This window comes from Oncorhynchus tshawytscha, linkage group LG07 (assembly GCF_018296145.1).
Source record: "Oncorhynchus tshawytscha isolate Ot180627B linkage group LG07, Otsh_v2.0, whole genome shotgun sequence".
NCBI lineage: Eukaryota > Metazoa > Chordata > Actinopteri > Salmoniformes > Salmonidae > Oncorhynchus > Oncorhynchus tshawytscha.
This window is the reverse complement of record NC_056435.1, coordinates 41,459,406-41,520,545: the sequence shown is the minus strand read 5'-3', so window position 1 is coordinate 41,520,545 and position 61,140 is coordinate 41,459,406. Positions and strand designations below refer to the sequence as shown.

General features: G+C 44.3%; 3 protein-coding genes across 9 annotated transcripts; all 3 read left to right on the top strand.

The window, feature by feature from the left end:
* Positions 1–3,460: 3,460 nt before the first annotated feature.
* On the top strand, positions 3,461–7,894 carry psma5 (proteasome 20S subunit alpha 5). The gene is made up of 10 exons (XM_024427180.2): positions 3,461–3,571; positions 3,867–3,911; positions 4,377–4,443; positions 5,249–5,375; positions 5,699–5,766; positions 6,012–6,119; positions 6,322–6,380; positions 6,581–6,683; positions 7,009–7,095; positions 7,408–7,894. Exons 2-10 carry the CDS (start codon positions 3,883–3,885, stop codon positions 7,483–7,485), a joined length of 726 nt encoding a protein of 241 aa, XP_024282948.1. The 5' UTR covers positions 3,461–3,571; positions 3,867–3,882; the 3' UTR covers positions 7,486–7,894.
* Positions 7,895–8,144: 250 nt separating this feature from the next.
* sort1a (sortilin 1a) lies at positions 8,145–30,578 on the top strand. 2 transcript variants are annotated; one of them, XM_024427179.2, is made up of 20 exons: positions 8,147–8,515; positions 20,611–20,670; positions 20,754–20,827; positions 21,023–21,125; positions 21,398–21,559; positions 21,819–21,892; positions 22,769–22,818; positions 24,247–24,374; positions 24,459–24,603; positions 24,769–24,924; positions 25,016–25,128; positions 25,258–25,360; positions 26,137–26,305; positions 26,425–26,624; positions 26,696–26,885; positions 27,152–27,268; positions 27,361–27,469; positions 27,950–28,062; positions 28,145–28,271; positions 28,467–30,578. In XM_024427179.2, the coding sequence occupies exons 1-20, from the start codon at positions 8,276–8,278 to the stop codon at positions 28,479–28,481; spliced, it is 2,448 nt and encodes an 815-aa protein (XP_024282947.1). In that variant the 5' UTR covers positions 8,147–8,275; the 3' UTR covers positions 28,482–30,578. The 2 variants fall into 2 exon arrangements, 1 of the variants encoding a protein (XP_024282947.1); XR_006083734.1 differs by lacking the exons at positions 28,145–28,271; positions 28,467–30,578 and having other exon boundaries at positions 8,145–8,515; positions 27,361–27,819.
* Positions 30,579–30,847: 269 nt separating this feature from the next.
* mdm4 (MDM4 regulator of p53) lies at positions 30,848–47,080 on the top strand. Of its 6 annotated transcripts, none has more exons than XM_042324428.1 (11): positions 30,848–30,869; positions 31,711–31,804; positions 33,754–33,828; positions 33,921–34,054; positions 34,171–34,220; positions 35,076–35,140; positions 36,574–36,673; positions 36,749–36,909; positions 37,022–37,216; positions 46,271–46,339; positions 46,480–47,080. In XM_042324428.1, the coding sequence occupies exons 2-11, from the start codon at positions 31,727–31,729 to the stop codon at positions 47,050–47,052; spliced, it is 1,500 nt and encodes a 499-aa protein (XP_042180362.1). In that variant the 5' UTR covers positions 30,848–30,869; positions 31,711–31,726; the 3' UTR covers positions 47,053–47,080. The 6 variants fall into 6 exon arrangements, with proteins under 6 accessions (XP_042180362.1, XP_042180363.1, XP_024282944.1 ...); XM_042324429.1 differs by lacking the exon at positions 30,848–30,869 and adding an exon at positions 30,979–31,203 and having other exon boundaries at positions 33,760–33,828; XM_024427176.2 differs by lacking the exon at positions 30,848–30,869 and adding an exon at positions 30,979–31,203 and having other exon boundaries at positions 37,022–37,108.
* Positions 47,081–61,140: the final 14,060 nt, after the last annotated feature.

Sequence of the window (61,140 nt, the reverse complement as noted above, 5' to 3'; positions counted from 1 at the left end):
GTGGGGTGAAAGTGTGAGTGGGGTACGAGTGTGAGTGTGGTACGAGTGTGAGTGGGGTACGAGTGTGAGTGGGGTAAGAGTGTGAGTGGGGTGAGAGTGTGAGTAGGGTGAGAGTGTGAGTGGGTGAGAGTGTGGGTAGGGTGAGTGGGGGAGAGTGTGAGTGGGGCGAGAGTGTGAGTGGAGTACGAGTGTGAGTGGGGGAAGAGTGTGAGTGGGGGAAGAGTGTGAGTGGGTGGGGGAGAAGGGGAAGGGGAAAGGGGTGTGAAGTGGGTGGGGGGGGTGGGGGTGTGAGTGGGGGAAGGGTGTGTAAGTGGGGGAAGGGGGTGAGTGGGGGAAGGGGGGAGTGGGGGAATGGGGTGGGGTGAGTGGGGGAAGAGTGTGAGTGGGGTGATAGTGTGAGTGGGGTGAGAGTGTGATTTGGGAAAGGGGGTATAAGTGGGATAAGAGTGTCAGTGAGGGGGATCCCCACCTTGCGAGCAAAACATTTTAGCGGAGACAAAAAATGTATGTTTTAGAGTAAATTTCCTTTTACAAATTAATAACTCATTTCATGCGCTGTTTTATAGCAAATTTCCTGCAATTCTTTACATTTTGCCATACGGTGGATAGAAATGTTTGTTTTGTGTCCCCGCCCCATATGATTCTTATTTCCTCTCTTTATTTCTCTCTTTTTTTATCTCTCCACCTTCTGTAACAGGGGTGCTCTAGTAGCAACAAGCTAAAGTGAGACTCCTTTTCGGATTAATCACAAGTTACAATGGCTTGTAATGGCAGTTATTTTCAGGCATGAAGGCACATTGCTGTATCTGCTACATAGATCCAAAAATAGATTTTATTGCTAGTTAAAAATCACTACCACTGACAAACATCTACTGCTGGAGTGTATTACTAAACATGAATCAATAGCTTCTTAAGGGGGCATATTTTTGGTAACATTTTATCCTAAAACCTTTCATAAAAAATGCATTAGCAGCATTAGACTTGACAGCAATAAGATTAATAGGGCAATGAGAATCATGCAATCAGTTGTTCATTCACTTAGAACTGGTAGAGACACTGAGGGTAAACTGCATTCATTACCTACTATAACACTGTAAGTACTTTTGAGTGGGCAGAATAAAGGGTCCAGTGTGTTTGGGGTACTTTCCTCACCTGTACTGTTTTCTGTGTGTTTTCACCAATGACAAAGTTACAACCTTGTTCTTAATTAAAGGCACAAAAGACAAACAAATGGGTTAAGTAAATTGTGAAAATGATGTGTATGGCAATACTGGTGTTTGAGAGGGAGTAAAAAGAAAAACAAGTACGAGTTTTCTAAGTGCTAAGTTTCTAAGTCACCTCCCTGACCGAGGACCTTCTCCCCCGATTGCTCAGTTTGTCCGGCCGGCCATCTCTAGGAAGAGTCTTGGTGGTTCTAAACTTCTTCCATTTAAGAATGATGGAGGCCACTGTGTTCTTGGGACCTTCAATGCTGCAGAAATGTTTTGTTACCCTTCCCCAGATCTGTGCATCGACCCAATCCTGTCTCGTAGCTATACGGTCAAATAATTCAACCTCATGGCTTGGTTTTTGCTCTGACATTCACTGTCAACTGTGGGACCTTATATAAAAAGGTGTGTGCCTTTTCAAATCATGTCCAATCAATTGAATTTACAACAGGTGGACTCCAATCAAGTTGTAGAAACATCTCAAGGATGATCAATGGAAACAGGATGAAACTTGAGAGCTTTTTGAGAGTTGAGAGATCAAGTTCCTTGGTGTCCACATCATCAACAAACTATCATGGTCCAAATGCACCAAGACAGTCGTAAAGAGGGCACAACAGTGCCTATTCCCCCCTAGGAGACTGAAAAGATCTGGCATGGGTCCTCACAGACTCAAAAAGTTATTTAGCTGCATCATCGAGAGCATCCTGACTGATTGCATCACCTCCAGGTATGGCAACTGCTCAGCCTCCGACCGCAAGGCACTACAGAGGGCAGTGCGTACGGCCCAGTACATCATTGGGGCCAAGCTTCCTGCCATCCAGGACCTCTATACCAGGCGGTGTCAGAGGAAGGCTCAAAAAATTGCCAAGGACTCCAGGAGCCATAGTAATAGACTGTTCTCTCTGCTACCACACGGCTAGCGGTACCGGAGCACCAAGTCTAGGTCAAAAAGACTTCTTAACAGCTTCTACCCCCAAGCCATAATACTCTTGAACAGTTAATCAAATGGCTACCCAGACTATTTGCATTGTCTCCACCTCGCCTTTTATTTTTTACAGTGCTGCTACTCTCTGTTTATTATCCATGCATAGTCACTTTACCTCTACCTACATGTACATATTACCTCAATTACCTCAACTAACCGGTGCTCCCGCACATTGACTCTGTACCGGAACCCCCTGTATATAGCCTCCACATTGACTCTGTACCGGAACCCCCTGTATATAGCCTCCACATTGACTCTGTACCAGAACCCCTGTATATAGCCTCCACATTGACTCTGTACCGGAACCCCTGTATATTGCCTCCACATTGACTCTGTACCGGAACCCCTGTATATAGCCTCCACATTGACTCTGTACCGGAACCCCTGTATATAGCCTCCACATTGACTCTGTACCGGAACCCCCTGTATATAGCCTCCACATTGACTCTGTACCGGAACCCCCTGTATATAGCCTCCACATTGACTCTGTACCGGAACCCCCTGTATGTAGCCTCCACATTGACTCTGTACCGGAACCCCCTGTATGTAGCCTCCACATTGACTCTGTACCGGAACCCCCTGTATGTAGCCTCACTACTGTTATGTTATTGTTGCTCCTTAATTATTTGTTATATTTGTATTTTTTTGATTCATAGTTTCTTTTTATTCTTAAAACTGCATTGTTGGTTAAGCATTGTAAGTAAGCATTTCACTATAAGGTCTACCTGTTGTATTCTGCGCATGTGACATTTGATTTGACATTACCTCAATTTCGAGTCTTACAGCAAAGGGTCTGAATAGTTAAGTAAATATGTTTTTTAAATATTTTTTATATGCATTTGCAAACAATTTGAAAAATCTGTTTTCGCTTCATCATTATGGGGTACTGTGTGTAGATAGATGAGGAAAACATGTATCTAATCAATATCAGAATAAAACTGTAACGTAACAAAATGTGGAAAAAGTCAAGGTGTCTGAATACTGTATGCTTCAGTAAGGTTGGCTTCTTAGCGTTCATAGCAATGGTTATCAACTGTACCGCAGAAATTGAATGTATATCACAGAAAATAGATAGCTGCAGAGAAGTATTTGGTTCAGGAGTAGATAGGGTCAATGTAGTGGAATGTGGTAGTGGGTTTTTAATGCGTGTATGAGTGTTAGAATGAGTTTTTATTTTTTTCCTTTTCCCATATTGTGTCACAGGGTATCATGAATTTATATTATAGTCCAGTTGGGGGCGGTAATGAAACATATTGGATGCCAACCACCCTTAAACCTCATCAAAGACGAAGAGGAAGCATTTCCCTCTCTGTGTGTTTGAGCACACACACGCTTCCTGTAGAAACAAGCGAACTCATTCTACGATCCAGTGCGGGTGGTAGGCAAATAGTATTATCTTTCTTGACTGCGAATCCAACATTATTTTCCATTATAGTTGCATGATCCATACATAATGTTGTGTGAAAGTATCGTAGAGTGTAACGTTACCATATAAATGTAGTTTGCTAGCTCTAACTTTCTGAACCAATGCCGAAGGGTGTTAATGTAGCTACTGCTCTACACAGATCTTTCCTACCTATCTGCAGGTTCCCACACACGAGCTAACGCTACATTTCGTGTTTTAATTGCATGTTCCCAATCGCGTCTCTTCAACAAAGTGTTTTTGTTTACAGATCTAAAACCTTCAAGATGTTTTTGACGAGATCGGAGTACGACAGGTAAGTTAAGACACGGAACTGCATTGTCACGACATCGGGCTAACTAGCCGCTAACAATTAACGTAGCTAACTTCCACACGTACCAGCACAATACCATGTTATTTAGCTCGCCATCTAGTTAGCTAGCTACTGCTAGCTAGATGGTTTGTGCACTTGTTATGTCTGGTAAACATCTGCGTATTAATCATTCCTTAATGTTATATTATAATATGTCACTGAAATTGCCGTGATAGTTTGCTGGATAACGCTAGCTAGCTGACGTTAGTTTCTTTCACTTTCACTTAGCTAAAGTTAGTTAGCTACAGTAGCTAATTGCAAAATGGTCGTGTTCCAGACTGGTGTATTTTGTGCTGAGAAAGAAGTTTACGTTACCCCCGTTAATCTAGAAAGCTCTTCTAACCTTTACAGTACTGACGGAATAGCTATTGGAACTTCAGGGCACTAAATCTATCATCTTTTTTTCAGAGGAGTAAACACCTTTTCTCCAGAGGGACGACTGTTCCAAGTGGAATATGCTATTGAGGCGATTAAGGTATTTTCAAAACATCAAATTCAATATCGCAAGAACACACCATTACACTTCACCTTCAATAATAGCTTCCTCGGGAAAGACATTGTTCATTGTCACGGAAAATAGGCAACCTTGTGTGTCATCTCTGTATATAGAGTTCAAAATGTACTCACTCAAAGCATGTGAAAGAATAACCCAAGGAGGCCGAGATGTAAAAAATAATATACTTAATTGAATTCATGCTCAAGATAATACTACGGGTCACAGGGCAAGGTGCTAAACAAAAAATGGCATATTTTGTCCCCCAAAAATAATATTTGACCTTTTATTTAACTAAGCAAGTCAGTTAAGTTAAGAACACATTTCTTATTTACAATGATGGCCTACTGGGAAACAGTGGGTTAAACTGCCTTGTTATGGGGCAGTAGGACAGATTTTTACTGTGTCCGCTCAGGGATTCAATCTAGCAACCTTTCTGTTACTGGCCCAACGCTCTAACCAATAGGCTACCTGCCGCCCCAATTATGCCTTAATTGGTGCTGTAAAATAAAGTAGACACACTTAAGTACACAACTGTTGTGCGTAACAAGTGCAGCCATCTTAAATACTAGTGAATGGGAGGTCAAGGTATATTAGCACAGAATATGTAGTAGAGAAATGTAAAAACTGACAACTCTGTCACATTACGGAATGTAAGACAACAGTCTAGGCTACATAACAATACAGTACTGAAGTATAAAGCTCAGAGGGCGGGACTGGGGACAGCTGGTCATCTTTGTATATGACGTTTCTATCAACAAGAGTCTGAACACCTGTTGTCTCTCAGCTGGGCTCCACAGCCATTGGCATCCAGACATCTGAGGGGGTGTGTCTGGCCGTGGAGAAGAGGATAACATCTCCTCTAATGGAGCCAAGCAGCATCGAGAAGATTGTGGAGATCGACACCCACATCGGTAAGCAGCCAGAGAAGGGACTAGGCAGGGGCAGACACTGTCAAACAACACACAGACGTGAACACTTATCGGAGCTCCGGTTGTTTGTGTAACACATGACTGGTCTATGGAGAGAACAAGTGTTCTCAATCATTCTGGGAAAATGAAAGGTACCTGGATCAAGCAGTCAGAATAATTTCAATAGGCTCAACATATTTTTGTATCAGAAATGATTTTAAGATAAGCACCACTGTGTAAAAGAGGCCTTCTATAGGCCGTGTTTCAGAGATTAGTATTCAAGGTTTGAAAATGTGTTTTTGAGCGTCCATCTCTTCTCCTCAAAGGTTGTGCTATGAGTGGCTTGATAGCTGATGCCAAGACTCTTATTGACAAAGCAAGAGTGGAGACACAGGTAAGTGTTAAGTTGGCTGAATTCAAGTACACGTGCATTTTCAAACTGAACATTACTATACTATCGAGGTAAAAATGAACACATGGCTGATGTTTGCACTTATGAGATGCACACTACATTGTGAACTACTTGTTAAAGCAGTTTTGTACAACATAAAGTAAAGCATTTTAGATCCTCAACTACTTGATATGTAAAGATTTTTAGTTTCTTTCCTTTTTAACCCTGCTTTGTTTGTCCCCTTCCAGAACCACTGGTTCACCTACAACGAGACCATGACAGTGGAGAGTGTGACCCAGGCCGTGTCTAACCTGGCCCTGCAGTTTGGAGAGGAGGATGCAGACCCTGGAGCCATGGTTAGTGATCACACAACGATGAGACAAAACCTTGAAATATCAACTCACTTGCGTATTGCTCACTTTTTCATTAATTCGGTGATGTATTAATTCATAGAAACTGGTAGAGGTTGAAAGCACTTTTCCAGCTAGTTGTCACTTATTTCTCCCACAGCTGTGAGGCGTCACTCTGTACTCATTCCCTGTGCTTCTCTCTCCTCAGAGCCGGCCCTTTGGTGTAGCGCTTCTCTTTGGTGGACTGGATGAGAAGGGGCCCCAGCTGTACGTTAATCTATTTATTCAACATACATTTAACACTTTGTTTTAGTGTGATAGAATTGGTTTGGGCAAAATCTCTCATTCTAATCCCGGACTTGTGCTGAATTTTCATGAGAGAACCAAACCTTCAGTCTTCATCAGATGGTGAAATGTCTCTTGAAATTCTACACCCCCTGATTTTTCAACTTTGTGTGTGAGTGTAGGTACCACATGGACCCATCAGGCACCTTTGTCCAGTGTGATGCCCGGGCCATCGGCTCTGCCTCTGAGGGAGCCCAGAGCTCTCTGCAGGAGGTCTACCACAAGGTACCACCACCCCTCTCTCGGGCATCATCTCCCTTTCCTCTGTTACTATCATTATCATCTGCCAACCTTCTCCTTCATTACTTCCTCTATCACCCGCCAACCTTTTCCTCCATCACCCGCCAACCTTTTCCTCCATCACCCGCCAACCTTTTCCTCCATCACCCGCCAACCTTTTCCTCCATCACCCGCCAACCTTTTCCTCCATCACCCGCCACAACTCCACCAGATTGTCAGTTGGTTTCATTCTCCATCCTATTACAGGGGTGACGACCTTATTTTATTTATTAACCAAGACCTCTGTTTTCTCTCTGGGTGGCCTCTCCAGTCCATGACGTTAAAAGAAGCCATCAAGTCATCCCTCACCATCCTAAAGCAGGTGATGGAGGAGAAGCTGAATGCCACCAACATTGAGGTGAGCTCTAATCCTTCAGTCTCAACCACTGACCCTACTTCTAGTCGAGACATCTATTGCACATGTGGAAGTTGTTGTATCTAAGCAATATGGTGTAAGCCCCACTAAGCCTACCAGACGTCTGGGTGGAGCTATTGTCTTATTGTATTGTTTACCATAAATTCAGGTCTGCTGAGCCTTAGTCCTAGAGGGACTAATTTTCCTGTTTTACTGGTGTACCAGATATTGTTAGGGTGATAGGCAGCAATCAACCAAAACATATCACTCATCACATGTGTTTGTGTGCTAACCTCTCCCCTCTCACCCCTTCAGCTGGCTACAATAGAGCCAGGCAAGACCTTCCACATGTATTCCAAAGAAGAGCTGGAGGATGTTATCAAGGACATCTAGATCAGAGTGGTGCTCTGTGGACCTTGTCAGCACTGAGGAGAGGGAATCCACCTGGGCTCTGAGGATCACAACACATTTCCCATCAGCACTCGCTAGTTTCATTGGTTCCTTGTGTGGGAGGCAATTCTTTGTAATGTGTTATTTAGTTCTTATTTTGGCTCTGGAAATGGGAGGGCAGGAAGCCTAGTGGTTAAGAACGTAGGGCCAGACTAGGTGAAACATCAATTGATGTGCCCTTGAGCAAGGCACTTTAACCCTAATTGCTCTGAGCGTTTGCTACATTGACTAAAATAATTTCTACACTTCTGTACAGGCATCGGTCAGATCAGTGCTTAGAGCTGTGACATTAAAAAAGGGGGGTACTTTTTGTTATGGATCAATGCCTAAATAAAACTGTTGTATTCTAAAAGTTGTGGTTTGTGTCATTTCCTCCATGGTGTGTGTGTGTGTGTACTTCTGACGGTTTCATTACCAAAATCATACAGGAGGGTGAGGTTGACAACCTTCATCTGGTTTTGTCCGCCAGGTCGCGTAATTGCAAATAACTTTGCTCCTACTGGGAAGAATAAGGAATGAATGGACGCATCTACAGTCCAATGGAAAGGCATTTCAATTAAGTCTCAACCAATCGGACTTCTAGGTGGGCGTCTCATTTTAAGACGCCACAGTTCACTTCTGCACCAGATGAACATTATGTATGCCGCCTACGTGGGGTGGTCTAAATACAGTTGGTGATAATACAAACGGGTTACTAAATTGATTTTTAGCAACACAACTCAGATTTGCGAATATGACTCCGCTGTATAGCATCGCTGTTGTCTGGTTATTTACCTATGCGCTATGCGAGGATTTTTGTAAGAATGCCAACTTCTTCGGCGGGGCACACACAACGTTCGTGAATACCCCGCGACCGAGAGATTCGCCGGTGTTGTCTGGACACAACCTTAACAAACGGAGCACTGACCCCGACGGAGAGACGTGCAAATCTCTAACGGGATTCGAGTCCACGCTGAAAAATAACACACACACCGTAGGTTTTTCTATTATCAAAGGCTGTTGCTTGTATAAAAAAAATGTTTGTTTTTTTAATGTCAAACTGCACATTGTCATTGATTCGTGTTGACTGCAACCCATATATCCCACCACAGCGATAATATAATCACATTTCTCTCGGATTTGATTGAGGAATGGTCAAATCCATTGTGATAATCTGTCATTTGTGACCTTTCAGACTACTGTGGTGATACTGACTCATGGTTCTCATCACCACGTGGGCTATACATTCCTAATTGACCGATTGATTAGAAGGATGAACTTTATTGCATATTCAAGAGTTAGACTGTCTTAAAGCTAAAATCCTTGGTTGCTGCATTTTTTATTTATAAATATATTTTTACCCATTGATACTTGACCTGAGCTCGAGGCATTTATAAATTGTGTTCTCCAACCGTCGACCCCATATAACATAAAATATAAGCTTGTTTTACTCCAATTTCTGGTAACAATGTAAATGTAAATGCCTCAAAACATAGTTAAAAGGACATTTGAAATCATGGATGGTCAGTCCTTGCATCCATAGCTCTGTAAATTAATTTGAGAGTGGTTCCATTTCTCCAGGCCCATCCCTCAGCTTTTTACCAAAACAGGGGCAGGGTACATGCTTTGCTATTGTTTCTACTAGGGATTCTAGCTTTTCGGGATTCAGGCAAAGTGAGTTTGACCCAAGGAGTACCCTACAGCAAAGGGTCAAGTGGAGTGAATATGCATTCCGGTTTCTCATAATGCATCCATTATTGATTGAGGACGGATCATCTTGTGGCATAAGTCTCCTACATTCGGTAGGCCTGTCTCTGTATAGTTTGGTAATATATGCTGTGATTTAAATACACAGTCTCATTTCATTTTCACCCCCAGACCCTAAAAAATATGATATTGAAGGCCAGCATATTTCTAGTAAAGTATAGACTGACTGAATGAGAACAATGATGGCTTAGGATGTCTATGGGCCAAACAGCTCAAATCATCATGATTACTTATGTTTTAACCTACTATTGCTGGGAATGTTGCTTTGCATCTCGTCTTTCTGTTGACAGAGCTGGTTATAGCAGCCAGAGTGGTTGCCTGTACTGCAGAAAAAGGTGTTGGGGAATGTAAATTGCTGTCTGTAAGCAGCAGTTTTGTTGTGCGTTCATATGACTACACTAGCAGGGTCTCCTTTGAGTGGATTTTCTCTGTGCAGTTCACTGCTCTGCTCTGCTCCACTGTGACGCAGTAGGGAAAGGGACATAGTGTTTCATTACTGTTTGCAACATGAAACAAACTCTGCAAGTATCATGTTCTGAGACTGACAAAAAGTTAGCACACTGCATTGCATGCATGCCATGATTGAGGTGGAGAGGAAATGCAAACCCCTGTAACATATTTTCAGCATTTATTTCCCTGTCAGTCAACACTGGCCTGCCTTTGTCACTGAGGAGTCAGGTGATTCTGTTCAGCCAGTTGAAGGCAGATGCTAATGGGGTTATAGTGTAAGCCACTGCTAACTCAGGCTAAATGTGGCCATATGAGGAGCAGCAAAAATGGCAGTGTTTGTCTGGGCTAACCAGCCCCATACGCTGTGATGCCTCTGGCTCTGCTGTTGGCCTAGTAGAACACTCTTGCAGCCCAGACTCCACATGGCTTCTCTGTGTGTTTAGTGGAGTGGGTTGTGGGCCCTGCAAATGTGACTCAATGCTGAGAGGTCAAGGGATCCACTCCTATAGTTAAATAAAGGCCTAGTTAAAGGTTAAATGTAAAAAATTAAATAAAACTTTAAATACAGCACAGGAGGTTGCTGGCACCTTAATTGGGGAGGACGGGCTCGTGGTAACTGCTGGAGTGGAATGGTATCAAATACATAAAAACACATGGTTTCCATGTGTTTGATGGTATTCTATTCGCTCCGTTCCAGACCTTATTATGAGCCGTTTTCCCCTCAGCAGCCTCAACTGTTAACCGGCATTAACTTTGGGAGCTAACAAGTCTAAAGGTCATGGGCAAGGTAACATATCATTTTGGTGAAACATCTATTTTACACAGGATGAATATAGTTTGTGGGTCTACGAGCCCTTCTGTGCACAGACAGCTCCCTAATAAAGCACAGAGGTATTGTTCATGCCATGGTTGAGCTTTTTTCAACTGAACCAAATTTAACTCCTGCCATTGATGTTTTATTCTGGATCAAAAAGGGGCTTAGGTGGTGGGTGTGGCAATGGAAATGGCAATGGACACAGTTGGTGTGGCTGAATTTTAGATAACTTTTAAAGGCTCCCAATTTGATGTTTTTTGTTGTTGTTGTGGCAGTTTCTTGAATTTTTAAGCCAATTTTCCGCAATTCTCCTTGGAGCCGAGATACATTTTTGCAATTTTAAAGTCAATTCCAAAGAATTATACACATTTTGCCATGGAGCTGAGAGAAAATGTTGCAATTTAAAAGCAACTTTCCAGGGGTTCTACATACTCTGCCATGGAGCTGAGAGAAAAGTTTAAAAAAAAAAATATATATATATATATATATATATACATACACACAGTTGAAGTTGGAAGTTTACATACACTTATTTTGGAGTCATTAACTTGTTTTTCAACCACTCCACAAATTTCTTGTTGACAAACTATAGTTTTGGCATGTGTGCACGACACAAGTAATTTTTCCAACAATTGTTTACAGACAGATTATTTCACTTTTATAATTCACTTTATCACAATTCCAGTGGGTCAGAAGTTTACATACACTAAATTGACTGTGCCTTTAAACAGCTTGGAAAATTCCAGAAAATTATGTCATGGCTTTAGAAGCTTCTGATAGGCTAATTGACATCATTTGAGTCAATTGGAGGTGTACCTGTGGATGTATTTCAAGGCCTACCTTCAAACTCAGTGCCTCTTTGATTGACATCATGGGAAAATCAAAAGAAATCAGCCAAAAGAAATCAACCTCTGAAATAAATTGTAGACCTCCACAAGTCTGGTTCATCCTTGGGAGCCATTTCCAAATGCCTGAAGATACCACGTTCATTTGTACAAACAATAGTATGCAAGTATAAACACCATGGGACCACGCAGCCGTCATACCGCTCAGGAACTGCTCAGGAACTGCTCTGTCTCCTAGAGATGAATGTAATTTGGTATGAAAAGTGCAAGTCAACCCCAGAACAGCAAAGGACCTTGTGAAGATGCTGGAGGAAACAGGTACAAAAGTATCTATATCCACAGTAAAACGAGTCCTATATCGACATAATCTGAAAGGCCGCTCAACAAGGAAGAAGCCACTGCTCCAAAACCGTCATAAAAAAACAGACTACGGTTTGCAACTGCACATGGAGACAGAGATCGTACTTTTTGGAGAAATGTCCTCTGGTCTGATGAAACAAAAATAGAACTGTTTGGCCATAATGACCATTGTTATGTTTGGAGGAAGAAGGGAGGCTTGCAAGTCGAAGAACACCATCCCAACCGTGAAGTACGGGGGTGGCAGCATCATGTTATGGGGGTGCTTTGCTGCAGGAGGGACTGGTGGAATTCACAAAATAGATGGCTTCATGAGGAAGGGAATTTATGTTGCTTCAATATATCCACATCTCAAGACATCAGACAGGAAGTTTAAAGCTTGGTTGCAAATGGGTCTTCCAAATGGACAGTGTCCCCAAGCATACTTTCAAAGTTGTGGCAAAATGGCTTAAGGACAACAAAGTCAAGGTATTGGAGTGGCCATCACAAAGCTCTGACCTCAATCCTGTAGAACATTTGTGGGCAGAACTGAAAAAGCGTGCGTGAGCAAAGAGGCCTACAAACCTGACTCAGTTTAGAGTATGTAAACTTCTGACCCACTGGGAATGTGATGAAAGAAATAAAAGCTGAAATAAATCATTCTCTCTCTTATTCTGACATTGCACATTCTTAAAATAAAGTGGTGATCCTAACTGACCTAAAACAGTGATTTTATACTAAGATTAAATACCAGGAATTGTGAAAAACGTGGCTAAGGTGTATGTAAACTTCCGACTTCAACTGTATGTAAATGTGATAATTCAGTTTTCTAATTTTAATACATTTGCAAAAATGTCTAAAGGCCAATTTTGCTTTGTCATTAAGGGGTATTGTGTGTAGATTGAGGGGAAAAAACTATTTCATCAATTTTAGAATAAGGCTGTAACGTAACAAAATGTGGGACAAGTCAAGGGGTCTGAATACTTTCCGTATGTGTCTTTACTCATTCAAAGAGTTAAATTTTTTACTATTTTCTACATTTTAGAATACTATTGAAGACATCGAAACTTTGAAATAACACATTGAAAAAAATTAAGAAAAACCCTTGAATGAGTAGGTGTGTTAAAACTTTGGACTCATTCTGTATATATTTCACCGTTTTGGACATAGGCGCCCCAAAAAAACTCGTAGGTGGCCGCTCAAGGGTTTCTCTGGCTGAGAAGTCCCTGCACTGAGATATGACCCACACCCTAACCCCTGTTTGCTATGGAATTATGATCTCTCACATGGACCTGACCTGAACCCTCCAGCCAATGAGATATGCTACAAACACCATCCAAACCTCTCTCGACCTCTGTCCAAATGTTCTTCAAATCCCCTCGGCCCGAGTCTTGATGACTTCCCAAATGGACACAGAAGTTCCCACAGTAAACCAGTTTAGCCCATCTCCAGTTAAAATGGCCTTCACAGTGCATTCTCTAGCCCCTTCCAACTCACAGGAGCTTTGAAACCCAGCGGTAACTTAATTTGGCCCTCTCTCCAGCTCTCTTTGTCCTCAGGGAAGCAGGAAGTGTTTTTAGGAGCAGAACAGCCAGTTCAGTACAGTCCTGGTGTTTTCATGGTAGACAAATACGAATACGGCCAGAGGAATGTTGTAGAATTCTGTGAAATGCCGCAACTAAGTACTTGATGGTCTTTGTGTTGTCAGATCAGTGAGTGAATGTGCTAGAGTTGGAACACCTGAAGCTCCTTTTGACCATGGAAAAAGCACTCCTATTGGCAGTATGGTCCACCCACCACCTCCTATCCACACTAGCCTGTGCTCCCTCATAAACATTCCCCACATGTTTCTCTCTGACCTCCAGTGAGTCTATCTGCTATAAGAGCAGGCTGACTGGCCAAGACAGGGCACAGGGTAACAGTATTTTTTTTTAGGTTTGTGGCGAGGGCTGAATCTTCTGTGTCAAGACAACACAAGCCTCGGCTCACTTGCTTATCATAAAAGTCTGTTACAATTCGTGAGAGATACTGGAAAGATAATTGATTCTGTCAATGCCTCTCTTCCTGCCTCTTCTGGTTTCCATAGCATTGTGCAACAAACGAACAGTTGACATGGCTCATTTAAAGAGGAGAGTGTGTGCGACAGTGTGTTCCAACACAGTGTAGCCAAAGATGGTACAATATGATGATTTGCAGAATCTGCTTCTCCAATAGAAATCTCTGATCATACTTGTAGGCGATGTCATGCGCAGAAACACGTCATCAGGTCTAATGGTCGTGTCCAACCGAACTGCACATGTGCAGACCGTCAAATCAAAGGCACAACTTTGATATAAAGTTGTTTTGATGAAAAGTGTCAGTTTTTCTCTTTCACGAGGTTGTAGCAATGAACATTTCAGCTACTTTAGAGATTGGCTTGAATCTAGGTTTTGCATTGGTTGGTCTGGATGCTGGTGGGAGGAGCTATAGGAGTATGGGCTCATAGTAAGTGCTGGAATGTAATAAATGTAACGGTATCAAACATAAGGAAACCACATTCTGTTAATTCTATTTGTGACAACCCTCCCACTCTGTCTGCCGAATTCTTTCTCTTTGCTCTTGTTTTCCTTAATAGAACGTTGGTGGGTGGAGCTGGGAGGATCGTCAGCGAAATGGGACACACCTGGGCTCGGGTGTGTCCTGGGGATAAATACACCTATACCCCATTCATTGAGGAGAATCTCTCCATGCAGACACACTGTTATTTTTGGTTGTGGTGTTTTGTGGCTTGTTTGTTTTGGCACCTCGCAACATCCCTAATTTTCACCATCTATGCACACAACCACTCATTAACACTACTGATTACACACAGACACCATTGTTAATTGTTTGTAGATTACTTTGTTTAATAAATATATCTGTTATTCCTTATCTCCACGTTGTCGCCCTCTTTGTTATGGGCTACGAGCTGGTTCATGACACATTCCAGCCATTCCAATGAGCTCATCGTCCTGTAGCTCCTCCCACCAGCCTCCACTGACCTATACCAATCATAGAGTATGTTTACTGTACACGCACACTAATAGTTCGATACCAAACTGATTATGGCAGTAGGCCGAGTATTCCGTTAGCCATGTAAACACCTTACGTTGCTTATCTTAATTGGTGTAAGGTCATAATCGAAGTAAGCATATGCAAATTTAAACACCTAGTTGTCTCAGCAATCTTTCAAATTATTAGGACATGTAAAGACCTTAATCGGCGTTCCAGTGGTGTGTTTCATGTGTGCATGTGCTAGCAGCAGCAGTGTAAGCCTCGCTCTTTTCAAACATTATATAACCGAGCTCAGAATCAAATAGGCTTCCCAAAAATAACATGGTCCCTGTGGTAGAACGTTTATTTTAATTGACGATTTTCTGCATTTGTCAAAGTCCCACAGTCAACTTAGTGTATGTAAACTTCTGGTCCGCTGGAATTGTGATACAGTGAATTATAAGTGAAATAATCTGTCTGTAGACAATTGCTGGAAAAATGACTTGTGTCATGCACAAAGTAGATGTCCTAACCGACTTGCCAAAACTATATTATGTCAACAAGAAATTTGTGGAGTGGTTGAAAAATGAGTTTCAATGACTCCAACCTAAGTGTTTGTAAACTTCTGATTTCAACTGTGTGTATATGTATATGTTTTTCCCCCGATTTTTCAGGTGGGTGCTGTGGAAAACATGAAGGGGGTCTACTTTGAAAGCACCGTATACACACCCCTAATTCCCACGACTATGATTATCCTCCCTCCTGACGAGGGAGAGAAATGTGAAAATATCTTAAAGGTGAACTGCACTCACTGATTCCGCATGTGTTCGTTCATTACTGAAGCCCAAATGAGAGTTGTCTTTGGGGTGTGATTTAATGTGGGTGTGTCTTTGCCATTCAAGCTCAACAAACAAAGACAGTAGTGAGTAACTTAGTGACGTCTAAGTGAGCAAAGAGAAGTTTTGAAGGTGATGATTTCTGACTGACTCGCCATCTCAAGATGATCTGCTAATTCAGTTCAATGTGTCGGCTAAAGTCTGTGCTCATCTTGTTATAGCACTAAAGGGTGGACCAGCTCCATATTAATGCCCATGATTTTGGAATGATGTTCGACGAGCAGGTGTCCACATACTTCTCTTGATGCAGTGTGTATATGGTGCTTTCAAAGTAGACCCCCCCTTCATGTTTTCCACATTTTGGAAAATTTAATAAAATATGTTTTCTCATCCATCTACACACAATACCAACGCAGTTGTAACGCGACTCTTTTTTTTGTAATGGATCACACCTACAGTGTCACTGCGCAAAATGGTACGCAGCATCATCAGGATATGTGTGCAACAAAAGTTGAACATTCACCTTTGCTACTATTTTTGTCAAGCTGTCTACGGCTACAATTTGATGCATATGTTCGATAAATTCAACGTCTGCACCACACACAGTGCACTGCAGCTGTCTCTGCAACGCAAACACATCGTTCCATTGGAAATGAATGTACTTCTGGAGTAACAAAACGCAAATTACGCTGTCAGTGTAAGCGAGTCGTTAATTCTTCCATGGATCTTACATTAAATTCAGCATAACGGGGATGTAGCACTGTTTAAACTAACACTATTCAAAGGCCACAGAGAAACTTGGAATAACCTGTACTTGGTTCGATGACAACTTGTAGAAGGCTTATATCTATATTTTGTCATGTCGGTTGTTGATTTCACCACAAAGGGAATAGACCCACCCCTACGACCCGGCATAGGATATCAACAGTGACAATGGTTGACTGTCCAAAAAATGTATTGGTGTGTGGCCAGCGACTTTTATAGAGAGACCCCCCCCAAATGCTCTGTGCCATTTCATTAACTCCTCGTTCTAAGTCCTGCACATCCCGGCGTGACAATATCAGCGGGGTACAAAACCAAAGATATTGAGCCGTTTTAAGCAATCAATCTTACGTCATCGTGATGACTGAACTTTTATACTAACATCACCAATCTGAGGTAAAAATGATTTATAATTCCACTAAGTTGTATAGCTTGAAAATGAAAGCTTGTCTAAGGTAGTAACACAAACTGTCCACATTAGGGAAATTAGCACAGTATACAATTTAATATTTTTTTATTTGATTTAACTAGGAAAGTCACTTAAGAACAAATTGTTATTTACAATGACAGCCTAGGAACAGTGGGTTAACTGCCTTGTTATGGGGCAGAACAACAGATTTTTACCTTGTCAATATGGCAAAATAGTTGGGAGGAGTCTTTACGTTAACTTTCTAATACCTAAAGACTTTTCCTGCTTGATGTTTTCTAAGACCCATTTTTCATCCTATGAACTTGACATGTTCATGCTCATGTTTCTTTTTTACATGGAAATGCCCCTAAGCAAGGAACAGAAGGATATAAACCTACAGTGTGTTATACAGTAAATAACCATTAACAACACTACCTACAGAAGACATTAGTGTTATCAACATACATTATGATTATTCAGGGTAACTTGTCAGTAATGCATAACGTCATACTGAAAACTGAAGTATTTAAGGAAAATATAATGAATTATTCCACGCATCCAGGACTATATGTTGCTGCTTATTAGCTTTTTTCTGTGTAGTATTCACCTTCGTCTTTTGGTTGAATGTGTCTAAATGTGCAATAACAACATCATGAGGGTCAGGCTGGTTGGCTGTTTTTTCCCCCTGGTCTGTGGTCAGAATGTACAGAGAAAACATGTCCTGTTCCCTGTGTGTCTCAGAGCTGGGTTGCAGCCAGCAGCACAGAACCAAGGAAAGCAGCACAGTGATGTTCCACGTGCTGTTTGTGTCCAGAGGATAGAGAGAGGGATGGAGAGAAGGGGGCAGAGAAAGGGAGGGAAGGAGAGTTGGACGGCTAGATATAAAGAAAGAAGGGGATAGGAAAGAGATTATAAGGGAGGGGGAGGGAGGGAGGGAGGGAGGGAGGGAGGGAGGGAGGGAGGGAGGGAGGGAGGGAGGGGGAGGAGAAATGTAGGGTGAAGGAAAGTTTCATGGTTGGCTGTTTTTTTGTTTTTCCATATTATCCCATCTTCACTCAATAGGGGTGGAGTCATCGGCTGTTTATGTGTCTCCTTCCAGATGCTAATAGCTGACTGAGCTTCAAGTAGGACCAGACTTTCACCTCACTCAGCTCCAGCCCAGTGCCTCAAACCTACTGCACCTAGACCTGCAATAGCCCTATATACAGTACCAGCCAGATCCATGCATTTAGAGTGTTGGACCATTGAGGGTTCTGCATTATGAAGCATTTACATGAAACCACAACATTCTATAGCAGCCATGTTAGCACGCCATTTACATTAAATGGGGAATATTTAAATAATGCCATGTACCTGAATGTCTCAAATTAGATCAATATTCAAAATTCTAGATGTTGGCCCAACTCTCTAAATAGATGGCTCTGGTACAAGACACAGCTGCCACCTGACACTGCAGTCCCTCTCCCCTGCTCCTTTAAGCTTCATATCCAACCCTCCAAACCATATATGACATTTACACAGCTTCACCTCAAAGATCACAGCCTGCATGTGTTTGACCTTTATATCTGGAAATATTGATGTAGCACTCTTGTTAACACCTCGAACCCTGCAGAATAAGGGGCTCACTGTGCTGGCCTGTAACCTCCCAGCCCTACAGTACACCAGTGGCGTGTGTGCTTTAGCTCTGGAATATTTCGTCATAGAATGTGAGCTCATGTCTGGTCTGTGAGGTCACATCCTGTCTGGCAGTTAGGGTTTGTAGCTGTATTTGACAATTAAATGATTCCCGCCCCCCTCCTGCTCATCTTCTGTCTGTTGATGGTATCAATTCATCCCCTCAGGCAGTCCTCCTCTCTTCCTCATCCCCCTCTTCGTACTCCTCCTCCCTCCCACCAAGTTAAAAGATATCTGTCTGTGACAGAACCTCCTCTGGTCCCTGTCATCCAGCTGGAGCTGCTGACTAGGCTGACCGAGGCTGACCTGTCCCACACTGCCTTGCTGCTTTGTTTTGGGTTTGAAACTCAGGGCGGGGTATTGGTTGTCCAGGCAGCCTGGCAGGGGTTCAGAGGAACAAATGAAGAAAACACGTTCTTGGTTAGATTTGACACAGGTGTACAAGCATTGGTCTTGTACTGTTATACTCCTAAGAAAAGCAGAAGCCTTTCCACCCCATAACATGAACAATCTGCTACAGTAACATGATTTGAGCCCAGGCGTGCCAGCTTAAACCTGGCAGGGTTGTTTTCAACAAGAGTCTTTGAACTCAAGTTGAACCGGGTCGATCAGATCACTTCAGAGGAGGGATGAAGAGTGAGATGATTCCTTTGGAGCAGGATTAAGGAAGGATTGAGGGGTTGTATGAACAGATCTACTGTATTTGGAGGAGGAAGGATGGAGAGAGAGTGTGAGGAACCGATGCTTTTGAAGAAAGGATGGAAACTTGTGCTCACACTTGGAGCGATCATGTGTTCCCCTGGACCTGTTTACTAGTAGTTTCCAGAGATCTTGTGTTCCCCTGGACCTGTTTTACTAGTAGTTTCCAGAGATCTTGTGTTCCCCTGGACCTGTTTTACTAGTAGTTTCCAGAGATCATGTGTTCCCCTGGACCTGTTTTACTAGTAGTTTCCAGAGATCATGTGTTCCCCTGGACCTGTTTTACTAGTAGTTTCCAGAGATCATGTGTTCCCCTGGACCTGTTTTACTAGTAGTTTCCAGAGATCATGTGTTCCCCTGGACCTGTTTTACTAGTAGTTTCCAGAGATCATGTGTTCCCCTGGACCTGTTTACTAGTAGTTTCCAGAGATCATGTGTTCCCCTGGACCTGTTTTACTAGTAGTTTCCAGAGATCATGTGTTCCCCTGGACCTGTTTACTAGTAGTTTCCAGAGATCATGTGTTCCCCTGGACCTGTTTACTAGTAGTTTCCAGAGATCATGTGTTCCCCTGGACCTGTTTACTAGTAGTTTCCAGAGATCATGTGTTCCCCTGGACCTGTTTACTAGTAGTTTCCAGGTCCAGGGGAACACATGTTTACTAGTAGTTTCCAGAGAGCTGCCTGCCTGCCTGCCTCCTGTGGCTTTATAGACTTCCTAGAGTAGCAAACACTCTCCAGGCCTTACCTCTCCTCATAAACAACACATAGAGGCAGGCTAGTGGTGGGGGGAACCACCTCCTCTCTCCACAGACCTACTAGATGTAATTCCGTGTAGAATGGAAGAAGTGAACTCTGGATTAGTGGTAATGTAAGACAAACACTCTTTATGTTCTCCACCTGACTTCTTTGTTTTAGCTCTCTCTCTTTCTGGGGGGTAATCTCTCGATCAGCTCTAAGGCACACACACACACACACACACATTCTCTCTCTCACTGTCTCTCTCTCTCCATCGTCTGCAGACTGGACTAAAACTTTAGGGGGCCCTCAGGAGAATTAGGGGTCTGTGTGCGCAAGAGTGTTTTTGTCCTGCTTTCAGGACACAAGGCCCTCAGTCACTCTCTTGTTCTCGGGCCTCTCAGCTTGTCAGCCAAGTAGGAATGTAGGTCACACTCACAGTTCTATACAAAGAACATAGTTTGACAGTTGGGACACTGAGCAACAGTCTGGGAGGTGTGTATGTGTGTGTGTGTGGTCAACTCTCCCTGTGTTGAACAGGCAGGGTTTGGATAAAGGAGAGTAGGAAAAGGGGAATCACACAAGTGAATGTCCCTCTGTGTTCTGTATGACATCACATTCTGTCAAATTTGACTGTTTCCTGTACCCTGTGATTTCACTTAGCGTAAACCACACGACGCTACACGTGCTGTACCTCATGTTCCTTTGTAAGCCATGTTGATAAGCCTTCTCTTTCTCTCCTGTCTGCAGTATGCCTTCAATGACCTGAGTGGCTCAGTGTCTCTGGCCTGGGTGGGAGATGGCACAGGGGTAAGAAGAGAGAGAGAGTGTGTGTGTGTGTGTGTGTGTGTGTGTGTGTGTCCACCTGTAAAGCCTGTGTTGTATCTCCACAGGTGCTTCTGGTGCTGACCACATTCCAGGTGCCTGTCTTCATGATTCGCCTTGGCCAGTCTAAACTCTACCGCAGGTCAGAAACTCCAGATTCAGGAGATACGGGTCTATTTTTACCTGTCTCAACTCGTCAGGGATTGAATCGCACATTAACTTTTGGGGTCACCCTTAAAATAGTGGAGTTATGATACTTTTAATATAAGGATTCCTGATTTGTATTGGGAGTGGCCAGTAGGTTTCTGTATATTCCCCCCATGTCTCTCTCTCCCAGCGAGGACTATGGAAAGACATTCCAGGACGTGACCCACCTGATCAACAACACCTTTGTTCAGACTGAGTTTGGCATCGCCATTGGTCCTGACAACTCTGGCAGGGTCAGTACTTCTTCCCTTCATGACTACGTAGACATATTCTGTCTGTATAGACTGGATTCCGTCAACAGATGCACAGCTCCAGTAATCGAACTAGTCTTTGTTTCTCTCTGGTACTACTACGTTGAGTTATAATTGCTCTGATTGCCCAGAGAGTTAATGCACCTGGTTTCTCAGATCTAAGCCAGTTCCCTGTCTCCCTCTATAGGTGATCTATTCTGTCGCTTCGTGATCTCCTGGGTTCTCCTCTGATCCACTGTCTCTCTGTCCCCCAGGTGATCATGACAGGTGATGTGTCAGAGGGAGGGGGATCCCGGATTTTCCGCTCGCTGGATTATGGACATAGTTTTTCCCCAGTGGACCTCCCCTTCTTTCCTCTGATTCAGACACTGTATAACCCCAATGACAGTAACGTGCTACTGACCCTCAGCATCACGGTACATAACCCTGACCCTCAGGATCATTGTACATGACCCTAACCTCTAACCTCTGATCCCTTACCCTCAGCATCATGGTACATAACCCTGATCTCTAACCCCTAACCCTTAATGCTCGATTAAGGCAGCCTCAGAGGGGTTGGGTTAAATGAGCAAGACACATTTCAGTTGAATGCATTCGGTTGTACAACTGACTAGGTATCTGACTTTCCTCTTTGAATATGGTCTGTTTTTTCCGTCCCTCTCTCCTCTCCTCCAGTTGGACCTGTGGCTGTCTGAAGACTTTGGCTCCACCTGGAGGAAGATCCATGACAGCGTGTGTCTGGTCAGATGGTGAGAGCTTCCATTTAACCAGTTCATTAATCAATCAGTAACAATGGATGTTTTTTATGATCTTGTTTACTTCCAAACAAACATCTATGTCCTCTAGCTCCATATTCCAACAGCATATCTTTTACCTCTGAATCCCCCCGATCCTTCTCCCTTTTTCTCTCATTTACTCTCCCAATCATTTACTGTGTGTGTGTGTGTGTGTGTGTGTGTGTGTGTGTGTGTGTGTGTGTGTGTGTGTGTGTGTGTGTGTGTGTGTGTGTGTGTGTGTGTGTGTGTGTGTGTGTGTGTGTGCGTGCGTGCGTGCGTGCGTGCGTGCGTGCGTGTGTGTGTGTGCAAATGTTTGACATTATTGTTGTTATTCCAGCTGTCTTGCCTGTCAGTTGTGACCACATATTTGACTCCAGTTTCAGTGCAGCAACAGAAGTTCAGATCAGGCTAAAGAGCCAGGATGTGGTAGTTACTGCACAATCATCGCTTCACACAGCATTCTGGGAACTCTGTGGCCACAGCTTCAATTGGAGCTCTGACCAGAATACATTACACAAGCAGTTTGGGCTCCCAGGACAGGGAATCAGGAGTCAGCAGAATAGTGTATATTCATTCCACAACTCCTGGTAGTCAGTTGTACAGTGGGTTGGTGAATATTGTCACTTCAGCAGCAGTCGAGTGACACCTCAGTCAGGTGGGAACCAGATGTTTTCATTCCTTTAAAGGGGTGTCACGGTGGGATGAGTCCATATTCCACACCATCTGTTTTATATAACCCTGCTACATGTATACGCGTCAGGAGGAATGTACCGGCCTCAATCCCCAGTGAATAGGAAAGATCTCTGTCCGTCCGTCTGTCTCACTGTCCGTCTGTCTGTGTGATCCTAGGGGTCCCGAGGACAGTATCTACTTCACCACAAACTCTAACGGATCCTGCAGTGAGTAGACCATGACTACAGTAACACAACCTCATGTCAACACCAGTAACAACAAATAACTCACTAACAGTAGAATCATTGAGCCAGACATCTGTCCAGAGAGACTGCACGAACAGTAACACAGCCACACGATTCACCATACACAATAGCACACAATGATACACTACACGACCAAAAGTATAGGAACACCTGCTCGTCAAAAATTACGGGCATTAATATGGAGTTGGTCCCCCGTCTGCTGCTATAATAGCCTTCACTCTTCTGGGAAGGATTTCCACTAGATGTTGGAACATTGCTATGGGGACTTGCTTCCATTCAGCCACGAGCATTTGTGAGGTTGGGTACTGAGGTTGGGTACTGGTGTTGGGCGATTTAGGCCTGGCTCACAGTTGGCGTTCCAATTCATTCCAAAGGTGTTCGATGGAGTTGAGGTCAGGGCTCTGTGCAGGCCAGTCAAGTTCTTCCACACCAATCTCGACAAACCATTTCGATATGGAACTCGCTTTGTGCACAGGGGAATTTTCATGCTGAAACAAAGTTGGAAGCACAGAATCGTTTAGAATGTCATTGAATGCTGTAGCGTTAAGATTTCCCTTCACTGGAACTAAGAGACCTAGCCCGAACCATGAAAAACAGCCCCAGACCATTATTCCTCCTCCAAACTTTACAGTTGGCAGTATGCATTGGGGCAGGTAGCGTTCTCCTGGCATCCGCCTAACCGAGATACGTCCATCGGACTGCCAGATGGAGAAGCGTAATTCATCACTCCAGAGAACGTGGTTCCACTGCTCCAGAGTCCAATGGCGGTGAGTTTTACACCACTCCAGCCCACGCTTGGCATTGAGCATGCTGACCTTGTGTGCGGCTGCTCAGCCATGGAAACACATTTCATGAAGCTCCCGACAAACCGTTATTGTGCTGACGTTTCTTCCAGAGGCAGTTGGGATCGCGGCAGTGAGTGTTGCAACCGATGACAAATGATTCTTACGCGCTTCAGCACACAGCGATCCCATTCTGTGAGTTTGTGTGGCCTACCACTTCGCGACTGAGCCATTGTTGCTTCTAGACGTTTCCACTTCACAGTAACAGCACTACAGTTCACCAGGGCAGCTCTAGCAGGGCCGAAATTTGATGAACCGACTTGTTGGAAAGGTGGCATCCTATGACTGTGCCACGTTGAAAGTCACTGAGCTCTTCAGAAAGGCTATACTACTGCCTATGTTTGTCTATGGAGATTGCATGTCTGTGCACTCGATTTTATACACCTGTCCGCAACGGGTGTTGCTGAAATAGCCAAATCCACTCATTTGAAGGGGTGTCCACATATTTTGTACATATGGTTTATATAGATGAGCAAATAATCTCAAACTTTGTACTGATAACAATCATATGTGTTTTGACTTGTCTCTTTCCCTCTCCCCTCTTCAGATGATAAGGGCATGTTGGAGCTGAAGAGGTCTCTAGACTATGGCAAGAACATCAAGACCATCGCCAGCAAGATCTACTCCTTTGTACTTGGAGGACGCTTTGTCTTCGCCTCCATCATGACTGGCTCGGTGTGTGTGTGTGTGTTACGTTAGTATGTGCGTTTCTACAGTAATGTCTGTGTGTGTTATAATGTGTGTGTGTGTGTTCCTCAGGGTACCCAGCGTATGATCCATGTGTCGGTAGATGGTGGTGATGTGTGGAACATGGCTCAGCTCCCTACTGTTGGCCATGAGCAGTTCTACTCCATACTGGCAGCCAGCGACGACATGGTGTTCATGCACGTAGACGAACCTGGAGGTCAGTCAGAACACACACACACAATTATGGATTAAGATTCTTTCTTAGATGTGTGTCTTTGTTAAGATCTCACTTGTCCCTTGCTATCCTCCCAGATGAAGCTTTCGTCTACATGACAATAGATGGTTTATGAAGCTTTATTTACTTAGTGGCACATTGTGACAGACACTGGCATAGGGACCATCTACATATCAGATGACAGAGGGACACTCTACTCCAAGTCTCTGGAGCGCCACCTCTACACGGCCACAGGGGGCGACACTGATTTCACCAACGTCACCTCGCTCAGGGGTGTCTACATGACCAGCGTACTCACAGAGGGTGGGTCTACACTGCCACACACGGACACAGAGACGCACCGTTTTGAAGTGTTTTTCTATACAGTCTGACCCCCCCTCCACTCCCTCTGTAGACGGCTCAGTGGAGACTGTGGTGTCGTTTGACCAGGGGGGGGAGTGGCGGCCGGTACAACGGCCTCGAAACAGCCGCTGTGACACTGAGACCGCCACCAACCGGCCGGACCGAGTGAGACACACACACACACACACACACACAACCCTGTGATTATATATGTGTGCTTTAGCAATACTGTATGTAGCTTTGTATTTCATGAGTGTTTTGTCCTTGTCCCTTACCCACCCTGTGTGTCTACAGTGCAGCCTGCACATCCACGCCTTATACAGCATCTCTATGAAGATGAACGTCCCTCTGCTGCCCCTCACACAGTTCAACGCTATAGGCCTCATTCTGGCTCATGGTAACACACACACAGTATACACCAGCCATACTCAATATTTCAGACCGCGGTCTGGATCCAGACCCAGAATGGGGTTCATTTTTACTGCTATTGAGAGTTGTAATAGTAGATTGTACAAGGTGGAATTTAGAAATGTGGAAGTGCATGGGCAGTTATGTCATTCAATGTCAGAAATGTTGAGTTAATCAACTAGCACCCCTCAAACTCAACTCTGAACCTCAAAGACAGTTCCACTTCATTATTCCCCTTTAATCGGGGACTGATTTACACCTGGCACACCAGATGGGTGCAATTAATTATCAGGTAGAACAGAAAACCAGCAGGCTCTGGACCTCGTAGGGTAAGAGTTGAATACCCCTGACACTAGCGCTTGGTAGCTGGTTAGCCCAACTTACCTAAATATTGTAGTTATCATAGCCAGATTACATGCCCAGGGGCCTCCATTGATTTTGTTGAGTCACTCCAGTATCATATGAACACACAAGACATGGCAAAATGTGTAGAATTGCAGGAAAAGAGCTTTAAAATGGCAACATTTTCTCTCTGCCAGCAAGAGAAGTGTGAACAGACTGATCAGTTTGGGGTTGCATGGGTTGTGAGGTGGAGGTTTGTTACTACACCAATAAAGGACAATATCCATCCAGATCTTTGCCACCTTGGAACATCTTATACACTGAGCCCAAAAATAACACAATCACATGCCCACCCTATGGAGCACTAGAATAATGGAACATTCATATCCCTATTCCTTCACTCCCCTCCCTCTCTGTCTCCAGGTAGTGTGGGTGACCCAGCGTCTGTGCTGTCTCCTGATGTGTATGTGTCTGATGATGGAGGTTACTCCTGGCTGAGAGCGCTAACCGGACCCCACCACTACGCCATCCTAGACTCTGGAGGCCTTTTGGTGGCTGTCGAACACACATCTGCACCCGTCAACCAGATCAAGTGAGTGAAAGAGAGAGAGAAACAGAAATGGAGGCGGTCCTGCCATTTCAAGTCTTTGCACTCAGGTTGTGTTTGATAATGATGCTAAGAGGCCTTTTCCCCCTCCATCTCCCCTGCAGGTTTTCCACAGACGAGGGCCAGTGTTGGCATGTGTATAACTTCACCAGTGAGCCGCTGTATTTCACAGGGCTGGCGTTGGAGCCTGGAGCCCACTCCATGAACCTCAGCCTGTGGGGGTACAGAGTGGGCCTGCAGGGTCCCCTCAGTCACTACTGGGTCTCTGTTACCATCGACTTCAAACAGCTACTCTCCAGAGACTGTGAGTGGACTGTGTGTGTGTGCATGCGTGTGGATGTGCCTGTGCTTACTGGTCTCTATGTCCCCCTGCAGGTGGGGAGGGGGACTATGTTCAGTGGTTGGCGCACTCTGATGACCTCAACAACCCTAATGACGGATGCATTCTGGGATATAAGGAGCGTTTCCTGCGGCTGAGGAAAGATTCTGTCTGCTGGAACGGACGTGATTATGTCATCACCACCCAGCCCACCCCCTGCCAATGCACACTGGATGACTACCAGTGGTCCGCACCTCATAAACCTTCACGTCTATGTTACTACTCACTCTCTCTTTACCTTTCATTTGACTCCCTTTCCTCCCCTCACCCATTCAGAGGGGTCGGGTTAAATCTGGAAGACATTTCGGTTGAATGCAATTCAGTTGTGCAACTGACTAGGTATCCCCCTTCCCCATCTTATCCATCTTTCACTATCACCTCTCTGTCTATCTCTCCTTGTGTTCAAGCAAACAACAGACATATGTATCTTTCTCTCTCTCTGTCTGTTGTAGTGACTATGGGTACCACCGTGGAGAGAACAGTTCTGAGTGTGTGGAGCAGGCAGACCTGAAGGGCCATGTTCTGGAGTTCTGTCTTCACGGCACCACAGAACAGCTGCAGACCAGTGGGTAAGGAACTCACCTCACAACAACAACAACAACAACAAAATGCCTCTCTCTCCTTCCATTTTTCACTGTCTCTTCTGCTCTCCATCCTAAAGCTACCGGAAGATTCCAGGCGACCGGTGTGTGGGCGGGATCCAGCCTAAGAGGAAGGAGATTGATCTGAGGAGAAACTGCATCAGCAATGCACTTCACCCAAAACCCCTGGTCAGTGGTAGCATTCCTGCTACAGCAATGCACTTCACCCAAAACCCCTGGTCAGTGGTAGCATTCCTGCTACAGCAATGCACTTCACCCAAAACCCCTGGTCAGTGGTAGCATTCCTGCTACAGCAATGCACTTCACCCAAAACCCCTGGTCAGTGGTAGCATTCCTGCTACAGCAATGCACTTCACCCAAAACCCCTGGTCAGTGGTAGCATTCCTGCTACAGCAATGCACTTCACCCAAAACCCCTGGTCAGTGGTAGCATTCCTGCTACAGCAATGCACTTCACCCAAAACCCCTGGTCAGTGGTAGCATTCCTGCTACAGCAATGCACTTCACCCAAAACCCCTGGTCAGTGGTAGCATTCCTGCTACAGCTATGATACAGCATCTGGTAAAGTCTTTGTCTGGCTCAAGGAGTAGGAAAACCATTCTAGACTTAAGTTAACACCCCTCTCCTTCTCTCTCTCTCTCTCTCTCAGACGGAGGCCAACTTGTTAAGCTCTGCCTCTATAGTACTGGTTGTAATGGTGATTTTGCTCATCAGCGCTGCCACAGGGGTTATGCTCATCAAGAAATATGTCTGCGGAGGGAGGTCAGTTTACCTCACCTGTCTCCTCCCCTACCTTTGTCCTCCCTGTGTGTACAGTATGTGACTGTGTGGTTATCTTGCTCAGGTTCCTGGTACACAGGTACTCAGTGCTACAACAGCATGCAGAGGCCAATGGGATAGAGGGAGTGGATGAACTGGACACACACACCACCGAGATGGGCAAAACACACTACCACGAAGACTCAGATGAGGTTCACACACTGCTAGCATACACAGACACACACAGTTTTTGTGTGACACAGCAATTTTGTGTACAGTACATTACTAGTACATTCCTGCTCTTGTCCTGCATCATGCTGTTAGTGTTTTTCCTCACAATATTCTCTCTCTCGTTGTGTGTATGTTTGTGGGCGTATATCTGTGTACGTGTGGATTTTCCCGCCCAGGACCTCTTGGAGTGAGAAGCGAGCTGCGAGAGACTTAATCCGCCAACCTGACAGCCTAACCAAGACTACTCCCTCCCACCATTGCCTCCTCCTGCCGCCACTAATACTGCAGCTGCTCTGAGACTCCACTCCTACTCAATGACTGCAAACAGTTCTTACATACCTCTTCCCTTCCCAAGGACACTGGCACTAAAGGGATATATCATGTCCTGCAGAGGGCTGGAGAGCAGTGGGACAGGGTCTGTGGGCTTGGGGCCTGTGGAGGGGAGCGCAGAGGAGAGCTTTTGTGTCCCTAAGGAGCTTTTGTTGTGTCTGCAGCCTTCCTTTCTCCACAACGCTTTCTGATGCAGATTCACGGAGCAGGCGCTCTATTGCTGTGGTGCAGAGAGTCAGGGTGCAACAGCAGTGGCACTGGGAATGGTGTGTCTGGATCAGAATGAGTTTCTATGGTACAGTACCTGATATGGTACACCCCTATGAAAGAGACCGTATACAAAATGAGATGTGGATAGCTTTCAACTGAAGTGGTACATAGTTATACATTTAGTTATGTCTGAAATAATTTTGTACCAAGTGCAAAAGATAATCATTTTCATAAACATTATGTGTGAGGTGAAAACGTATACTAAATGTGTTATTGTTTTCAGGCTCATACCAGCTTTAGTATGACCACATTAACAAAAACTAGCTAACCATACAGTACCTTGTCCTACTGTGCTTAGAGTGGACATCTTGAATTATATTACCAAAGCACTTTCACAATTTTGTGTTGCAGAGAAAATGTATCTGATTTGTCATACTGAGAGGGTAGGGAGTATGGGGGAAACTACTCAGCAAATGAGTTGTCAAGTCTGAACAGACCATATTGTACGAGTGAATTACTTGAGAAATAATAAACTCTTTCTTTTCAATGTCATAACACATGTCATAAACAGTCATGACAGCTGAAATTAACTTAATTTACACAATCTTTACACACACTGCTATTGAAGTGAACTAGTAGGATAGCAGTTTACCCAGCTAAATCTAAAAAATATCAAATATATTTGTGGGTCTGGTATAGTCTGCTTGTAAACTATTTATAAACGGTAGTTTGTTAACCATTACATTTAGCAAATACATGTGTAAGGCTTATTGTTCATGGTGTATATATGATTTAAAGGGTCTGATAATAAATGGTTCATAAATAATATACATGTAATTATTAATGAACTCAAATATATTAACTAATGATATGTAATGTTAGCAAATAGTTTACTTATGGTAACAAACTTTTGAATACTGGTATAAAAGCAGACCCTGTCAACCTGTTACTAAGTTATATGTGAATCAGTGCTGTTTTTTTTTTATTACGATGAAGGCTATGATTTAATCGAAATCTTGTTTAACAAAAGAAGCGCTATGTTCAAAGTTTGTGTTTGTGGGAATTATTTGATTTTACAATTTGGCAAGTGGACACGTGAAATTAATTGTCCTAACATTTTCTTGTCAATATATTTTATTACCTCAGAATTTCATAAGCTAACATATCTAAGAAATAAAACTAGTTTGAGTATTCACTTGTGCTTTATTCAGGTAAGCAGTATTCACAACATAGAGCGACAGAAATAACCATGGGCCTTCAGTCCCAAGCATTTCATTAGACAATGTTACCTAGTTTCCTTTATAGATTTGAGAAGCACATTATCAACATTTTTGGAGTTAATGCATGTCTACTGTGTAATGAAGTGATTCCATCTCCAAGTGGACCCAATTGAGGGTTAGGAGACTTCCTGACCAGGAAACACTCTGGGCTCTTGCAACTGGTACGTGCTTTTTGCAGTTGCAGGCACTCATTTTCTTTTCACACCATCAGGTTTGATTAACCAGCTATTATAAATGGCAGCTCATGCTGAGTTTTGGTGCAGTGCTATACTGTGAGATAGCTGTATAATGGACATAAGATTTTGTCTCAGATTTCCGGGAATAGTCTGTTCCATTTTAGGCCTGGTGTATAGTAGTTTGTTTGCTTGTGTTTTTATATATCATTGCCAATTTTACAAACAGACTTGGAAAGTCCTCTTTTGCAATATAGGTTGATCTCTTTGAATAAATAATAGTTTAAATGTTGAACTTTCTTGTCATGTCTATTTGATCCTACTTCACCAAAGAAGGCATTATGCTATAACGCTTTAATTATTTTACAATCACCTTTCAAAGGAACTTGCATCAGGTTTAGTTTATTGGGATCTCCATTAACTACTGAACATACAGCAGCTACTCGTCCTGTGGTCCACATAAAACAAATACTAGCTACATTTGACACTTTATATGAACCAAAAAAGTATGTGTGGAAACAGTGAAACTACAATCTGTTGGCTGGTGGCTATTCAGCAAGAGTGATTTTCTGTGTTTCAGAAACAGGTAACTAGTAGGTAGACGTGGGCAAGTCTTTGTGGATATAGCTAACATACAACCACAGCTAGCTATTTTATAAGAACAAAAAGTATTGCTGCCAGACAGAAAAGTGAAGGTGGCGACAATTGCACCGGAAGTTATGCAGTGCACCATACTGAATTTGAATTTTCTAAGTTGTGCTAACAGTTGAGGAGCTGGCTACAAGGTAGCACACGATTTGGCTATGCTTTGTTAAATTGCTATATTTTTCATTACACACTTTAGTATTTGTCGGGTACGAAGGCCAGTGTGCAAGAATGTAGCTTGCTAGAGAACGTTGCAATAATGCCGATATATTGAGGTGAGTTTCATTTGTCCGTTTGCAAAGTGGTCCAGTTAAACTTGGCTATCTAGCGTTTCCTACGGCTAGCTAGCTATCCATTTGACGTCGTTTAAAATTAGATGCAGAATATGCCATCGAATTTTTATTTAAAGTGTTGAAAAGATAGCTATCAGTTAATGTATGTTGCGCGGAAGCGACCAAGGAGTTTATGGTCTCACAATGTTATCTAACGTAGGTATTTAGTAAGTTAGCTCGCTAACTATATCTCCATATTGTTTGTTTAGCTAGCTGACTACAGACTGCGGGCTCAATACAAGTTGTGTTCAAGAGGCTAGGCAGTTAGCCAAGGCCAATGGACAGCTTGAAGACTTGCAGCTGCTAGCTTTAACTAACTAGCTAATCAGCGATCAACGTGTTTCTTAACACAAAAATATTGATTGAACCTAAATAGAAGATACAGTGGGTTGTGTATGAAATGAATAGCTAACGTTAACATCCATTCTTGCGCTTTTTTTCCCCCTGCAGATTTTGTCTTTTGAATATGACCTCGTTACCGTCACCCCAGCAGTACACAGCCTCAAGCTCAGCATGCAACATATTACCTGGTGATGGGAGTCAGGTGAGTTTATTTACACCGATTTATTTATTCTTATGAGCATGGCCTTATTTCTATTATAGCCTATTGGATGACTGACGTTCATATTCCATTCACCCAGTTCAATGTAACATCCATAGGTTTAGGCTACCACATGATACTCAAATTTTCCCTATACCAGTCATGAAGTTGCTACAACCTGGCCTTTGAAAGAACGTTTACAACATAGGTGCACACTGGTCGAGAGAAATTTGAGGTGACCGACAGTGGCATATTCAATACCGCCTTGCACACTCTTGGATCTAGCTGATCTAGGGTGTAGTCATTAGTCCAACAGTTGTAAACAAGAGTTTCAATTGGACACATCCAGGTATGTTTATTTTCATTTAGTTTGCTCCTGTTTTAAGAAAAGTTTTACAGCAAAATCAGCGGAATGAATACATGCCGTATCACACGTAAACCATGTTCACTTTCATAGTAGCCACGTTGTATTCCTTCGCATCTATGCGCTCTCCTGCTCTCACCCTTTCCCTTGGCTTGTGGACTTCCAATGGACAACACATCAGCTGTATGTGACCAAGCCAAACCATATCATAACCGCTACACACAGCCTACATTGTTGTCACCATTATTTGCTAAAGTAACGTCATAGTCAACATAGCTAATAGAACTAATGCGTTAAACCCCCTACAATCATGCAGTAACGTTAGTGTACAGTCAGTTAGCAGTTATAACCAGTTTAGCAGTTACACCGTCAGCCACCGGTGGCAATAAAATTGTAAATCCTTACCTTGACTTGGTAGAGTTCCAGTGTTGTGTTGGGTAGGCATACCCAACTAGCTAACATAGCATTCCTCTGTTTGAGTAGGCTAAGCTAGCTAGCTGCATTTGTTAGCTGTGAGAGAGAGAGAAAATGACGAAATATACATTTCTGTTGAATGCATTGTTGTGCAACTGACTAGGTATCCCCCTTTCCCAGCTCATCCATCTTTCACCATCACCTCTCTATCTCTCTTTGTGTTCAAGCAAACAACAGACATATGCATCTCTCTCTCTCTCTCTGGCATCTCCAAAACTGTTAAACTATTATCTTTCTCTCTCTTTGAGTCCACTACTCACCATATTTTATGCACTGCAGTATTAGCTACCTATAGCTTATTCTTTCATTTTTAATTTTTTATTTTTATTTAACCAGGTAGGCCTGTTGAGAAGAAGTTCTCATTTACAACTGAGACCTGGCCAAGATAGAGCAAAGCAGTGCGACACAAACAACAGAGTTACACATGGGATAAACAAACGTACAGTCAATAACACAATAGAAAAGGCTATATACAGTGTTTGCAAATGTAGTAATATTAGGGAGATAAGGCAATAAATAGGCCATAGTGGTGAAATAATTACAATTTAGCAATTAAACACTGTGATAGATGTGCAGAAGATGAATGTGCAAGTAGAGATACTGGGGTGTAAAGAAAAATAAATAAATAACATGGGGATGTGGTAGTTGGGTGGGCTATTTACAGATGGGCTATGTACAGGTGCAATGGTCGGTAAGCTGCTCTGCCAGCTGATGCTTAAAGTTAGTGAGGGAGATATAAGTCTCCAGCTTCAGTGATTTTTGCAATTTGTTCCAGTACCGTGTAAGTCTATGGAAGGGGGGGAGAACCATGAGCCTCTTATGTTTTGTATCGAAGTCAGTGTACCCAGAGGAGGATGGAAGCTAGCTGTCCTCTGGCTACACCATGGCTCTACCCTACATTATTTGCTGATGTGAATATATTTAGTATAGTTTTGTCTAAAAAGGATAAACTTTTAAAACATTTTAATGAAATTCACTGAGGATGGTCCTCCCCTTCCTCCTCTGAGGAACTTCCATTGATGTTGACCTAAGTCACAACGACATTAACCACAACCTTTGTACAGAGAATATATCTGGTCCTGTTAAAGCTATTGCATGGTTCTGTCTGTGGCAGGTGCAGCCCAAAGCCCCTCTCCTGCAGATTCTGCGTGTGGCTGGAGCCCAGGAGGACATCTTTACCCTCAAGGAGGTGAGTGGATACAGTTGGCATGGTAACAGCCCTATAAGATAAAAGCTATATTGCACTTATTAAAACGTATGTTCACAAACTGTGTGTATCAGGTGATGCACTACCTGGGCCAGTACATCATGGGGAAGCAGTTGTATGATAAACAGAGGCAGCACATAGTGCACTGTCAGGACGACCCACTGGGAGAGCTGCTGGAGGTCGAGAGCTTCTCCGTCAAAAACCCCAGGTGAGCACACACCCACAGGCTCATGCTCAGTACACATTATTCTTACACTGTACATAACACGCTTATGCTGTATACTTAACACATAAGCTCAAGTCTACATGTGTCCTATTTTGCAGTCCAGTCTACGAGATGCTGAAGAAGTATTTAGTTGTGCTGAGTTGTTCAGGTAAGTGATCGATGCCTCCGTTGCTTGTGAGATTTCCATTTTAAAAATCAAATTTGATGCATTTGAATATGATCCTGGCTGAAACAGGTGAAAGACTAATGCAATGCTGCTTTGTCTGGATTGAGTGTGGGATGATTGTTGATAAGAAATCAATTTACATATTTTCTCTTTTTCCTCACGTGTACAGTCAAATCATCTACTTATAGGGTCTTAATGAATGTTGAAGCTTTAAGATTGATGGTTTTACCAACCAGTGAAGAATCAGTCTGTATTGCCTTCTACTCTATAAGCTCAGTCTTGCTGGTTGGAGGTGAAAGGTGTGCATGTGTAAACTGTAGACCTGGAGCTCTCTCTCTGTGTAAACTGTAGACCTGGAGCTCTCTCTCTGTGTAAACTGTAGACCTGGAGCTCTCTCTCTGTGTAAACTGTAGACCTGGAGCTCTCTCTCTGTGTAAACTGTAGACCTGGAGCTCTCTCTCTGTGTAAACTGTAGACCTGGAGCTCTCTCTCTGTGTAAACTGTAGACCTGGAGCTCTCTCTCTGTGTAAACTGTAGACCTGGAGCTCTCTCTCTGTGTAAACTGTAGACCTGGAGCTCTCTCTCTGTGTAAACTGTAGACCTGGAGCTCTCTCTCTGTGTAAACTGTAGACCTGGAGCTCTCTCTCTGTGTAAACTGTAGACCTGGAGCTCTCTCTCTGTGGAGGTGTTTAACTCCTCATTTGCCCTGCAGAATTCTTCGAAGAAACCAGAGCTACAGTGTACCTACAGGGTGTGTGTCAGTGTGTGTGTGCGGAGTGTGTTAATTAAAGGGCAGGGTGTGTTTTGTGTGTTACTGTATCTCATTCTGAAACACAGACGCTGCAGAGAGTCTTTCTGTGGGCCGTGAGTGTGTAGAGGGCGGAGTGGAGGACCGCGGTCAGGTAAAGCTGAAGCATGGTGCTCAGGAGAAACAGGGACCCTCAAGCCCACCACCTCACCACACACAACCCCCCCAGGGTAGCTCAATCCGTCAGTCTCTTCAAAATGTAATGAGCCATGCGCGCAGCTTCATTGTTGAGATATCAATTGTTCTAGCCAACTGATTTTGTGGTCTTTAATGCCATTATCAAAGTTGGAATACAATCAACTGATTTTAAAATGATAGTTGCATTGAGAATGTAGAGCAGTTGATTGATTTTCCCAAGTTTATTGAGCCAGTAGCTTGTGTGTTGTGAGGGGAGGGGAGGGCCACTGTCTTCGCAGGTGTTTATGTGTACAGAGTGGCACCGTCTCTGTACATCCCCATCTCTGGCCTGGCCTGGTGGAGTTCCAACACAACACTGCCGGACCCACCAGCACCACTCAGAGCATGGGGGGCAGAGTCACTGTCTCTGTCTGTCTCAGAGTTCTCTTCTCTGCCCCAAACCTGCTGGAGGAACACAGCTCCTGATCCAGTCTCGGTTCAAACACCCACTCCCCCATCTACCCCTTCCTCTCTCTACCTGCCCCTTCCCCAAACTTCTCAAACTTGCCCCTCCATGCAATATCTGCCACCTCTTTCTTCCACCGAAACAACAAACCCCACTTCCCCTTCTTCCTAACACCCAAACTGCCCTTCGCCCCCTTCACCAACACCGCAATGGCTTCTTACCCCAACGCCTCTTGTTTCCACTTAACATTAGTTGCCTCTAGGCCAGTTGTGGATATGGGAGTTTACCGTGAGATATGACTAGAGAAGAATTCATTAATGATAGAATGTTGATCATATGGATAGTGATCAATGGGTTTGTAATTATCAGTGACTGCAACTTTTGTTGAGAAGAGGCATGCAGAAATCACTGCCCAATATTATAAATTAAAAATATAAATTCCCTCAGTCTTTGTGTATTGCAATTTGAAAAATAAAGATAATATGGGAGGACTGGCTCCTCTTCGTCAAGAAATGCATGCAGATCAATTAAAGATGTAGTCACTTGTCATCGAATCACGGCATCGTGTTGAATAGTATTCCAACTTGTGTGTGATCATGGAAGATTGAGCACTGCAACTGCGGTGTGGTGTGTCCATACTAATGCTTGTCTGGTTCATGCACACACAAACACCAAGCATGTAGGATTTCAGATTAATTTAGGCAGATTGTAGTCAGTCACTCTCGTCTCCTTTCATTTTCAACCTTTCTCTGAATGTGTGTGGCTCTGTTGCCCCGTCTGTCCTTATGTGGCCCTCCATTGCCCCAGTACCCATGAATCTATTCCACTGACCTGCCCTCCCCTTGACCACTAGGCCGTGCTGTGAAGGAGCTGTGGTTTCGCCAAGTGCCCAGTTTCTGCTCTATTATCTGATTGGCTCTCCTCCTCCCCTCCTACTTGTGTAGGTGTGTGGGGGCGTGGCCAAGGCGGGCCTGGTTGTGGCCAGTGACGAGGCCCTCCCCATGCAGACCCCGTCTCAGAGACGACCCCGGGAGCCTGACGAAGGTAAACTCACTCACATGGCTATATATATCTGCTATATTATTTGAGTCCCAACCCCCCCTGTGATCCCTCCCTCAGACTCTTTAGATGGCTTGCCCCAGTCGGCCTGCAAACGGCCCAAGCTTGATGTCACACTAGACGAGTGGGACCTCTCAGGACTGCCCTGGTGGTTTCTGGGTAATCTGCGTAACAACTACAGTCGCAGAAGCAACGGCTCTACGGACATCCACACTAATCAAGTAAGAAAATATGCTGTTTACTATAGTCAGTTTATTTGCTTGTCAAGGTGATAAACTCAGGGAGCATAGTCATACAGTGATGAGATCACACACATCCTGACTGAGGGATCAGCTGTCTCCTGCGCAGGATGAGGACACAGCGATCGTGTCGGACACGACGGACGACCTGTGGTTCCTGACGGAGGGGGGAAGTGAACAGGTGAGCGTGGAAATGAAGGAGGCCGTGCTGGAAGAAGGGAGTGGAGGAGAAGGAGAGCCGCCACCTGAAGAGGAGGGAGGAGGAAAAGAGGAGAAGGCTGATAAGGAGGTAGAACTGTTCTCCTGTCGTCTCTTATGTTGAGTGGGACATAAACAATTATATGTTGTACTCTTGTACTATGGAGTATTATTTCAGACTATAGCTAGGTTCAATTCACATTGTATTGGTCACATACACCTATTTAGCAGATGTTATTGCGGGTGTAGCGTAATGCTTGTGTTCCTAGCTCAGTGCAGTAATATCTAACATTACACAGAATCTAGTAAAAGAAAGGAATATAGAAATATTAGGATGAACAATGCATGAGTGGCATTGACTAGAGTACAATATATACACATGAAATTAGTAAAACAGTATGTTACCTTATTAAAGTGATTCCATGTCTATGTACATAGGGCAGCAGCCTCTAAGGTGCAGGTTTGAGTGACTGAGTGGTAACCGGCTAGTGACTAAGTTCTGTGCAGGGTACTGGGTGGAAGCCGGCTAGTGATGCCTATTTAAGTCTGATGGCCTTGAGATGGACGCTATTTTTCAGTCTCTCGGTCCCAGATTTGATGCATCTGTACTGACCTCGCCTTCTGGATGATACCGGGATGAATGTCCTTGATCATCTTTTTGGCCTTCCTGTGACATTGGGTGCTGTAGGTGTCCTGGGGGGCAGGCAGTGTGCCCCCGGTGATAAGTTGGGCAGACTGCACCACTCTGGAGAGCCCTGCGGTTGTGGGCGGTGCAGTTGCCGTACCAGGTGGAGATGCAGCCCTACAGAATCCTCTCAATGGTGTATCTGTAAAAGTTTGAGGGTCTTAGCGGCCAAGCTGAATTTCTTCGGCCTCCTGAGGTTAAGAGGCGCTGTTGCACCTTCACCACACTGTCTGTATGGGTGGATCATTTCAGATTGTCAGTGACATATGTGTACGGCGTGGAACTTTAAGCTTTCCACCTTCTCCACTGCGGTCCTGTGGATTGGCACGTGCTCCCTCTGCTGTCTACGTTCAGCACCACTCCTCCCTGTAGGCTGTCTCATCACTAATCAGGCCTACTACTGCAAACTTGATTATTGAGTTGGAGGTGTGCGTGGCCACACAGTCATGGGTGAACAGGGAGTACAGGGGAGGGTCCCTGTGTTGAGAATTAGCGTAGTGGTGTTGTTTTCTACCTTCACCACCTGAGGGCGACCCATCAGGAAGTCCAGGACCCAGTTGCACAGGGCGGGGTTCAGACCCAGGGCCCCAAGCTTAATGATGAGCTTGGAGGGTACTATGGTGTTGAAGGCTGTAGTCAATGAACAGCGTTCTTACATAGGTATTCATCTTGTCCAGATGGCAGTTATCTTTGCTTTTATTGGGTACAGGAGCAATGGTGGACATCATGAAGCAAGTGGGGACAGCAGACTGGGATAGGGAGAAATTTGAATAAACTCTCCAGCCAGCTGGTCTGCGCGTACTCTGAGGGATCCCGTCTGGGCCGGCAGCCTTACGAAGGTTAACACAATTAAATGACTTACTGGTCTGCGCGTGCTCTGAGGGATCCCGTCTGGGCCGGCAGCCTTACGAAGGTTAACACAATTAAATGACTTACTGGTCTGCGCGTGCTCTGAGGGATCCCGTCTGGGCCGGCAGCCTTACGAAGGTTAACACAATTAAATGACTTACTGGTCTGCGCGTGCTCTGAGGGATCCCGCCTGGGCCGGCAGCCTTACGAAGGTTAACACAATTAAATGACTTACTGGTCTGCGCCTGCTCTGAGGGATCCCGTCTGGGCCGGCAGCCTTACGAAGGTTAACACAATTAAATGACTTACTCACGCCGGCCACGGAGAACTAAAGCCCACAGTCCAGGAAAGCAGGCCGCTTTGGTGGCACTGTGTTATCCTCAAAGCTGGCAAAGAAGGTGTTTAGCTTGTCCGGGAGCAAGACTTCAGTGTCTGTGACATGGCTGGTTTTCCCTTTGTAATCCATGATTGTCTGGAGTCCCTGCCACATACAGTACCAGTCAAAAGTTTGGACACCTACTCTGTAGGTTTTTCCTTAATTCAAGGGTTTTCCTTAATTTTTTTCTACATTGTGGAATTATAGTGAAGACATCAAAACTAGGAAATAACATATAGAATCCATGTAACCAAAAGTGTTAAACAAATTAAAATAGATTTGAAATTTGAGATTCTTCAAAGTAGCCACCTTTTGCCTTGACAGCTTTGCACACTTCTGGCATTCTCTCAACCAGCTTCATGAGGTAATCACCTTGAATGTTTTTCCAATAGTCTTGAAGGAGTTGACACACATGCTGGCTGCTTTTCCTTCACTCTGCGGTCCATTCATCCCAAACAATCTCAATCGGGTTGAGGTTGGGTGGTTGTGGAGGCCAGGTCATCTGATGCAGCACTCCATCAGTCTCTTTCTTGGTCAAATAGACCTTATACAGCCTGAAGGTGTTTGGGTCATTGTCCTGTTGAAAAACAAATGAAAGACCGCTGCGCGGCAGCTCAGTGCTAGAGGTGTTACTACAGACCCTGGTTCGGTTCCAGGCTGTATCACAACCGGCCATGATTGGGAGTCCCATAGTGCGGTGCAAAATTGGCCCAGCGTTGTTAGGGTTTGGCCGGGGTAGACCGTCATTGTAAATAAGAATTTGTTCTTAACTGACTTGCCTAGTTAAATAAAACTAAAACTAAGTGCAAACCAGATGGGATGGCGTATGGCTGCAGAATGCTGTGGTAGCCATGCTGGTTAAGTGTGCCTTGAATTCTAAATAAATCAGGGTCACCAGCAAAGCATCATCACACCACCACCTCCATGCTTCACGGTGGGAACCACACATGCGGCAATCATCCGTTCACTTACTCTTCGTCTCAAATTTGGACTCATCAGACCAAAGAACAGATTTCCACCGGTCTAATGTCCATTGCTCGTGTTTCTTGGCCCAGGCAAGTTTCTTCCTCTTATTGGTGTCCTTTAGTTGTGATTTCTTTGTAGCAATTCGACCATGAAGGCCTGATTCATACATCAATTGTTAGGAGATTGCGTCTGTTACTTGAACTCTGCAAAGCATTTATTTGGGCTGCAATCTGAGATGTAATTAATTACAGATATCTGAGGCTGGTAAATCTACTGAACTTATCCTCGGCAGCAGAGGTACCTCTGGGTCTTCTTTCCCTGTGGCGGTCCTCATGAGAGCCAGTTTCATCATCAGCTCTTTTTTGCGACTGCACTTGAAGAAACTTTCAAAGTACTTGAAATTTTGCTGATTGACTGATCTTCGTGATGGACTGTCGTTTCTCTTTGCTTATTTGAGATGTTCTTGCCATAATATGGACTTAATCTTTTACCAAATAGGGCTATCTTCTGTATATGTTGGCTCAAACACATAGAAAAGGAAAGAAATTCCACAAATTCACTTTTTACAAGGCACACCTGTTAATTGAAATGCATTCCAGGTGACTACCTCATGAAGCTGGTTGAGAGAATGCCAAGTGTGTAAAGCTGTCATCAAGACAAAGGGTGGCTACTTTGGCAAATCTCAAATATATTTTGATTTGTTGAACACTTTTTTTTTTGCTTACTTCATGATTCCGTATGTGTTATTTCATAGTTTTGATGTCTTCACTATTATTCTACAATGAAGAAAATAGTAAAAATAAAGAAAAACCCTGGAATGAGCAGGTGTGTCCAAACTTTTTGACAGGAACTTTACGGGAACTGTGTCTGAACCGTTGAATTGTGTTTCCACGTTGTCTCTACTGACATTTTGCCTGTTTGATTGCCTTACGGAGGGCAAAACTGTCCTGTTTGATTACCTTACGGAGGGCAAAACTGTCCTGTTTGATTGCCTTACGGAGGGCAAAACTGTCCTGTTTGATTGCCTTACGGAGGGCAAAACTGTCCTGTTTGATTGCCTTACGGAGGGCAAAACTGTCCTGTTTGAATTCGACCATATTCCCTGTCACCTTGCGGTGGTTTGCCCTTTCAGTTTTGCGCGGATGCTGCCATCTACCCATGTTTTTTTGGTTTAGGTCGATTTCCATCCGATTAGCGACAGATTTCCATGCAAATATTCATAAAGAAAATATGCAGTACATGATGACGTAGTGCACACAATGTACTTTTTTTCCCAAGTTGTCATTTACCAAATAAAAATCTAAAGTTTCCATCTTATTTTCAACTCATAGTTTTCAACTGATAGTTTTGTCACAAACTGTTGCGTTAAATAGCAAATGTATTTATTTTATTTAACCTTTTATTTAACTAAATGTTCCTACTGTGGTCTTGGCATGTGCACTCTAGCCAACAGTTCCCAGATACAGTGTGGGTAGGCTTATCTTTATGATGAGACTATTATGGATAAGACAAAGACTATTTGTACTTGTCAAACGGTGGTCAGGCATCGATCATCATGTCACCAGAATAAGACCCTCAATATTTATTGGAAAGAGACCTCAAGCTCATCACTGTGCGCTCCACCCTGTGAAGTTCACAACTTATTTAATCTGCAGCCTATTAAACTGCCTTGGTTTCCCAAGATGTAGTGGGAGGACTAGTGCTGTTGCGTGACAGTATTACCGCCACACCGGCAGTCATCAAATTCCATGTGACAGTTCAGTCACGGTAATTAGGCTTCTTCAAGCTCTGATGCTGCTGCTGCTGGTTCAATTCAACGGCTCAGACACAAGAGGTATGTGGCAGGGTCTACAGTCAATCACGGACTACAGGAAGAAACCCAGCCCAGTCACGGACCAGGATGTCTTGCTCCCAGGCAGACTAAATAACTTTTTTGCCCGCTTTGAGGACAATACAGTGCCACTGACACGGCCTGCAACGGAAACATGCGGTCTCTCCTTCACTGCAGCCGAAGTGAGTAAGACATTTAAACGTGTTAACCCTCGCAAGGCTGCAGGCCCAGACGGCATCCCCAGCCGCGCCCTCAGAGCATGCGCAGACCAGCTGGCCGGTGTGTTTATGGACATATTCAATCAATCCCTATACCAGTCTGCTGTTCCCACATGCTTCAAGAGGGCCACCATTGTTCCTGTTCCCAAGAAAGCTAAGGTAACTGAGCTAAACGACTACCGCCCCGTAGCACTCACATCCGTCATCATGAAGTGCTTTGAGAGACTAGTCAAGGACCACATCACCTCCACCCTACCTGACACCCTTGACCCACTCCAATTTGCTTACCGCCCAAATAGGTCCACAGACGATGCAATCTCAACCACACTGCACACTGCCCTAACCCATCTGGACAAGAGGAATACCTATGTGAGAATGCTGTTCATCGACTACAGCTCGGCATTCAACACCATAGTACCCTCCAAGCTCGTCATCAAGCTCGAGACCCTGGGTCTCGACCCCGCCCTGTGCAACTGGGTACTGGACTTCCTGACGGGCCACCCCCTGGTGGTGAGGGTAGGCAACAACATCTCCTCCCCGCTGATCCTCAACACTGGGGCCCCACAAGGGTGCGTTCTGAGCCCTCTCCTGTACTCCCTGTTCACCCACGACTGCGTGGCCATGCACGCCTCCAACTCAATCATCAAGTTTGCGGACGACACAACAGTGGTAGGCTTGATTACCAACAACGACGAGACGGCCTACAGGGAGGAGGTGAGGGCCCTCGGAGTGTGGTGTCAGGAAAATAACCTCACACTCAACGTCAACAAAACTAAGGAGATGATTGTGGACTTCAGGAAACAGCAGAGGGAACACCCCCATCCACATCGATGGAACAGTAGTGGAGAGGCTAGCAAGTTTTAAGTTCCTCGGCATACACATCACAGACAAACTGAATTGGTCCACTCACACAGACAGCATCGTGAGGAAGGCGCAGCAGCGCCTCTTCAACCTCAGGAGGCTGAAGAAATTTGGCTTGTCACCAAAAGCACTCACAAACTTCTACAGATGCACAATCGAGAGCATCCTGGCTGGCTGTATCACCGCCTGGTATGGCAACTGCACCGCCCTCAACCGTAAGGCTCTCCAGAGGGTAGTGAGGTCTGCACAACTCATCACCGGGGGCAAACTACCTGCCCTCCAGGACACCTACACCACCCGATGCTACAGGAAGGCCATAAAGATCATCAAGGACATCAACCACCCGAGCCACTGCCTGTTCACCCCGCTGTCATCCAGAAGGCGAGGTCAGTACAGGTGCATCAAAGCTGGGACCGAGAGACTGAAAAACAGCTTCTATCTCAAGGCCATCAGACTGTTAAACAGCCACCTCTAACATTGAGTGGCTACTGCCAACACACTGTCAATGACACTGACTCTACTCCAGCCACTTTAATCATGGGAATTGATGGGAAATGATGTAAATATATCACTAGCCACTTTAAACAATGCTACCTTATATAATGTTACTTACCCTACATTGTTCATCTCATATGCATACGTTGATACTGTACTCTATATCATCGACTGCATCCTTATGTAATACATGTATCACTAGCCACTTTAACTATGCCACTTGGTTTACATACTTATCTCATATGTATATACTGTACTCGATATCATCTACTGTATCTTGCCTATGCTGCTCTGTACCATCACTCATTCATATATCCTTATGTACATATTCTTTATCCCCTTACACTGTGTATAAGACAGTAGTTTTTTTGTGGAATTGTTAGTTAGATTACTTGCTCGTTATTACTGCATTGTCGGAACTAGAAGCACAAGCATTTCGCTACACTCGCATTAACATCTGCTAACCATGTGTATGTGACAAATAAAATTTGATTTGATTTGGTCATTAGTAGCCTACCAAACTTGCTAACTGCCTGGTACTCAGCACTATTGTCCCTCTAATCACTCTGACATCAATGCAAATGTCATCGAAAATCGAATCCAACACTTCATGAGAGCTCATGTTGCGGCACATTTCTATAGGCTATGCGCGAGAAAACAGTGATGGCCTCTACTAAAAAGAGAATTCCAACAGCCTTCTATAGCCTACTATATTTATTTCTCAACTTTCCTAATATTAAGCACTTTGCTTTTATTTACAACAGGAATATAGCCTACTTGGCTGGCATGAATATGAACCATGCAAAAAGTGTTCTTGATTTAAACTATTTAAGTGCATAGATTACGTGTTTTTTCCCCCGCTGCCCCTGTTTTGATACAGGTGCATGATAATGGTCCATTCTAAATCAAAACGAATTTCACACATTATTTAGTATATGTAAAGACAAGATTAAATCATTAATAGGCTGATATTGTCACCCATCAGACTATCACTTGTGAATGATGCTCAGCTTAAGAAACAATGCCTTTTGTTTGCGACTTTTGTCGAATTATAGTTGCATACCTCATGTAGCCTAGCCCATAAGCCTGTATGTTTTGATATATGTTTTGTATCACAACTAAAGTGGCCAAATACATTTTAAGAATTTGTCACATTAATCTGCTTTACAAGGGGTGTAGAGCCTAACTGACATACATAAGCAGTGTTTGGGAAAGATAATTTTCACCATAAAAATGCACCTTTATAATAAAAGCATTACATGCATAATTGCGGTCACTTTTGATAATGGTGTGTTCCGCTAATGGAACATTCGCGCTTATAGCCTACTGCCATGTGCGTATTGCTGCGCTTATAATGTGAAGAAATAGCCTGATAGTTTATAAACATTTTAAGCTTAAAGTTCTGATCTATTGCTTCAGCCACATTGCGTAGAACATGTTTTTTGATGCTAGTGGTTGTATTAATTTGGGATCCATCACATCCCACAACTGTCCCAGACTGTTTGGAATATTTATTTCTCGCACAGAATAGAATAGGTCGGCTTTTGTACTATGGGGGATAGATGATTGACATAGGCTAGTGCTTTTGCTGTACGTTAGGCCTACTCATCTTGTAGGGCTGACGAAAAGTAAATGTGGACAGTTCTTCCAATATCCATCTCGGAATTGGATAAGGACGTGTGTAGTTGCGTCCCCGATGTGTCTGTCTTCACTTGTAGCCTGTGAGAAAGACCTGATCACGTGATGGAGAGCCATGTGAGTGGGATGCAGATTCGGAGCGCACGGCACTCAGGCAGAAGGGCACAACGGCCGCTGGCCGCCAAAGGCATGGATTTTTTTAGGGCACATTACAGCCACACAAAGGGGATGCCACCGTGGAAATCTAGGCATTATCAAGTGCTTGTCAAATTGTGACTGGTGTGTGTACAGCCTGCGCAAAAAACAAAGCCTTTTCAAGATACTTTTTTCCAAATCATCATTAGTCGCATCTTGCAGCCTTACAATGTATTAAAAATCTAAACATATAGCCCAACGTTTGTAAAACAACTAAAGTTACATTAATAACTCTAAATTAAGCATATGGGAATATCTATTTCTTTAACCGCTCAACACAGAATAGCCACGTGAGCACACCCACAAATAGTTTGGAGAAAATATCCTTTCTATTTTGTACAGCTTTGTTCAATTGTATTCTTCATACTATAAAATAATGCCACAGAATTCTAAACAAATTTTGTCTGCTAAATGAACTAGTGTAGCCCACAGCCATATGACACAGCCACATCAGGGCCAAAGATAAGGACAACTCAGAATATGCTATTCTGTTCTTCTGAAATAGACATTTTCTTCATATCATGCTTCTTTACACCTGTCTAAAATAAATCATGGATTTATTGTGTTGGTGTAGGCTATATTACATGGATTTATTAGACTTTTTAAAATGTAGCTGTTCCAAAGGTCTGTATCAGTGGCTTGTGTGGAAGCCAGGAGATGCTAAATGTTTTTGTTAATTAACGGTCTATTACTGTGAGACCGACAGTTACTTGCTTGACAATCACTGGCTGACAAAATGTCATGACCGCCACAGCCCTAGGGAGGACCACACACCAGATCACGTGACTTTACTTCCATAGGATGGTTATTACATAAATATTTGCGCATGAAGGCATTTCCACCGCCATTTCTAGCATTTAATTAATTTTTAGAAACAAAAGGTTCCCACCATGCCGAACGTATAAATGATCTGTTGGCATTTATAAAAATTTAGCCAACAGCTGTGTTTTTTTAATACGGTAGGACTTTACTCTCATAAAAACTGTATGGAAACGTAGTTTGACTGATGAGTGTCTCTCTTCTCTCCTCAGATGCAGGAGGAGCCAGATGAGGACTCTCAGTGTCTGAGTGATGATACGGATATAGAGATCTCTACACAGGTCCGTCTCCATCTGTTTTCCATCTTCTTGTCTCATTCTCTCTTTCACTCTACTTTGTCTCCCTCGATCTGACTGTCTCTGCCTCTGTCTCGCATGACTCTCATAGTTCCTTATAGCTACCTCTTGTCTAACTCTCTCAGGATGCATGGCAGTGTACAGAGTGCAGGAAGTACAACTCTCCTCTCCAGCGCTACTGCGTACGCTGCTGGGCTCTACGCAAGAACTGGTACAAAGACGTCCCACGGTTGGTCCACTCACTTTCCGTCCCCGACATCCCAGCATGCAGTTCTCTGGCCCCGCGAGAAGACGACGACGAGAAGGAAAGTGACACAGGCATCGACGTCCCAGACTGCCTCAGGACCGTGTCTGACCCCGTCATCCTGCCCTCACACTCCACCCCTGACCGCTTGCTGCCCCCTGGGGTTCCAGGGAAGGGCAAGGGTCCTAGGCCGCGAGGCCTTCCCAGGGAGGAGCAGCTCTCTGGGGGAGAGAGTCAGGAAAGCCTGGGGATGGAAGTAGAGGTTAGGCCCGAGGCTCTGTTGGAGCCTTGTAAGCTGTGTCGGATGCGTCCGCGTAACGGGAGTATTATACACGGCCGCACGGCTCACCTGCTAACCTGCTTCTCCTGCGCCAGGAAGCTGCACAAGTTCCACGCTCCATGTCCCGGCTGTGGACAGATCATACAGAAGGTTATAAAGACATTCATAGCCTGAGAGGATTGGAACACACAGATTAAATACACACAGATGTAATGTACAAGGTTATTTAAAATTGGAACAAGACACAATCACTTGCATCAAAGCCACTCATACGCCCCAGAGATACACAGAGTAAAGCACTTAAAAGAGCATGTTCCCTTTTGCTCTCTGTTGTCTTGTATTGCTTGTATCACACTGCCTCTGAGCTATGGCGCTAGTAATGGAAGGTACAAATCCAGCAATGTGTTTCTTGAAGTATCCAACTATATAGTTATCTCTGTGCCACATTTCATGAAAGTCATTTGCTACTCAATGTAACATCATAGGTATTTATTTATTTGAGGGCCAAGCAGCACTGTACATATGAAAACGCAGCTGTCATTGCAGCTAACTTTGACGACAACGATATGTGAGACTTAAGTTTTTGTTCCTGACGGAAGACCTGTTGACATTTGTTTCCTATTGGCCACTGTTGTAAGTGTCCAGAAAAAGCTTTCTGCCTGTTGTCAGGCTGCTGACGTGTTTGCTGCCATACACTATATTTTCACTTAAAGACCGGTCTTCTCTCCCTAGGTTAAGATGATGGGAAGCTAGCTTCACACTGGCTGACTACTTCTCCAGTGAGAGCAGATATGAATTCTCATTGCCCTGTATATTCATGGAGCCTCAGTGCTTTGGTGGTCCTCCTCTTCTCCTGTTTAGTCCTTTGTTTTTCTTAAGTCATTTCTCTGCAGCATTTGTTTTGTGTGCTCTTGGAAAACAGACAAGGGGGATCGAAAGGAGATTTTCAATACATACTCTACATTTTTGCTGATTTATTGACCACATTTTGGTTGAAAGGCCTATTTTCAAGATAAGTCAATAAGAAACATCTCCTTTAGATCCCCTTGTCATTGTTTTTCAATAGTATACATACCCCCAGGGAGAAGTCTTTACCCTGCAGTGCTGATCAGAATGCTTTGTTGTCTTACTGTCCTTGTACTCACAATGCAAGTGAATGTACTCCACAGAGAACCTTTGCCTCTTTTCAAAGGCTAGTTAGTAAAAAGTAGTTAATATTAACGATAATAACCAGTCTGAAATATAGTTGAAGAGTCACATCTATAGCCCTCAAGGTAGAGTTATTGTAAATTAGCCCATCTCAATAAGGAAATACTTTGTATGTGGACACCCCTTCAAATTAGTGGATTTAGTTATTTCACTGTTTATCAGTGACTTTCAACGTGGCACCTTCATAAGATGCCACCTTTACAACTAGTCAGTTTGTAAAATTTCTGCCCTGCTAGAGCTGCCCCGGTCAACTGTAAGTGCTGTTATTGTGAAGTGGGAACATCTAGGAGCAACAACGGCTCAGCTGTGAAGTGGTAGGCCACACAAGCTCACAGAATGGGACCACCGCGTACTATAGCACGTAAAAATTGTTTGTCCTTGGTTGTAACACACACTACTAAGTTCCAAACTGCCTCTGGAAGCAACTTCAGCACAAAAATTGTTCGTCTGGAGCTTCATGAAATTGGTTTCCATGGCCGAGCAGCTGCACACAAGCTTAAGATTACCATGTGCAATGCCAAGCATCGGCTGGAGTGGTGTAAAACTTGCCGCCATTGGACTCTGGAGCAGTGGAAACGATTTCTCTGGCGTGATGAATCACGCTTCACCATCTGGTAGTCCGACTGACGAATCTGGGTTTGGTGGATGACAGGAGAACACTACCTGCCAGAATGCATCGTGCCTACGGTGAAGTTTTGTGGAGGAGGAATATTGGTCTGGGACGGTTATTATATTTTTTTATGGCTGGGGCTAGGCCCCTTAGTTCCAGTGAAGAGATCTTAACGTTCCAATGACATTCTAGAAGTTCCTGTGCTTCCAACATTTTGGCAAAAGTTTGGGGAAGGCCCTTTGCTGTTTTATCATAACAATGCACCGTGCACGGAGCGAGGTCCATACAGCAATGGTTTGTCGAGATCAGTGTGGAAGAACTTGACTGGCTTGCACAGAGACCTGACCTCAACCCCATCAAACACCTTTGGAATGAATTGGAACGCCGACTGCGAGCCAGGCCTAATCGTCAAACATCAGTCCCCAACCTCACTAATGCTCTTGTGGCTGAATGGAAGCAAGCCCCGCAGCAATGTTCCAACATCTAGTGGAAATCCTTCCCAGAAGAGTGGAAGCTGTTAGAGCAGCGAAGGGGGGACCAACTCCATATTAATGGCTGCCATTTTTCCTTTCCAGACAATTATTTACTTTTAGTCTTACATATGAATACTAAAATATTCACAATCGCCAATTTTCTCAATCTAGTTCTGCTCGCTTGAATTTCTCCATTTTAGTGCAGTGATTTTGGCAATTTCTTGAGACCTTTTCCTGTTTTTGGTGTTGTGCTTGATATTAGAAGTATTTGTGACCCTTTAATTCCTCCCCAAATATGTTTTTACGATTTTTGTTAACCTCTTCCAATATCCTACATTTGAAATCAGATGAATGAGTGTTGGGACAGTAAGTATGGAGTTGTACACCACTACACAGAATACAGGCCTGCCGAGCCTTATCACCTGTGCTAAGTTTGCCCCTTGATAATTAGAAGAAATAAAACATTAAAGCGGCAATTACAGTTGAAACCATAACAAAGTGTTTTCCCCGCTGCTGTTTCTGAGGGATTGGGGGATTGGGCTGGAGAAATGGAACCGCTCAAATTCATATACGGAGCTATGGCTGTTAAGGCCTGACCATCTATGATATCAAAATAATAGTTTAACAATGTTTTGAGGCGATACAGTGCCTGTTTAAATTGACTTTGTTTACCAACATTAAAGTAAATCCATTTTCTTTTTGGGGTTCTGATGGGGGTACAACAGTTAAACAAACCAAGCTAATGAGATATTTAAGTTAGTATTCAAAAATCAATACATATATATTTGCTACTGCCAAATGGCTGTAGCAACTGCAGATTGTCCCTTTTTAAAGGGAGGACTAAAGGTGAATAAAGCTATATAGATGGTAAAGGTTTTTATTTTTAGCTTTGTCTTCTATTTCTAGATGCAAACTTTGCACAGGTGGAAATGCACGGTAATACTATACTCATAGTAATACTCAGGCTCTTTTGTTTCTGGAGGCCAATAGTGTTTCCTCTATCACTCTAAGGTAGAAAGACGTGTGTGGGGGGTTTTCCTGATGGTGCATATGAGTGTGCTTGTTGAGTTTTGTTTAAGGGAAGCGTTTCACTGCCAAACGTAATGATTGGTTTTTGCTTGTTTGTATGTTATGTAAATTTGTTTTGGGTTTTAATTGATATTGGTTCTGCATTTATTTGCTTTAAGATGTATTGTTCCTGTGTGTACAATGCTGTTTTCTGTTATGCTTTTGTGAAGGTCCTGAAGGGCAGGCTGCAGGCAGGTGACCTGTAACAAAGTGACCTGTCCTCTCCTGTCTCTCTACTGCTTGTAACAGACACTGTCAGGTCTACTCTGAAACATACTGAAACATGAACATGCACTTGTACAGAGAGCTCTTTATTCCTTGTCCTAGCTATGCTCTGCCTGACTGAAGGGAACGATGGCCTTACCTTCCACCACTGTTCAGCTCTTTACTTGTACTTATCCCCTCTGCCTCCAGGTGGTGCTGGATAGCAGTGGTTCTCAGTGCTCCAAGAGCTCTTGCCCGTTGCAGCTGTATAGTATTAGACATGTTATAATCTACATAGCATATGGTTGATTAGTGTGAGACTAAACCCAGCACTGTGCAGGTGAGAGAATTATACTAGCAATGTGTATTAAAGCTATATTACATCTGCTATACTGTAAAGGAACCCTGCTTTGATCCCCTTGTATTGCCCTACTCATAAGCCACCGAGCTCTACGAACTATCTAACATGGAGGCACATCAGAATGTGTCATTGTTGTGGTTGTTGAATACTGAGAAAGGCACCAAATTCAAAAAGATGTGATGAGCATGAATGCAACAGAACATTCCAGAAGAACATGGTACACCCAATATGGCCTCCTGTCCTCATGTCGTGGAACATTGCTTTGAATTGGAATGTTAGTTCTGCTCATTCTAATTCTGTTTGTAGTGCTGTATTATGAATAAAGTAACAAGTACAACTAATTGTGTAGGTCTACTGTTATTTTGTCATGTCTGTTTATTACAGTTTGGTAGGAGTACAGTATGACTCACATTATCATTGGATAATTCTGGATAATTCTCTTGCTCTGACATATGCATACACACAATAAACCTGTTGATGAACAGTATCTGCTGTATGTGGAGTGCTTTTAGGCTGAATAATAAGTCCTTGTATGACAGTCCAGCTGTCCTGTACTCTCTCCTTCACGACAGCCCCCCCCCACTCCCTGTCTGTCTGTGCAACATCTCTTTAGTTACTTCTCACACTCCACTTAACCTCACTAATTGCCATTATGAAGTGTTTAATAAAAGTGTGTTTTCTGAGTCCCAAAATAAATCCCCACCAGGTCGCATGGGCACTTCCATAGGGAGGTTTTCTGTTGGAAAGTTCCCTCTGGAGAGACTCCTCAATACTGACAGTCCCAGATGGGTAGACTATTCCAGAACAAAAGACATGGGCTAGCGAGACCTCCGCTATTAAAAAATGACTTTGTTTTTGACCAACCAAATTTCATTTGACTTTGTCAGAAAACACAGCAAAATACGTGTGAGGATTTATTTTAAAGCATTGAGTGGCGAAAAATAGTAAAGTGGAGGTACACTACATGACCAGAAGTATGTGGACACCTGCTCGTCAAACATCTCATTGCAAAATCATGGGCATTAATATGGAGCTGGTCCCCCTTTTTGCTGCTATAACAGCCTCCACTCTTATGGGAAGGCTTTCCACTAAATGTTGGAGCATTGCTGCGGGGACTTGCTTGCGTTCAGCCACGAGCATTAGTGAGGCTGGGCACTGATGATGTGCGATTAGGCCTGGCTCACAGTTGGCGTTCCAATTCATCACAAAGGTGTTCGATGGGATTGAGGTCAGGGCTCTGTGCAGGCCAGTCAATTTATTCCACACCGATCTCGACAAGCCATTTCTGTATGGAACTCGCTTTGTGCACGGGGGGCATTGTCATCCTGAAACAGGAAAGGGCTTTCCCCAAACTGTTGCCACAAGTTGGAAGCACATAATCATCTAGAACGTCATTGTATGCTGTAGTGTTAAGATCTCCTTTCACTGGAACTAAGGGGCCTAGCCCGAACCATGGAAAAATAGCTCCAGACCATTATTCCTCCTCCACTAAACTTTACAGTTGGCAGTATGCATTGGGTTAGGTAGCATTCTCCTAGCATCTGCCAAACCCAGATTCGTTCGTTGGACTACCAGATAATGAAGCGTGATTCATCACTCCAGAGAACACATTTCCACTGCTCCAGAGTCCAATGGCGGCGAGCTTTACACCACTCCAGCCGATGCTTGGCATTGCGCATGGTGATCTTAGGCTTGTGTGTGACTGCTTGGCCATGGAAACCCCTTTCATGAAGCTCCTGATGAACAGTTCTCGTGCTGAAGTTGCTTCCAGAGGCACTTTGGAACTCGTTAGTGAGTGTTGCAACCTACCGACTTTTTTTACGTGCTTCAGCACTCAACGGTCCCGTTCTGTGAGCTTGTGTGGCCTACCACTTCGCGGTTGACCCGTTTTTGCTCCTAGACGTTTCCAGCTCACAATAACAACACTTACAGTTCATCAGGGCAGCTCTAGCAATACTTTGAAGGGGTGTCCACATACCTTTTCACAGCACTGTATATATACAAGTATTTGCCCCCTTTCTAAGTTTCTCTACTTGGTGGTGGTGGTGGTAGTGCGATGGTTTGGGGATGCTTTGCTGCCTCAGGACCTGGATGACTTGCCTTAATAGAAGGAACCATGAATGTATCAGAGTGTATGTATCTGCTCTATATCAGATCATTCTACAGGAGAATGTCAGGCCATCTGTCTGTGAGTTGAAGCTGAAGTGAAGGTGGGTCGTGCAGCAAGACAATGTTCCAAAACACAATCATGTCTACATGAAAATAGTTCAAAAGCAACACATTTGAAGTTTTGGAATGGCCTAGTCAAAGTCCAGACCTAATCCCAATTGAGATGTTGTGGCAAGACTTGAAATGAGCAGTTCACGCTTGAAAACAAAATCCACAAATGTTGCTGAGTTAAAGTAGTTTTGCATGCAAGAGGAAGCGTTAGTTTGGAGTCATTTCATCTAAAGGTGGCACAACCAGGTATTGAGTATAAAGGCTAATGTACTTTTTCACACAGGGGAATTGGGTGTAGCATAACTTGGTTAATTAAATAAATAAAATAAACATACATTTTTTTTGTTATTTGTAACCTCAGGTTCCATTTATCTAATATTGGGTTTTGGTTGAAGATCTGATAACATTCAGTATCAAGAATATGCGAAAATCAGAAAGGGGGAAAATATGTTTTCACAGCACTGTATAGTGTAGCTTCTGTGAAGTTACCTTCCCTGACACCTGTAGTAACTCAACCTGGGACCTAATAGTAACAGAGCCTTTCTGACTTCGTTGGAGTGCTGCTTTGTGCATGGTATGGAATGTGGGTTGGTACAAGAGAAAGGTATGGCAGCACAGTGACATGGCACCAATGGCAGTTCCAGAATGCTGTGGGCTCAGGAGTAGAAGGGGCTCTACATGTTGCTATGACTACAGAGTGACCATCCCAACATCCCAGAATAACCCCGCCACATTCCCCACTCACCCCCACTACGAGCAACAAACTGGGTCACCGCTGCAATACTTCCTGTTGAAAGCAGATAGAATGTCCCCAGCCCAGACTGAAAACAAGCCCTCCATCTACCCCATAACCCTAATCTGAAGGGAGCAGACAGGTGTGGGAGGTATGGAGGAAACTCTACCTAGCCTTCTATCAGTCTTGAGGTAGGATGTCAGAGCGGGCAACCAAGTTGAGACCGGTTGGAAGTTTAGCGAGGGAAGGATACAGTCGGGTTAAATTGGGAATTCAGAGACCCTAGCCATTAGCTTAACACTAACCCTAGCTTGATGTCCACACCCCAGCTCAACCCTTACCCTATCCATTAGCCTAACCCTAGCTTCAACCACAAGCCAAACTCTAGCCTCTTCTCCTTTTTTCCAACTCAACAGGATAGGAAAAAGTAATATGTGGTTTACGTATTGGGAATTAACTTTCACCTGGTCATTTCTTTCAACTAAATGCAGATTAACGAAAGGAGATTAGGACAGCAAGCCAGCTTACATTATTTGAGATAGAGCTTGTGTGTCCTTGGTGCTGTTGGTTGTGTGGAGTATGAAGACTGGAGACTCTCCCCAGTCTGCATTCCCCTGGACCAGCGGTCCCAGTCTGTTTACTCCCTGCTCGGCTGTTTGTGTCTCTGTGTCTTTAACTGGATTTGTGGAACCAGGAGCTCTCTGCTCTCTCAACTCGTTTCTCAGAAACACACACATGAACACACACACTCACATCCACTTTCTCTCTATTGTCTCCGGCTATTTGGTCGCTCCAGTAACCAGGCCGCTAAATTTGTCCCAGTGCTGAGAGAGGTCACTGGAGCCTGAGATAAACAGAGAGAAAGAGGGAGGAGAAGAGAGAGAGAGGTGAAAGGGGGCAACAGAGAGAGAGAGGTGAAAGGGGACTACAGAGAGAGAGAGGTGAAAGGGGACTACAGAGAGAGAGAGGTGAAAGGGGACTACAGAGAGAGAGAGGTGAAAGGGGACTACAGAGAGAGAGAGTGAAAGGGGACTACAGAGAGAGAGAGGTGAAAGGGGACTACAGAGAGAGAGAGTGAAAGGGGACTACAGAGAGAGAGAGGTGAAAGGGGACTACAGAGAGAGAGAGGTGAAAGGGGACTACAGAGAGAGAGGTGAAAGGGGGCAACAGAGAGAGAGAGGTGAAAGGGGACAACAGAGAGAGAGAGGTGAAAGGGGGCAACAGAGAGAGAGAGGTGAAAGGGGACTACAGAGAGAAAGAGGTGAAAGGGGGCAACAGAGAGAGAGAGGTGAAAGGGGGCAACAGAGAGAGAGAGGTGAAAGGGGACTACAGAGAGAGAGAGGTGAAAGGGGACTACAGAGAGAGAGGTGAAAGGGGACTACAGAGAGAGAGAGGTGAAAGGGGACTACAGAGAGAGAGAGGTGAAAGGGGACTACAGAGAGAGAGTGAAAGGGGGCAACAGAGAGAGAGAGGTGAAAGGGGACAACAGAGAGAGAGAGGTGAAAGGGGGCAACAGAGAGAGAGAGGTGAAAGGGGACTACAGAGAGAAAGAGGTGAAAGGGGGCAACAGAGAGAGAGAGGTGAAAGGGGGCAACAGAGAGAGAGAGTGTAAGGGGACTACAGAGAGAGAGAGGTGAAAGGGGGCAACAGAGAGAGAGAGGTGAAAGGGGGCAACAGAGAGAGAGGTGAAAGGGGGCAACAGAGAACAGAGAGAGAGAGGTATAAGGGGACTACAAGAGAGAGAGAGGTGAAAGGGGGCAACAGAGAGAGAGAGGTGAAAGGGGGCAACAGAGAGAGAGAGGTGAAAGGGGGCAACAGAGAGAGAGAGGTATAAGGGGGCAACAGAGAGAGAGAGAGAGGAGAGAGAGGAAAGGGGGCAACAGAGAGAGAGAGGTGTAAGGGGGCAACAGAGAGAGAGAGTGTAAGGGGACTACAGAGAGAGAGAGGTATAAGGGGGCAACAGAGAGAGAGGTGAAAGGGGGCAACAGAGAGAGAGAGAGGTGTAAGGGGGCAACAGAGAGAGAGAGGTATAAGGGGACTACAGAGAGAGAGAGGTGAAAGGGGACAACAGAGAGAGAGAGGTGTAAGGGGACTACAGAGAGAGAGAGGTGAAAGGGGGCAACAGAGAGAGAGAGGTGTAAGGGGGCAACAGAGAGAGAGAGAGAGGTGAAAGGGGGCAACAGAGAGAGAGAGAGGGTGAAAGGGGGCAACAACAGAGAGAGAGTGAAAGGGGGCAACAGAGAGAGAGAGAGGTATAAAGGGGGCAACAGAGAGAGAGAGGTATAAGGGGACTACAGAGAGAGAGAGGTGAAAGGGGACAACAGAGAGAGAGAGGTGTAAGGGGACTACAGAGAGAGAGAGGAAAGGGGACAACAGAGAGAGAGAGGGTAAGGGGGCAACAGAGAGAGAGAGGTGTAAGGGGGCAACAGAGAGAGAGAGGTGTAAAGGGGACTACAGAGAGAGAGGTGAAAGGGGGCAACAGAGAGAGAGAGGTGAAAGGGGGCAACAGAGAGAGAGAGAGTGTAAGGGGACTACAGAGAGAGAGAGGTGAAAGGGGGCAACAGAGAGAGAGGTGTAAGGGGACTACAGAGAGAAAGAGGTGAAAGGGGGCAACAGAGAGAGAGAGAGGTGTAAGGGGACTACAGAGAGAGAGAGGTGTAAGGGGACTACAGAGAGAGAGAGGTGAAAGGGGACAACAGAGAGAGGTGTAAGGGGACTACAGAGAGAGAGAGAGGTGAAAGGGGGCAACAGAGAGAGAGAGGTGTAAAGGGGGCAACAGAGAGAGAGAGGTGTAAGGGGGCAACAGAGAGAGAGAGGTGTAAGGGGGCAACAGAGAGAGAGAGGTGTAAGGGGACTACAGAGAGAGAGAGTGAAAGGGGGCAACAGAGAGAGAGAGGTGAAAGGGGGGGGCAACAGAGAGAGAGAGGTGTAAGGGGACTACAGAGAGAGAGAGGTGGGGAAAGAGAGGGGAAACAGAGAGAGAGAGGTGTAAGGGGACTACAGAGAGAGAGAGGTGAAAGGGGGCAACAGAGAGAGAGAGGTGTAAGGGGGACTACAGAGAGAGAGAGGTGTAAGGGGACTACAGAGAGAGAGAGGTGAAAGGGGACAACAGAGAGAGAGAGGTGTAAGGGGACTACAGAGAGAGAGAGAGGTGTGAAGGGGGCAACAGAGAGAGGGAGGTATAAGGGGACAACAGAGAGAGAGAGGTGTAAGGTGTAAGGGGGCAACAGAGAGAGAGAGAGAGGTATAAGGGGACAACAGAGAGAGAGAGGTAAAGGGGGCAACAGAGAGAGAGAGAGGTATAAGGGGACAACAGAGAGAGAGAGTGTAAGGGGACTACAGAGAGAGAGAGAGTAAAGGGGACAACAGAGAGAGAGAGGTGTAAAGGGGGCAACAGAGAGAGAGAGGTATAAAGGGGACAACAGAGAGAGAGGTATAAGGGGGCAACAGAGAGAGAGAGAGAGGGTATAAGGGGACAACAGAGAGAGAGAGGTGTAAGGGGGCAACAGAGAGAGAGAGGTATAAGGGGGCAACAGAGAGAGAGAGAGAGGTATAAGGGGGCAACAGAGAGAGAGAGGTATAAGGGGACTACAGAGAGAGAGAGAGAGGTGTAAGGGGGACTACAGAGAGAGAGAGTGAAAGGGGACAACAGAGAGAGAGAGTGTAAGGGGGCAACAGAGAGAGAGAGGTATAAGGGGGCAACAGAGAGAGAGAGGTATAAGGGGACTACAGAGAGAGAGAGGTATAAGGGGACTACAGAGAGAGAGAGTATAAAGGGGACTACAGAGAGAGAGAGGTGAAAGGGGACAACAGAGAGAGAGAGGTGATAAGGGGACTACAGAGAGAGAGAGGTATAAGGGGACTACAGAGAGAGAGAGGTATAAGGGGACTACAGAGAGAGAGAGAGGTGAAAGGGGACAACAGAGAGAGAGAGGTATAAGGGGACTACAGAGAGAGAGAGGTATAAGGGGACTACAGAGAGAGAGAGGTATAAGGGGACTACAGAGAGATAAGGGGACTACAGAGAGAGAAAGGGGGACAACAGAGAGAGAGAGGTGAAAGGGGACAACAGAGAGAGAGAGGTGTAAGAGGGCAACAGAGAGAGAGAGGTATAAGGGGACTACAGAGAGAGAGAGGTATAAGGGGACTACAGAGAGAGAGAGTGAAAGGGGACAACAGAGAGAGAGAGGTGAAAGGGGACAACAGAGAGAGAGAGGTGAAAGGGGACAACAGAGAGAGAGAGGTGAAAGGGGACAACAGAGAGAGAGAGGTGTAAGGGGACTACATGGGAAGGGGGAAGGAGAGGGAAGGAGAGATGAAGTGAGGGAGAAAGGGAGATAGAGAGAGTTTGGGTCCCTACTGTCCCTGTAAGAACTGGGTCTGGGAGTGGGTTAGCTTTCCTCCCTATCCCACCAGGAATCCGGATGTGGAATTGGAGCTGAAATGGGACCAATGCACACATTGTTTCCACATAACAATCTACTACAACCTTGCAACTTGACTCTGCATGGGTATACAGTTAACACACAAAGATACTGGAAACACTGACATAATTCCTGAACTTTTTTAAGGTTTGATAAACACATTATGGTTCAGAATAGTCTACCTTATAGGTGCTAAACTCAGTAGCGTTCACACTATGATAATAATATTCATTTGAACTGTAAAGCACTTCCGTTTATTACACTCAAATGGCTTTTATGAGGAGTCATGCATGCTCTCCAAGGACCTCTGTCAGATCATCTTTCAGAATGGTAATTGGAAGCGGGTTGGTGAACCGGGTATGTTTTATAGCAAACCTCTCGGCTTGTTTGTGAGGGTGTATATGTCCTGTGTATTTGTGAAAGTGTGTGGGGTATGTTAGCAGTAAGTAGGGAAAGTGTTGTGTGTGTGATTAAGTTAGGGCTGTGTACAGTGTGTGTGTACAGTGTTGTGTGTGTGATAAAGTTAGGGCTGTGTACAGTGTGTGTGTACAGTGTTGTGTGTGTGATAAAGTTAGGTCTGTGTACAGTGCTGTGTGTGTGATTAAGTTAGGGCTGTGTACAGTGTGTGTGTACAGTGTTGTGTGTGTGATAAAGTTAGGTCTGTGTACAGTGCTGTGTGTGTGATTAAGTTAGGGCTGTGTACAGTGTGTGTGTACAGTGTTGTGTGTGTGATAAAGTTAGGTCTGTGTACAGTGCTGTGTGTGTGATAAAGTTAGGGCTGTGTACAGTGTGTGTGTACAGTGTTGTGTGTGTGATAAAGTTAGGTCTGTGTACAGTGCTGTGTGTGTGATAAAGTTAGGTCTGTGTACAGTGTTGTGTGTGTGATAAAGTTAGTGCTGTGTACAGTGTGTGTGTGTGTGATAAAAAGTTAGGGCTGTGTACAGTGGTGTGTGTGTGATAAAGTTAGGGCTGTGTACAGTGTGTGTGTACAGTGTTGTGTGTGTGATAAAGTTAGGGCTGTGTACAGTGTGTGTGTGTGTGTGTGATAAAGTTAGGGCTGTGTACAGTGTTGTGTGTGTGATAAAGTTAGGGCTGTGTACAGTGTGTGTGTACAGTGTTGTGTGTGTGATAAAGTTAGGGCAGTGTACAGTGTTGTGTGTGTGATAAAGTTAGGGCTGTGTACAGTGTGTGTGTACAGTGTTGTGTGTGTGATAAAGTTAGGTCTGTGTACAGTGCTGTGTGTGTGATAAAGTTAGGGCTGTGTACAGTGTGTGTGTACAGTGTTGTGTGTGTGATAAAGTTAGGTCTGTGTACAGTGCTGTGTGTGTGATAAAGTTTGGGCTGTGTACAGTGTGTGTGTACAGTGTTGTGTGTGTGATAAAGTTAGTGCTGTGTACAGTGTGTGTGTGTGTGATAAAGTTAGGGCTGTGTACAGTGGTGTGTGTGTGATAAAGTTAGGTCTGTGTACAGTGCTGTGTGTGTGATAAAGTTAGGTCTGTGTACAGTGCTGTGTGTGTGATAAGTTAGGTCTGTGTACAGTGCTGTGTGTGTGATTAAGTTAGGTCTGTGTACAGTGTTGTGTGTGTGATAAAGTTAGGGCTGTGTACAGTGTGTGTGTACAGTGTTGTGTGTGTGATAAAGTTAGGGCTGTGTACAGTGTGTGTGTGTGTGTGTGATAAAGTTAGGGCCGTGTACAGTGTTGTGTGTGTGATAAAGTTAGGGCTGTGTACAGTGTGTGTGTACAGTGTTGTGTGTGTGATAAAGTTAGGGCAGTGTACAGTGTTGTGTGTGTGATAAGTTAGGGCTGTGTTAGGGCAAGTGTGTGTGTACAGTGTTGTGTGTGTGATAAAGTTAGGGCTGTTTACAGTGTTGTGTGTGTGATTAAGTTAGGGCTGTGTACAGTGTGTGTGTACAGTGTTGTGTGTGTGATAAAGTTAGGGCTGTGTACAGTGTTGTGTGTGTGATAAAGTTAGGGCTGTGTACAGTGTTGTGTGTACAGTGTTGTGTGTGTGATAAAGTTAGGGCTGTTTACAGTGTTGTGTGTGTGATTAAGTTAGGGCTGTGTGATAGTGTAGTGCTGTGTACAGTGTTGTGTGTGTGATAAAGTTAGGGCTGTGTACAGTGTTGTGTACAGTGTTGTGTGTGATAAAGTTAGGGCTGTTTACAGTGTGTGTGTACAGTGTTGTGTGTGTGATAAAGTTAGGGCTGTGTACAGTGTTGTGTGTGTGATAAAGATAGGGCTGTGTACAGTGTTGTGTGTGTGATAAAGTTAGGGCTGTGTACAGTGTTGTGTGTGTGATAAAGTTAGGGCTGTGTACAGTGTTGTGTGTGTGATTAAGTTAGGGCTGTGTACAGTGTGTGTGATTAAGTTAGGGCTGTGTACAGTCTTGTGTGTGTGATAAAGTTAGGGCTGTGTACAGTGTGTGTGATTAAGTTAGGGCTTTGTACAAGTGTTGTGTGTGTGGTAAAGTTAGGGCTGTTTACAGTGTTGTGTGTGTGATTAAGTTAGGGCTGTTTACAGTGTGTGTGTACAGTGTTGTGTGTGTGGTAAAGTTAGGGCTGTGTACAGTGTGTGTGTACAGTGTTGTGTGTGTGGTAAAGTTAGGGCTGTGTACAGTGTGTGTGTACAGTGTTGTGTGTGTGGTAAAGTTAGGGCTGTGTACAGTGTGTGTGTACAGTGTTGTGTGTGTGGTAAAGTTAGGGCTGTGTACAGTGTTGTGTGTGTGATAAAGTTAGGGCTGTGTACAGTGTGTGTGTACAGTGTTGTGCGTGTGATAAAGTTAGGGCTGTTTACAGTGTTGTGTGTGTGATAAAGTTAGGGCTGTGTACAGTGTGTGTGTACAGTGTTGTGCGTGTGATAAAGTTAGGGCTGTGTACAGTGTTGTGTGTGTGATAAAGTTAGGGATGTGTACAGTGTGTGTGATAAAGTTAGGGCTGTGTACAGTGTTGTGTGTGTGATA

Bases quoted from the DNA above. Each gene is read 5' to 3' on its own strand.
- psma5 (XM_024427180.2), top strand. From the start codon at position 3,883: ATGTTTTTGACGAGATCGGAGTACGACAG. The intron at 5,767-6,011 runs GTAAGTGTTAAG...GTCCCCTTCCAG, and splicing joins AAGCAAGAGTGGAGACACAG to AACCACTGGTTCACCTACAA. The intron at 7,096-7,407 runs GTGAGCTCTAAT...TCACCCCTTCAG, and splicing joins TGAATGCCACCAACATTGAG to CTGGCTACAATAGAGCCAGG.
- sort1a (XM_024427179.2), top strand. From the start codon at position 8,276: ATGACTCCGCTGTATAGCATCGCTGTTGTCTGGTTATTTACCTATGCG. The intron at 25,129-25,257 runs GTGAGACACACA...GTGTGTCTACAG, and splicing joins CCACCAACCGGCCGGACCGA to TGCAGCCTGCACATCCACGC. The intron at 27,269-27,360 runs GTAAGGAACTCA...TCCATCCTAAAG, and splicing joins GAACAGCTGCAGACCAGTGG to CTACCGGAAGATTCCAGGCG.
- mdm4 (XM_042324428.1), top strand. From the start codon at position 31,727: ATGACCTCGTTACCGTCACCCCAGCAGTACACAGCCTCAAGCTCAGCA. The intron at 31,805-33,753 runs GTGAGTTTATTT...TGTCTGTGGCAG, and splicing joins TACCTGGTGATGGGAGTCAG to GTGCAGCCCAAAGCCCCTCT. The intron at 36,674-36,748 runs GTAAACTCACTC...TCCCTCCCTCAG, and splicing joins ACCCCGGGAGCCTGACGAAG to ACTCTTTAGATGGCTTGCCC.